The sequence below is a fragment of the Phascolarctos cinereus genome, unplaced genomic scaffold (assembly GCF_003287225.1).
Source record: "Phascolarctos cinereus isolate Bilbo 61053 unplaced genomic scaffold, phaCin_HiC Scaffold_4;HRSCAF=312, whole genome shotgun sequence".
Taxonomy (NCBI): Eukaryota; Metazoa; Chordata; class Mammalia; order Diprotodontia; family Phascolarctidae; genus Phascolarctos; species Phascolarctos cinereus.
This window is the reverse complement of record NW_027555847.1, coordinates 155,610,846-155,682,934: the sequence shown is the minus strand read 5'-3', so window position 1 is coordinate 155,682,934 and position 72,089 is coordinate 155,610,846. Positions and strand designations below refer to the sequence as shown.

At 39.7% G+C, this 72,089-nt stretch overlaps 1 long non-coding RNA gene and 1 pseudogene across 1 annotated transcript; one reads left to right on the top strand and one right to left on the bottom strand.

The window, feature by feature from the left end:
* Positions 1–51,150: 51,150 nt before the first annotated feature.
* LOC110194559 (dachshund homolog 2 pseudogene) lies at positions 51,151–53,413 on the bottom strand (annotated as a pseudogene).
* Positions 53,414–53,466: 53 nt separating this feature from the next.
* LOC144456826 (uncharacterized) lies at positions 53,467–67,503 on the top strand. Its single transcript, XR_013485956.1, has 3 exons — positions 53,467–53,640; positions 61,352–61,458; positions 67,071–67,503. It is a non-coding gene; the product is annotated as an uncharacterized LOC144456826 (long non-coding RNA).
* Positions 67,504–72,089: the final 4,586 nt, after the last annotated feature.

The window sequence follows — 72,089 nt, the reverse complement described above, 5'->3', positions numbered from 1 at the left end:
GGAGAATGTAGTCAGCCCAGGTCACTGATGCTTTTTACTCTGGCAGTGTGAACTGAGGGGGAAAGTGGGTTAGGGAAGGAGATGGTTTATATTATGCTCTGGATTTATCAAAATGGCTGACAGCAAGCCATAGTAATCATTGCCTTCTGTGTCTGTGCACACATGGATGGTGTTGAGTTAGGCTGAGCTAGGAATGCTGTAGGATTGTGGCAAAAGGGGAACTTTAACTGGCCAATATTATAACTGGTCCAAATAATACCAGTCAACTTTCAATTATCTGCATGCCTACTGTTTTCATAGTAGACCATCCACAACATTACTTCCCTTCACACACTCTGCGTTCCAGCCAAACTTACCTACTTGCTAATCCTTGAATGTGCAAACTTTAGATCTCCCTCCTCTATTTCTTTGTATGGATTTTCGCCCACGTCTGGGATGAACTCTCTTGTCTCCTCTGACTATTTGAATCCCTAGCTTTCTCCAAGGTCCCCTCTTTCATGAAGACTTTCCTGGTCCCCCTAGTAATTAGTTTTCTCTGCCTTCTTGAATCATAATAAAAGCTTCTATCTATATAACGCTTGAAGGTTTGCAAAATGCCTTACAAATATTATCTAATTTGATCCTCACAATAACCATTTGAGGTAGGTATAATTATTATTCCCATTTTACAATTGAGGAAACTGAGGCAAACAGAGGTTAAATGACTTGCCCGTTGTCACAGGGCTAAGAAGTATCTGAGGTGGTGTTTGAACTCATATATCCTGACCCCAGAGACAGCACTCTAGCCACTGACCCACCTCGCTGCTACATTGTTGTTGTTGTGTCATTTCAGTTGTGTCCAACTCTTCATGACCCCATTTAGGGTTTTCTTGGCAAAGATACTGGAATGGTTTGCCATTTCCTTCTACAGTTCATTTTACAGATGGGAAACAACAATGACAAAACAATTTTTTATCCATTTCTCCCTCCTCTTTCCATAGCATGTAACCATTGTAAGAGATGACTTTTTTTTTTTGCTTTTGTTTTTCCAGCATCTAGCACAGTACCCGGCATATTGTAGATGCTTTATAAATGCTTGTTGGATTTGGTTTCATAGAAACGGATTTCTTGTCTCTGGTTGGCTTTCCCTCTGACATAGTTATACTCCCCAAACATTTCCTTCTACCCAACTAATGTGTGTTCAGGGAATACACTCTGATATTTAGGTCAATTTTTATGTTCTAGACATCTAGGGAGTAAAAATGCACCCTCCAATGCTGGGTGGGGAGAGAACTCTTCTAAAGACTGACTATTTTGTCCTGCTTATATCTGTGGAAGGCCTTCCTTTGTCAGTTTTTATCAACTCTCCATTCTGTATGTTAGCCTGAGACAGCCATAATTATAAGTCCAATTTGCTGTCTAACTTATATGAGGTCTTCCAAAAATCAAATAAAATTTTTTTTGCATTATCTGCTCCAGATAAATGAATGTTGACCTTATAAAAAGGCCTTCGTTGTGTAGATTCCATGTGAATTATGTCTTGTGGTTAAATATTATGGATTATGATGTTTAATTAGAAACCTAAGACTGTTCTTACTGCTCTAGGGTTAAAGGGAAAATGGGAATGAGAATGAGATGGATGGTAGCCTCAGGAAAAAGCCCGAGAGTTTTCTCTATTTTCCAAAGAAAAGGTAACCTTTTCTGGTTCCCCCAGCTGGGGATGCCTTCCCTTCTGAGATTACTTTTCATCTATTTTACCTATAGCTTGTATGCACCTAGATTTACAATATTTATATATTGCCTCCCTCATTAGAGGGAGTTGGCAATGAGTTACTACAGGTTTTATTATTCCCATTTTATAGATGAGGAACTTGAGGCTCAGAAAGGTTAAGGGACTTCTCCATGGTCACACAACTCAAGTGTCCAAAGTGGGATTTGAATCAAGAACTTCCTGATTCCAGGTTAAGGACTCTATCAACCAAACCATGCTGCCTCTTAAAAATGCCACCCCTGCCTTCCATACACATGCACATACATGTGCATCTACATGGACATATACATACCCAGCAAGTGTCTTTTTTTGTGGAAAAAAAAATTCTGTCCCTTTGTTCAGTCCTTTCTGACCCCTTTTGGGATTTTCTTGCCAAAGATAGTGGGGTGGTTTGCCATTTCATTTTCTAGCTTATCTTACAGATAAAGAACTGAGGCAAACAGGGTTAAATGACTTGCCCAGGGTCACACAGCTTTAGTAAGTATCCCAGGTCACATTCGAACTCAGAAAGATGAGTCTTCCTGGCTCCAGGGCTGATGTTCTATCCAGTGCACCACCTATCTGCCATACTTTTGTGGTTTACTCCATCTGTATATATCATCTTATCCAGATGCTTGCTTGGCCAGGTTGTTCTCTCTCCTTTTTTTTCCCCTTTTCTTAAAAAACCTTGTATTGCTATATTTAGTGTTTACATTGTTTACAATTTTCCCTCTCCCTGCCAGAAAGCTAACCCAAAGACTTCTTTAAGGGGGGGATAAAGGAGGAAGAAGAAAAAAATTAGCAGACCCAATGAATACATCAAAAAAAATTCTATCTATGTATGCAAAGGAATGAAGGAATTAGGGGAAGGGTGCTCCTGTATCTCTTCTTTGGGGCTAAGCTTGTCCTTTATAGATTCTCCAAATTAATTTTCAGTTGTTTTGTGGTTATTGTTCTTTACATTTACATTGTTGTAATAATTGTGTATATTGTTTTCTTAGTTATGCTTACTTTATTCCACGTCAGTTCATATGGATTTTTACACGCTCCTCTATATTCATAATATCCATCATTTCCTATAGCGCAGTAATATTCCACTATATTAATGTAACCACAATTTGCTCAGCAGTTCTCTGATTGATGGACATCTAATTGGTTTGCAGTTCTTGGCTACCCCAAAAAGTGATAATACAAATATTTTGGTACATAGGGAACTTTTTTTTTCTATCAATGACCACCTTGAGATATACGCCTAGCAGCAGAATCTCTGGGTTAAAAGGTTTAGCTACTTTATTTGCATGACTCAAAATTACTTTCCAAAATATTTGTATCAATTTACAGCTCCACTAATAATGCATTAGTGTACCTTTCTTTCTAAAACTCCTCTGAAGGACTATTTGGTTATTGCCAATTGTTTCCCTCCTTTTTCAAGTTCAGTACCTAACTCACAATCTTCCTCTCCTGTCTAACTTTTGTCCTTACACTTTGGTGACTTCACTATACATTGATATACCCTTGAATACCCTGTCTTCCCAATCTATCAACCTCCTCAATGCCCATGAACTTTATCTTGACTCTAGTTCAGCTACTGAGAAGGATGGTCATACTTTTGATCTTACAATCATCCATAATTATCCTAACTAACTAATGTCATCCTGAATTCTGAAATTTTCCTCTTATAATTTCCTATCCTTCCATTCTTCTCTGCTTCAATCCTCCGAAATCTGGTTTTCGTCTTACCATGCATCTAATCACTCCACCCTTTGCTTTTCCCCCACTCCGTAAGTCTTGCTTTGTTTCACTGAGGGTAAATATTATTTTATCTTTTATTTGTAGAAGCGGTACAGTGCCTTGCTTTAGTAGGTACTTAACAAATGTTTATTGGATTTAATTTGGTGAGAGTTTTATTTTAGTTCCTCGTCTTCTATCATCTATTTGTTTTATTTCCCATCTCATCTTCATGTACATATAAACCAGGTTATTCCTTTTCAGGGCAACTTTCCCCTTGCAGCGACCAGCCCCATTTTATGTATCTACAAGGAACAGCTGGGAGAGACTCAAGCCTTTACTTTGGGGGAGGGAGGAAGCAATTGTATCAAACTGAGCTCAAGAAAAATGCCAATATACAAATAATGCCCTTGGGCAAATATTGATGTCCTCTATTCCCTTTCCAATTCCAATTGTCTTCTCACTAATCTCCTTAGGCTTGGTATCTTTATTGGTCCCTTTAATAAAACTTGCTCTCCAGAAAGGGTTTTATAAATTCATTCATACTAAGGCATAAATGACTATATACTCAGGTGTAAAACCTTAATGTGTTATCGCTCCCATGGGGAATTTATATTTTCGTAGATATCAAAGTCTTCAGGGAATAAAGCTTTGAGGGTAGAAATCTTCCAGCAGCCCCTGAGTAGACATCTCTTTGAAGCAGAGAGTCTTTCCTTAAATGGCTAGATATAGACCCACCCAACATCCCTTGTAGGGAGCCCTGAAACTAAGATGCTGTAGCTTCCGATTAATTGTGCTGTGGCTAGAGACCAAGACCTGCTTGCTTATCACTTGAACGCATCTGTGGACTCCTCCATGAGAGGGCAGTAGTGTTCTGGACAGTTCACTTTTGCATTCTCTCATCCTGCACAAGAAGTTTGTCAAAGGGCATCTCCCACTTGTAGTAATTCACATCTAGTGGTTCCTAATCAGTCATGCCACATGCACAGCTGTGTGCAACCAGGGCTGCAGACCAGCTGAACTACCCAGCACCTTGTGATGCTACTCAAGCCAGGTACAAGACCCTTGGGTCCTGCCAGTCCTTTGGAACAGTGAATATCTTCATGAGCTTGTAGAGTTGGAGGTCTCCAGGGTTCAGTTCAACATGTGCAAGCAACAGAACTGATGCCCCCACCCCCATCTGTCATGCATTCAGAGACCTGATCTACCAGGAAAAGAGATTCTTAAAGTAGAGACAATTGCACAAAGTTAGGTAAACTCCCAAGGATGGTCTTTCCTTGATTTTTTTAGGCAATTGGGGTTAAGTGACTTGCCCAGGGTCACACAGCTGGTAAGTATCAAGTGTTTGGTCTGAGGCCAGATTTGAACTGAGGTCCTCCTGACCTCAGGACCAGTGGTCTATTTACCGCGCCACCTAGCTGCCCCAAATTATTTTATTTTATTTTTTTATTCATTTATTCATTCATCCATGTATTTATTTACTTATTTATTTGTCTCTTCATTTATTTATTTACTTATATATTTATCTATTTATTTATCTATTTTTATTTATTCATTCATTCATCCATTTATTCATTTATTCATTCATTTATTTGTTTGTTTATTTATTGGCTAGGCAATGGGGTTAAGTGACTTGGCCAGGGTCACATAGCTAGTGTCAAATGTCTAGGCTGAATTTGAACTCAGTCCCTCCTGACTCCAGGACCAATGATCTATCCACTGCACCATCTAGCTGCCCCTTGATTTTTTGGTTTTTTTGGCCTTAGAAATTAGGTCTGAGATGGTAGAAGACCGCTTCCTTTTCTGATATATATGCAAGGAGCCAGGATTAAGGTTTGGGCCGAATAAAACAGATCCTGAATCTTGGATGTAGGGCACCATTACCTGACATCATTCAATCATTCTGATACCTTGTTCTGCTCATACTTGGGCACCCAACCATTGCTCATTGCTGCCACACACAGCTGCAGTGAGACTTCCCCTATACCCTTACCCTGGCTTCCCTTCTGCCCAACCCCCACCCCTCTTCTGGGATTTGGTGGCTTGCTGCTGTATATAGTGCATGTTCTTGATACATCCAAGTAGTGTTTAGATAATTACTATGCCATCTTTTCCCATTGCCAGATCCTCCACTTAACACTTGTCATCAATTTACCTCTTCCTGGAGACTGGGAGTTTGGGGATCATTGGCAGTTCTATCGAAACAGGGAATAAAGTCTCTGGTGGCCCTCCTCTGACACAACTGTACCTAATTTTGAATGATGGAACCCAAGGCTTGATGATGGTGAAGGCTGATACCCCCCAGAGGCAGAGTCCTGAGGTCTCCTTGCAGCCCAGCCTATCCCACCTCTACTCCTTCCTTTGGTAGTGGTCATCCAGTCTCTCCCCAAGGTCTTTTTCTTCTTTCCTTGCCATCTCCTGCCACCACTCTGAGTTTGTTCCCAGTGCATGATTCCTACTTATGGCTATGCCTCTGAACCTCCATGAAGCTGAACCAGAGGGCAGGAGAGGGGAGACAGGAGGTGATTTCAGAAGCAGAGAAATGACTGGTGACAATGAAGAACTGCCCCAGAGAGCTGGTAGCAGTAGCTGCTTACAGTTTACATGTTAGTCACTGGCTTATAGAGACATAGACTTTCAGTTCAAAGAGCCCTTCCAATCCATTAGGTCTAATCCTTTCATTTTACAGATGAGAAAACTGAGGCTGAGAAAGATTTAGTGACTTAAGGTCATACAGCTAGTAAGTATCTGAGGTAGGATTTGAATAGAACTCACGAGTCCTTCATGACTTTAAATCCAGTGTTCCAACCATTATACCACCTAGCTGCCATCATTCCCAAAGTAAACTAAGAATTGTATGCATAATTTGTTTCTGTGTAAATTAGGTTTATGGATAAAATTTTCTTTGTATATAATCAAATCAGCAATTATGACAGCCACTCCATATTTTTATAACGTCAAGTCTGTTAGTCCTAGTAAAATGAGGGCAGCCTCATCTACTGCTAGGTTGTGGTAATACGTTGTTCTGTATTCATTCCTGAGGTTGCCTTTTCTATGCATGTGCTTTGGCATTAGGATTACTAATCCCTGAATTGCAGGGAAAGTCTACAAATCCCAGAACTCTTCATTCATTCCTTCACACATTTAACAAAAATCTATTAATGCCTATTTTGTACAACCTCTCCCAAACTCTTTTATTTTTTTGCAGGTAACAAAGGTGCCCTTTCTGATATTTTTGCCTTCGGGGTTGATCCCTGAATCTAAATTTATAACAACCATTGCTTTTCTATTTCTAAATGGTGGAACTCCCTAAAATCCCACTGTGATACCTCATAGAGATGACTCTTAGTTCTCAAAGCTCATCCCAATGTTCTATCAGGTCACTACCAAATGTCAAAGTTCCTATTACAATGGTCCAAGTCCTACAATCTTTAGTATAAGCACACCCTTAGTGTACTATATATATATATATATATATATATATATATATATATATATATATATAAAACACATTAGTTTTATTAATTATATAATATAGTATGTAATGACTACTTCAAATATTATCAGAGACACAGTCCTGCCATCTTGCAACATCTTTTCATCACAGTTCTTCCCTCTACTTATAGACATACTAACTCCCAGATAAATGACAAGGTGGGCACATGACACCTCAAGGTCAAAGGTGGAGAGAATTCCCATATTGATGAAATCATAGAACTTTTGAAATATTAAAGATTGGAAACCAGAAGGGTTGTTCTATAAATACTTGGACTGGCTAAGGCTTTGAAAGCCAATTTTGTGGCAGAGTATACTTGTTTCCAGATCATTTAATGCACTTACTGTTAAGACTAATTTTGTGGATTTTAATACAGAAGATAATAATATCTATTAAATTCAAAGGGGAAAACAGCTTCCTATAAACCCCCTTGCTTCATTTGCCATTAATACAACTCTGAAATTCATATTGTTCAAAGAGTTTTTCTCTTCATAGAAGATGAAAAAATTCCATTTTAGTTTTCAGTCTGTTGCTACTTGTCTTAAACCCCATCCAAGAGAATGAGCTGATGCTGAAATATCAAAGGCTGAGAAAGATTGTCTTTACTGTGGGGGCAACATGTTCCCATCTTGGTAAGATGGAGGTCATTCTTCCACCATACCACAGATGCAGTTGTCTTTGTAATTGTGTGTGTATATGTGTGTGTGTGTGTGTGTGTGTGTGTGTGTGTGTATACACTGAATGAGTCTTTTGTCCATGCAAGCAGATGCCAAACATTTGTGGACCATTATTTCTCAAAAGAGGACCTCATAGTCACAACTCATTAATTTTTATTCTGTCTTGTCATTGACCAAAACATGAGAAAACATTTATGAAAGGCATCCCATGCATAAAGAGAGCTCCACTGATTACTCCATCAGGATTATCAGTAGATTATAGATGGTGTATCCCAATGATATACTCAGAGAGAGGTCCTCTTCATGTTTCTTGTTTCAGACATATCCTAAGAATCAAGCAAAGATGTATTTGTGGGTGAATAATTCTGGGTCTATGGTACCATTCCAGGAACCATGGAAAAGATGATAGATGGGTTAGTTATGGCAAGAAGCCTTGTGGTACTTCTGATCCAGTGTGGAGACAAACTATGAACAAATGTATTGAAAAGTGATTAATCAAGAGGATATTAGCTAACAGGGATGCACTGAAGGGGAGAGATGGTGGGGTCTGTGTTAATCAGGAAAGTCTTTCTGGATTGTGGGGGAACAGGAGGAAGAAAAGCACAAAGTATAGGAGGTGAGGAGGAAGAAGAAGAAAAAGAAACAGAATAGAGTAGTAGACAGGGCACTGGACTTGGTGTTAAGAAGACCTAGACCCAAATTCTGCCTTGGATACTTACTAACTGTGTGACTCTACATAAGTCACTTAAACTTTTGTGCCTCAGTTTCCTCATCTGTAAAAAAAAAAAGGAATAGAGGCCAATGGACCTCTGTGGCCTCTAAAGTCTCTTCCAGCTCTAAATCTGTGATTCTATGATCTGAGGAGGAGGCAAAGAGGAAATAATTCCTTATCAGGTCATCTTTGTCTTGTTTTTGAATTTTGCTGTATTGTTATAGAGAAAGTCAGCATTTAAGAAACATTTACTAAATAGCTGCTATATACATTGTACCATGTTGGGTGTATAGCGGGATGAGTAAGACATGCATGGCTCTTGTTCTCAGTGAGCTTAAGGATCTAGTAGCATGAGCATGTGTAGTTAACAATTATTTGAATTGCAACATGATAAATACATAAGAAAAACATAAATGAAACACTCTGATGATATTTCAGTCTATTTAAATTTCCATTCCTAATTCATGCATTTTCTAATTCAACATTTTCCTGTTTGAATTTCTTATGTTGTTTAAATCTTAGTGTGTCTCAGTAGAGTCTGTTTATTGTGTAAAAGCTGGCCTCAGAGTCAGGAAGAACTGGGTTCAAGTCCTGCATCTGATACATACTATCTGTGTGACCCTGGCCAAGTCATTTAACCCTTCAATGCCCCCAGGCCAACTATAAATTGTAGAGTAGCCACTAATCTACATTGATAGAAAAAAACTTTGTTGAGAGTCTCCAATATTAATAAAAATTACATATTCAGTCCAAAAAATAAAATTTTCATCATAATAACTATTCATTATATTATTAGATCCTCACATAAACCCTGAGTTAATTACAGCAGGTATTACTATCCCCATTCTGTAGATGAGGAAGCTAAGGCTCAGAGATGTTCAGGGAACCATCCATGGTCATGTAATTCAAGTGTCCGAGGTGGATTTGAATCAAGGACTTCCTCACTCCAGGTTAAGTACTCTATCAACCAAACCATGCTGCATCTTAAAAATGCCGCCCCCTCCATACAGATGCACATATATGTGCACATGCATGGGCATATATGTACTCAGAAAATGTCTTTTTTTGTGGAAAAAAAATTCTGTCCTTTTGTTCAGTCACATCTGACCCTTTGTGACCTCATTTGGGGTTTTCTTGGCAAGGATCCTGAAGCTGTTTGCCATTTTCTTCTCCAGCTCAGTTTCTTACAGATGAGGAATGAGGCAGAGTTGAGTGACTTGCCCAAGGTCACACAGCTAGTATGTGTCTTAGGTCAGATTTGAACTCAGAAGATGAGTCTTCCTGACTTCAGGCTTGCCATTCCATCCACTGCATTATGTAGCTACCCCCCACCCCTTCTTTTATGATTATCTTAAAACTTTACACATTAAGAAGTCATAGTTTAGGGAATTTACTCACCTTTAACCCTTGAAGCCTCATAGTACATCACACATGACCAGTTTATAATTTTTCACCACTAAAAGGGATAGTGCTTAATTTCAACTGCAAAGAAGAACAATTAGAAAATTCATGGATGAGCCTTTTTTGTACACTATTCAATCTCAACTCCCAGCAAGCTTATAACTTTTAGGAGGAATAGGGATTATGGTCAGCTCTTTGTTAAAAGGAATCTTTCCTGAATCATGCCATTGCATATTAACCATTCTCCTTTCCTAGTGTCCTGTGAGCCTTATGTGCCTACGCTGCTTCTCTGGTATTTGGCTTTGCCTCACTTCTTGGCTCTTCATCTTTTCTCAGTCCCATTCATCAATGCCCCCTTGTCCCTTTGCCCTGGATCTTGCATTCTTGACATTCCCATTCTGACTTGGCATCCTTTACACCTGTGGTTTTTTTTTTTTTCAGGGGCGGCTCACTGCTCCTGCCTCTGCTTTTAATTCTGGTTCCAGTTCCAGCCTTCTGACTTTCTTGCCTGGGTTGACAACATCTGTCTACACCTTTTGGAACACAAGCAAGTCCCACTCTCCCCGAAGTCCTGGATGTCATGATTTGCTAACTCCTCACTTCCTGCCTCCAAGGGGGTGGAACAGGGCACACAGTACTTGTATTGTGAAGTATAATCATTTCTTTGTTTAACTGATTTGATTTTAAATATCGTCATTATATTACTGGATTATTGACAATAGAAATATAAACTGATCTTCAGTGAATGGCTGTTGATTTTTTCTGCTTAAGTTGTGACATATCAACATCTAATAAAAAACTTACAATGATAATGGCCATAAAATTTAATATTAATAGTAATAATGAGAAATAATATTTATATACCACTTTAAGGTGGTATATACTCTCTAATTTGATCCTCACAGCAATCCAATGGGGTAGGTATTATTATTTTTTCCATCTTACAGACAAAGAAAATTAGTTTGAAAGAGGCTAATCAGGGACAGCTAAATGGCACAGTGGATAGAGCACCAGTCCTGGAATCAGGAGGACCTGAGTTCAAATCTAGCCTCAGACACTCACTAGCTGTGTGACCCTGGGCAAGTCACTTAACCCTGATTTCCTCAGAAAGAAAGAGGCTAAGTGTCTTGTTTAGCGTTACAAAGCTAGTGAATGTTTGAGGCAAAATTCAAATTCAGGTCTTCCTGACTCCAAATTGGGCACTTGATCCTCTAAGCCAGCAGTATCAAACTCAAATTGAGTTAGCCACAAATAAATAAATAAATATTTGTATTGTATTATTTATTTTGCTAAATATTAAAATTATGTTTTACTCTGGTTTCAACCAGGAGTGTTGTGGACTGCAAGTCTGACATCTCTGTTCCTTTTTTTTTTTTTTGGTTAGGCAATGGGATTAAGTGACTTGCCCAGGGTCGTATAGCTAGTAAGTATTATGTGTCTGAGGCTGGATTTGAACTCAGATCCTCCTGGCTCCAAGGCTGGAGCTCTATCTACTGCACCACCTAGCTTTGGCGCCCCCCTACCCCAACATCTCTGTTCTAAGTCATCTAACTCTTTTTAGATCGGGAAAGGTTCAAGTCAATTAGCCCAACCCCTTTGTTTTATAGAGGAAATTAAGGTTCAGATAGAAGTGGATTGCCCATGTTGATTTAAAATTCTCAAATTAACTAAATTTAAAATCTTGTCTTTTATAGGAAGCCTTTCCCAACCTCTCTTAATTCTAAGGCTGTCCCTTCATTAATCATTTCCTATTCATCTTGTATACAGCTTGTTTTATATATATATTTGTTAGAATGTTAGTTCCTCCTTTAGATTGTAAGCTCCTGAAGGCCAGGGATTGTCTTTTGCTGTTTTGTATCCCTAACACTCAGCACAGTGCCAGGCATACAGTAGGTGTTTAATAAATGTTTATTAATTGATTGATTTGCTGAATGTTATTGTTGTTGTTATTGATCTATATTTACTAACATCACACCTGAAACATTAGCCCCTGCAGACTTCCATTAAGAACTCTGGTTCTGATGTTTTATGTGATTGCACATGTGCAACCTATATCAGATTGCTTACCATCTTGGAGTGGGAGAAGGGGGATAGAATTTGGAACTGAAACTTTAAGAAAACCCAAATATTAAAAATTGTTTTAACACATAAATAGGGGAAAAATAAAATATTTAAACAAAAAGAATTCTGCTTCCAAACCTGTCTCTTTTTCACTGAAGTGGCATTGCAGGAAGAATTACTCCAAAATGTGGTGAGTAGGAGCCAGGAGTCTTCAGTCTTCATCCAGGTTTTGCCACCAGTTGGAGGTTGCCTTGGTATAAGGAAAAGGATCTTAGGTTTGGAATCAGAGGACCTGGTTTCACAACCAGGCTCCAATATGGACTCCTCGTGGGGTCTTGGGGCAAGGCTTGGGGTTCAGTGTCTTCATCTCTCAACTGAGAGTGTTGGAGTTGATGACTTAAGGTCTGATTTAAGCTCTTAACTCTATCATCTTCTGGTCCCAAATGAGTTGTGTGACTTTGAGGCAAACTAACCTGATTACCAGTTTCTTCCTCAACAAAATGAGGCATTTGGATTAGATGATCTCTAAGGCCTCTTCGTGTTCTAAAATTCAATAATTCACTATAAATATTTTTTGTACAAATTTGCATGCATTTTTTTTAAATTGAAAGAATATTTCCATTTATAAATATATAGAGGGGCAGCTAGGTGGTGCAGTGGATAGAGCACCGGCCCTGGATTCAGGAGTTCCTGAGTTCAGATCCAGCCTCAGACACATAACACTTACTAGCTGTGTGACCCTGGGCAAGTCATTTAATCCCATTGCCTAGCAAAAATAATAATAATAATAATAATAATAATAATAATAATAAATATAGAATATATAACCTTCCTACCAAATGTATACTTTCTTTGGGAGAAGGATAAAAATAGGACTTGTGATTTCACTGGTAGAGGGAACTCACAGGAAAGGGAACTTATTCTTCCATTTATGTTGAACCTTCTCTACAATTTATAATCTCAGAGAGCTGCCTAGAACATGAAAAATTTAAGTCACTTGCCTAGGGTCATACAGTCAGTGTATGTTTAAGGCAGGATAAACCCAGAATGAAAAATTGTTCAACACCTTAATGTTTTCATAGCTCTTCATTTTTCTTAGAAGATTTAGAATCTAGTAATAGTTTTATGTGCAATTTACAATTTTCTATTACAGGAATAAATTGGATTTACTTTTAAAAAGCATTATATCGATATATTTTGCTTTTCCATTCCCTTCATTTCAATGGCCACCTCTCCTTCCCCCTAAGAAGTCAACCTTTCCAGTAAAGAGTATAAGGACTGGGACCAGACTTATAATTTCCCTTGTACAGGGAGAGATAAGGAAACTTCCTTTACCAATAAAGGTGGGCATCTTCTCCATATCTTATAGGCTTAAAGACTTCCCAGAGAGCTGAGAGGTTAAAGAACTCGCCTGAGGTCACACAGCCAGTACATGTAATATGTGTTAGAAGTGAGACTTTGACCCAGGCCTTTTTTTGATTCAAGACCAGCTCTTTATCAGGAGTGTGCTGGACCCAGCTTTTGCCCACTCCTAAGTGCTGATTGTTAAATAATTTTACTATGAGCAATGACATGTTGGAAATCAGCAAGCACTATACATCTGGGTTGGTTGTTAAATTTGTAGATTGAATAATTACAACTCAGGAACACTATGAATTTGGGATTGATTTATTGTTTTGTTGATTTCTACACTTTAGTAAGTGATGGAGAACATATTAAAAACACATATCAAACTTAAGAGTATGTCAGGAGTACATTTTCCCCCCTGGAGAGCCGGTTATTAAACACATACCAGGACACTCCTGCTCTTTTTCCACTGTCTTTCTAATGAATATAAAAGAAAGAGGGGGCAAAGACTAACTGATATATCCATAGAGTCTTCTCGGATATTTGTGCTTATTTCTGACTGCCAAAGTCCTGCTCCATGCCTGAAGATGTTAAAGAAGCTGTTGGGTACAAACTGGGGACCATCCCTAACCTTATCCCTCTTTGATCAGAGTCATTGGAAAGAATGAAACTGAAGTTGCTTTTGTGACATCATCTATTGGAGATCGAATTAGCTAGGAGGGCACCGGAACATTTTGTTGAGATCTCTATTTGTTTTTATTCTATCTAATTCAGAGGAAGAGAGTATAAACACAAAGGGTAGAGACTCCAATGAATGGTACTAGATGGTGGCCCAATAGCAGAGCTTGAATGCATTGTAACATTGCCCAGGAACTCCTGAGGCCACACATTCTATTTATGACCATTAAACCTCAGAGTATCCTGAAGGAATATTAGCTTGGGATGTTGTAGGATCTATACAACTTAAAAGGCACTCAGTGGAGTGCAGGGCCATTAGACAGGGAGTGATGAGCCGACTCAGTGCTTTCTCTATGTGTATGTAAATACATGGCTAATATCATGCTGACGTGTTTATAGGCCATGACAAACTTCCCACAGGTCGATGACTTTCGGAATAAATCTGGTGGATCTCAAGAGTCAGATCTTCTTCTTCTTATGCCTAGGACTCAAATAAGAATGGACTTTTAAAGAATTTAAGCTGGAAACAAATTAACTGCCCCCTGCCTCCCAAAGGCTCCATATATTTGGAGTCTTCCAGTAGTACAGGGGCAATTTGATGAAGGTTACAGTCATCCATTTACTTTGTCTCAGCTTCATTAGATATTATTTTTGTCATCTTTAATTATGAGAAGGCTGGGTTAGCTAAAGCTAAATCTGAACTGGAGAAATTCTGAATACACAGAGGCAGAAGGGGATATTGAGTTATTCCCGGTCTTCAATAAAATTATCCCATTCTAATTTAGGGCCCAGTTAGAGTTTGAAATCTAGACCCTCCCAAGCTGCCTTGGTGCAGTGTAAACCATTGTACACTACAGTATACTGTTTCTTGTAAGGCACCTTAGAGGTTATTACATTTAGATTTGCTCCTAAGAAGATCTGTCTTTCACTGCATAGCTGCTATCCGTTCCCCTGGCTTGCAAGATCCTACAGCTCTGAGGATACAGAAGATGTATGGCTCATGATTGCTTTTTTTTTTTACAACTTATCCCGCAATCTTTCTGGCCCTTGGAACTTACTCTTTGCTTAAATAAGGGTTTTAGAATTACAGGATCTGAGGGTTATGGGGTCTGGGGTTAGGTATATACAAAGTCTATAAAGCCATAACTGTGAATTCTAGCACTTGGAGACATTTAATTTGGAGAAGGGTAACCTAGATATACATCTGCCACCATTGGACTCTTGTACCCACTCAGTGGCAGGGGAAAAGCAGACATTTGGTGGTCATGGAGGCAACAGGATTCTTAGAGGGTAGTAGACTGGGAGTGGAGTGGGATGGGGTACACACTTCCTCCTCTGAGGTTCTTTGCTGGCCCCTGAAGCCACTACCTGATGAGACAACCAGTGGGAGAATTCTTCCCCTTCTAATGTCTACACATTTTGGGGCAAAGCCTCAAAGCACTAGTTATGGCTCTCAAAGTCTTCATTCTTCTCCTTCAACTCCTGGGAACAAGCTACAGCAGTCTTACAAATCATCTCATGACCCAGAGTGTACTCACTGGGGAAAATGTAAAGATTCTAATCTACTGTTTAATTTTCCATGTGCTTCCAGCAGGGAAGGTAGGCTGATTAAAATGGGCTTGGGAGGAGTTATTTTGTGGGCTAATAAATTGTTAGTACTAATTTGCAAGGCAGAATTAATTTGATTATGGTAAAAATTTAATTAGTTTATAGTTACAAATGATTAGTTTAGAATTTCACAGCTGAAAAAAGTAAATTGAAACCACTGGGTTCTGATAATTGGCCACCACTTTTTAACTACCAAAGCCTCAGGCATGTAATGAGCCTTCTCTGTTAATCTTTCAAGGACTATTTAAGAACCCAGCTGTCCAGTTTAGTAATGGTTACAGCCTGCTTCCTAAAATGCACAAAAGAAAACAAAAAATGCAGAAAGGGACCAAAAAAAATGGAGTAATTCTGTTACTTCTTTATTAAATTTAATATATCTCCATATATATGTGTGTGTGTGCATATATGCATATATGAAGACATATACATTGGATAATATATGTATATATACACATACACTCCCTTTACTTGTTCTTTGTATATTGAAATGTTTGTGTTTGTCAATGGTTGTTGAGTTTGGAATAAAAAGGGAAATTTTAAAGTATAAAAGAAATGAAAAATGAAAACCTGCCTGACTGTCCTTGTCAATGAGATGGAGACAGCTTCAGAGGAGTGATCAGTTGACCTTGTTTACAATCTCACCTCTCCCCTTTACTCCTACTGACAAGCAATTAAGATCTTAATTATCTTTGAAATAAACTACTCATTCAACCCTAAAGCAAATTCCTAGTGACAATAGTTTACAAATCAGATGTTTTCTAGGAATCTCAGAGTAGTGAAGATTCAAAAATAGTTGGCAATGTTGTTGTTCATCCTTTATTTTCAAAAAGAACGAGTGACATCATGGATAATTGTGAACTGCCAACTAGAGATTGTAACTTCCAAGTATCCTGGTTGCAGTGGATAAATCAACCAGCAGCCTTGACTTAGGCTCCTCTTACTTGCCAGGCTCTATACTAGGTACCGGGGAAAAAACAACAGTGAACAATTCTGGTCCTCAAAGACTTGGAACTTACTCTTTGCTTAAATAAGGGCTTTAGGATTGCAGGATCTGAGAGTTGCGGGGTCTGGGCTTAGGTATACACAAAGTCTATGAGCCATAACTGTGAATTCTGGCACTTGAAGACATTTAATTTGGAGGATTGGATGGAATTACATTCCATCAAAGGAAACAACCTATATTATACCATCTTAGATTGAGAGCTAGAAGTAAACTGAGAGGTCATCTGATTTTCTCTCCATTTTATGAATAAAGAAACTGAACCTTAGAGAGATCAAGTGACTTGCCCATGGACCCACAGCTAGTAAGTATCAGAGGCAAAATCTGAACTCATGTCTTCTTGATCCCAGGCTTAGCAAATTAGTCACCAATTTATATATAAGAAAATGAAAAATATATACAAAATTAAAACAAGGTAATTTGAAGGGGGGAGAGGCTCTAGCAGCTGAAGTTGGGGGTGATTAGGAAAACATTTCACATAGAAGGTGAGCTTTAATTTCAGCCTCAAAGGAAGCTGGTGATTGGAGTGAATGAAGCATTTATTAAGTACCTATTATGTAGAAAGTACAGTGCTAAATCCTGGGGATACAAATAGAAAAGTAAGACATTCCTAGCCCATGAAATCATATCAGTTTCTGATGTTGAAGCATTTGCTAGTGCCAAGGACTTGGGTGACAAGAATTTTCTTTTTTGGAGTCTTCAGTAACTATGGCCGTAGCACCTGAAGGAGCAGTTGCCAGGCTTCACTTGCTTTCCAGAATGATATCAGAGGGCACTGGGCTGGAAGCATTTCCAATGCCAAGGCTCTTGAGTTCACGTTCTGGGCTGTCTCCACCAGGGCCTAAGGGGAGATGGGGGTCAAGGTGGTGGTGCTTTGATTTGCCTGGCACATGCTACCTCTTATCTTTCCCTCAGGGTGCCTTGCTGCTTCAGCTAGGCTGGCTTGCCTGTCGTGTGAGTGGCAGCTGTTAGGTGTGACTGGACCTTTCTTTACAGGAACTGTTTCTTGGATGATGTCTCTGAGGAATGGGCTGGAAGTAAGACTGTGGTCTTAGGGGCCCTGTGCCCATCTGCCTGCTGGAGGCAGTTAGTAAGCAGCTGTTGCTTGTGGTGATGAGAAAGGTGTTCCCCCCACCCTGTGACGTCCTCCCTCAACGACGGCTATGGGGGCTGGGCTAGAAGCAGATCTGGTTGTTCAGGAGATGCCATTATGCCCAAGCTGCTTGAGTTCAGGATCTTGGGCTATTTCATCAGTGTCTGAAAGGAGGTAGGTGGCCAAGGTGGCAGCAGTGGTTTGATTTGTCTGGCACATTCCGCCTCTAGCTCAGGATGCTTTGCTGCTTCAGTGAGGCTGGATTGCTTGCCCTGTGACTTGTAATAGGTTGGCAGTTACAAGAGTGGCGAGCTGCATGGCGTGGAGGACAGGCTATGAAAAGGCATGGAAAATAAAGATAGAAAGTGTGTGTGAAGAGTAGAAAGGAGGCCAGTTGCATGGTCCATAGAGTGTGTGAAGAGAAATAATATGTAATGTTTGAAACAATAGCCTGGAGCCAGACTGCAAAAGGCTTTAGATGCCAAATAGAGGAGCTTGCATTTTATCCTAGCAGCAAAAATGAGCCACTGGGGCTTTTTGAGCAGGAAATTGACATGGCGCCTCCATGTAAAGTGACTTGATGAGGAACCCACCATGAGTTGGCAGCAAAGCAGAGGACAACATAAAGAGCCCATTTGTAGTTTCTATTCATTGCTCTGAGGGAGGGAAAGTATTTGGTCATAGAAAAGAGCATAGAATTTGGACTAAGAATACCCTGTTTTGAGGCCCGATTCTGCTATTTACAAGCTAGGCAAATCACTTAACACCTCTGATGCTGTTTCCTCATCTGAAAAATGTACATGTGAATACCCAAACTACCATATGTCACCTGGGCCATTTTGAGGATCAAACATATAAAGAGTACTCACTATTCATTCTGTTATTTTGTGATAACATTACCATCTAGAAGAGAACAACTCTAGCTCTTCTCCCCCACTATCAAGGGCCCAACCCTACTACTCTTACTATACTATCTCAGTCAATGCTTTTCCTAGAAAGCTAATTAAGTTTGGATGACTATGAAATGGTACTAGCTGATCTAGACCACTAAACTTAATAGTCTATCTTGCCCCTCTGTGCTTTCCAAAAAAAAAAACAAAACATCTACCATACTAGGAATACACTCCTTCCTCATCTTCAGCTCCCAAACTCCTTCAAGGCTCAGCCCAGGTGCAACTTTCTCCAGGAAGCTTTCTCTGATTTCCATCCAAATACACATGTACTCCGACTATTTGGAGCACTCTTTCCCTTCTCAAATTGCTTTGCATTCCCTTTCTTTCTACATGTTATATATCAGCAGAATGTCAGCTCCTTGAGGGCAGGGACTGTTTTAATTTTTTTCCTTTGTATCCTTGGCAATCAAATAATAAGTATTTATTCAGAGCCTATTATGTACCACGCTTGCTTCTTGGAAGGAAAACTATGGCAGATCAGGACAGAATACTAAAAAGCAGAGATGTTACCCTGCTAACAAAGGGCCAGATAGTCAAACATGGTTTTTCCAGTAGCAATGTATGACTGTGATGGTTGGATGGTGAAGAAAGCTGAATGTTGCAAAATTGACGCTTTTCAGTTGTGGTGCTGGAGAAAACTTTTGAGAGATCCTTGGACTGTAAGGATACCAAATCAATACTTAAAGAAATTAACTCTTGACTATTCAGTGGAAGAACAAATACTGATGCTGAAGCTTAAATACTTTGGCCACATAATGAGAGACAGGACTCATTGGAAAAAAATTGGTGCTGGGAAAGATCAAAGGCAAAGGGAGAAGGGGAGGGAAAAGGATGAGATGGATAGATGGTGTCATGGAAACAGTAAACATGAGCTTGGACAGACTTTGGGAGATAGCAGAAGACAGAAGGACCTAATGTGCTATGGTCCATGGGGTCATGGACAGTCCAACATGACTATACTACTGAACAAATGTACTAGGCACTGTGCTAAGTACCAGGAAAACAAAGATCAAAGTGAAATAAACATGATCTAGATCAGAGGTGGGGAAGCTGTGGCCTCAAGGCCACATGAGGCCTTCCAGGTCCTCGGGTGTGGCTTTTTGACTGAGTCCAAGTTTTATAGAACAAATCCTTTTTTTTTGTTTGTTTGTTTTTTGGGGGGGGGTGTGTGCGCCCACGTGTTTGTGGCAATCAGGGTTAAGTGACTTGCCTAGGGTCACACAGATAGTAAGTGTCAAGTGTCTGAGGCTGTATTTGAAGTCAGGTCCTCCTGACTCCAGGTCTGGCACACTACCCATTGAACCGCGTAGCTGCCCCAGAGCAAATCCTTTTATTAAAGGGATTTGTTCTATGAAGTTTGGATTCAGTCAAAGGGCCACACTTGAGGACCTAGAGGGCCACATGTGGCCTTGATGAAGATAAGTATATACAGAACATATTCAAAAGGGACACAAGGTAATTTTGCAAGGGAGGGAGCCAGCAGTGGATGGCGAGACAAAAGACTTCATGTAGAAATTGGTGCCTCGGTTAAAATTTGAAGGGAACCAGGATGGGAAGAGGTGGAGGCCAGGAGGGTGTGCATTCTAGGCCCTGGGGGCAGACAATACAAAGGCTGTGAAAGACTGGAGATGGAGGGTCTAGGCCTACAGAATAATAAATAGGCCAATATGGTGGAGCCATAGAGCATGTAGAGAGGAGTAATGTAGAAAAAGGACTGATTATAGTGGACTGTGAACAACTTTAAATGCCAAATAAAGAAATGCATATTTTACTCTGGAGAGTAGGCACTTAAATGTTTGTTGACTTGAAAAATATATGTACAGAATTCCAGTCACTCACTATAAGCATTTATTAAAGACCTACTATGTGCTAGGTACTATGCTACTCACTGGAGAGATAAAGAAAACCAAAAGATGATCCCTGCTCTGAAGAAGCTCAGTCTAAATGGAGGGACACTATGAAAACAACTATGTACCAGCAAGATGGATTGGCATTGGACCTCTGATTTCACTGGTATAATGAACATCCTGGGGAAAAAACACCTTCTTTTAATTTAGGTGGACACCTTCTATACAACTTAGTCTAAAGCACTGAGAAGACTTTCCCAGAGTTACACAGACTATATTCTAAGCCAAATTGCCTAGATACTAGTTCTCTCTCCCTCCCTCCCTCCCTCCCTCCCTCCCTCTCTCTCTCTCTCTCTCTCACTCTCTCTCTCTCTCCTCTCTCTCTCCCTCTCTCTCTCTCTCTCTCTCTCTCTCTCTCTCTCTCTCTCTTCTCTCTCTCTCTCTTCTCTCTCTCCTCTCTCTCTCCTCCCTCTCTCTCTCTCTCTCTCTCTCTCTCTCTCTCTCTCTCTCTCTCTCTCTCCCCTCCCTCTCTCTCTCTCTCTCTCTCTCTCTCTCTCTCTCTCTCTCTCTCTCTCTCTCTCTCTCTCTCTCTCTCGTTGTCTCCCTCTCTCCCTCCCTCCTTTTCTCTCTCTTTAACTTCCTACTTCCTTCCTTTTTCTCCCTTTCTCTCTCCCTCCCCCTCTCTCTTGTAACTGTTTCTACCTTGGAAGATATTTGTGAATAAAGGAACTTCTGAAAGGTCTCCTTAAATCTGTGGCAGATCTCTAATACCATAACCAGTTTCTTCTTTCTACTTCTTCCCTTCATCCTACCAGTCTCCCCTTTCTATTACATCCCTTCCCTCACCCCAGGTCTGGCGATTTCACTCAGATGTGTTGGCATACCAGAAGTAGCTTGAGCTGTGATACTCTCAGAGAGCAAATGCAGGAGGTTGAGTTTCCTTCGAGGAAGCCACGATCAATGCTAATTAAATCACAGGTCGAACGAGAGATTGAACTCCACATCCCCACTACCTAGTATGACATCTCCAAAATTTACTGGTATCTTGTAACTGTTCACCTCTCTGGGTGGGATTGGGGCATTATCCCTAACCAGGAAATTACATAACATTTATGTTCAGGAGGTCAGAGAAACTTTTGCTCTTATGGTTAAAATATTAGCTTCATTTCCTTTATTGATCTCTCATCATCACACCTGTCTTCCCAGCATGGGAGAAGCTTTGGCTACTCCCACCAGGGAAAATGGATAGCAGCTTCTTTCTTCCCTTCATGCATTCATCACCAGACCTGAGGCTAAGAAGAGTTCAATTGGGATACTTTTTTTGCTCTGCCATCAGAAATAGACCTTTACATTTATAGCCAACTTTCTCTTATCTAAAGAGCTAGCTTGGCATAGTAGATGGAGTATGACTTAAGAGTCAGGAAGACCTGGTTTCCAATTCTGCCCCAATACTCACTAACTCTGAGATCCTGAGGAATTCATGTAATGTCTCTGAGCCTCCACTTCCTTATCTATAAAATGGGAATAATAATAACACCTGCCACAAAAGGGTTATTATGTGATCATCACAAATGTTGTGATGCTGAAAAAATATAATGTGTGTGTAATGTGAAAGTACTATATAAATGTGAGCTGTTATTATATGGGTTATATTCCGCAGCTAGATCATAAACTCTGGGTGTCACATATACCTTTGTGTCTCCCATGATATCTAAAATAGCATCTTGAATACAGGAAGATTGTAATGAATCTTGGAATTAGAAAGTATAAATAAGGAAACCAAGAAATTATTTAGTCCAACCTTCTCATTTATACAGGGAGGAGGGGCAGAACCTGACGTCCAGAGCGATGATGTGACCCAAGGTCACAGGGCTGATAAGTGATAATGATGATGATAATAGCTAACATATATCTACATATATCTTTAAAGTTTGCACAGTGCTTTATTTATATTGACTTATTTAATTATAATAATAACTAGCATTTATTAACACTTCAAAGTTTGCAAGCACCTTACAAATATTAGCTCATTTTTCCCCCACAACAACCTTGAGAGGTAGGTACTATTGTTATGCAAATTTTACAGGGACAGATAAAGGTTAAATGGGATCACACATACACACACACACACACACACACACAGAGCTAGTAAGTGTTTGAGGTAGGATTTGAATTTAGATCTTCCTGACTCCAATTCTAACACTACCAACAGGGCTATCTAGCTGCAAGTATTAGTAGAGTGATTACAGTTATTCCTTCCACATCAGTGTGGTGCTCCACCCCCCAACCCCAACCCAATCTGGAAAATATGAGTAAAATATTTTGGCCCTCCCTTCATATCAGAGAAGAAGTCTGAATTATTACGGTAATAATAAAGATAAAATATGTTGATGTTATATGATACTACACATATGTTTTATGCATTTCTTAGCATCTCAACTTTTTCTGTGTTGTCTGTTGGCCTTTGAGTGTAGTCTGTAGCTTCTGCAAAACTCCCCCCAAATTCCCATTTAATTTCTTATGTCAGCCTGTGACATATTGAAACCATGATGGGGAAAGTCAGGACGTTAAAGGGATAATTGTACTTGAAGCTGGATCTTCTGACTTTAGCTAGTCAGTCAAGACATTAAGTGCCTCTTACGTGCCAGGCACTGTGCTAAGCACTGAGTATACATAAAAAGGCTAAAAAACTGTCCCTGCCCTCAAGGAATTTATAATTTAATGGAGGAGATAACAAATATGTACAAACTATATACAAGATAAATAGGAAATTTAAAAAAGACATGGGTGACAGGAGACTCAAGAGGAATTGGGAAAAAAGATGGGAATTTTAGTTGGGACTTATAGGAAGCCAGGGAAGCGTTAAGTCCACTGCACTCTCTGCCATATTATTCTTTGCTTTCCTTAACCCAGTATCACAAATTTTGAACAGAGGTTACATAGCAGCACAGTAGGTGATGTTTGCACATTTTGATATTTCAGGAACAAAGAAGGCTAAGGAAGATTGAAAAATCTTTCTCCCGGGGCTTTAAAAAAAATAGAATAAACACATTTTTGGCTGAGATGGTGTAGATGTAGTTCCTTATGAACTCTTTTCCAGCCCTAAGATTTGGGGTCATTTAAAACCCAAATAGCACTGGTAATAACCATATGGGAGCTTCTCTATCCATCATTAGCTCAGTCAACCCCACCAGTAACATGATTTATTTTGCTGAGTTCTTGAACCATGATAGGAGCAATAAAATCATCTACCTGTGAAAAGGTTTTAGATCATAGATTTACAACTAGAAAGAACTCCAGAGGTCACCTAATAGAATTTCTTGACTTTGCAGATGAGAAAACTGAGGCCCAGGGGGGTTAAATAACATTCCCAAGCCCACATAGATAGAAAGTGGCCAAGTGGCAATTTGAACCCAGGTCTTTTGACTCCAAATTCAGAGCTCTGTTCTCTGAATGGTAGTTCTTGGGGAACTTCTAATTTTCTTGTCAGAGTGGGCAGCGGGGATCTCAACAGAGCTTCTTTATAGGCCAAAACTTTTCAGGAAGAAGCACTGCCAACATCTAAGCTCGTAAAGATAAGCTAACGTATTATCAGCCCATCAGAATTCGCTAACCTCCAACTCTCTCAACAAATCCTACGTTGGTGTTAAGCCAAGAAACTCCAATTTATCTGCATTTTAAAAAAATGCCTTACTGATGCCTTTTGTCTTCCATTTATACTCATTTAGCATCTTCTCCTCCAGACTGAAACTTCGCTTGTGACAAAGAAAGCCAGCAATAAACACACCTAATACAGAGATCCTGGCTAACAAGGTATCCAGTGCTATGTCCTAGTAGACCCCCACTTCTCTGCCAGGAGAGACGAGGTGTGTTCTGTTATACCTTTTCCAGGGTTTTGATTCCTTTTTCGGCCGTTCAGAATTTAAATGACTTTTTCTGCTTCTCGGAGTTCAACTTCCTTTTAGTAATCTTTTCACATACATTGTTGCAATCATTATGTGGATTTTTCTTTTAGTTCAGCTTTGCTTCTCTAAACATGCTTTAAGTATTCTCTTAAATTCTGTAAATATTCTTTAAGCAGAAGATGTAAGCCTTGCCAAGTAGAAGCTTCCGATCACAACACACATGCATATATATATAGATATATGTATAATATGCATTTGTTTTTATTAATTTATTCTCTTCCATGAGAACGGAGTGGTTCAAAAATTAGTGATAAAACTGGTTAATATTCTTCCCTACCCAATCTGGGTTAACGGGGCTGATGTTGTGGTTGGAAAGATATTCTGAAGACTAATACATTAAAGGAACTACTAGATTTGATGATTGAGACATCATTGCTGACCTTGAAGAAATTATAGAATTGTTTTGTTAATAGGAAACAACACAAAAATGTGATGAAAAGTTAAAAAAAACAAAAGTGCTTCCCTTCCCTTCTTTTCCCCTCTGCTCCACCCCTCTTTCCTCCCTTCCTCTCCCTTTCCCTTTCTGCCCTTTTTTCCTGCCTCTCTCTCTCACACACATTGTTTGCTTTCATAAAATCGCATATGTGAGGGCCCTTTTTTGGACTGTTTTTCTTTTCCATGTAGAACCCATTTTCTTTTATGCCAAGAGCAAACCTAACCCTTGCTGCTTAAACAAAATTTTATTTGGAGATGGTCGTGCTTAATTAAGGCTGACTGTTTTTCCAGGTGGTGCATTAATAAAGAGCTCTGTAATGGGCTCCACTGTAAGATGGAACCCTGCCATTTAAAGAGGTATTTTGGCCAGCATAGTACCGTTACCACTTGCAGATGACATGTTGAGATAAATATTCTAAGCCACATTCAGACAAAACAACCCAAACATTCTCCCTTACTCTTCCATTAGGCTCCAATATACTTCTTAGTTAGTTTTTTCCTAAGCAGGGAAAGAAACAGATCAATAATATTGAAAATATATTTATTTGTAATGGTAAATGGTATATTTTAAGCGTAAGAACTTTTTCTCTCAATAGGGCACTGTTGATTGTATTGGGATTATAACATTCATTGTGTTGACATTGTTATGAAAAATATATTTGTTGTAATCCTGTGCACATTTTTAACTTTAGTGCAATGGTAACATTTATGATCAGAATAGTATGTTAAATGGTGGCACTATTCCTTGTATCTGATATGCCATCATTCCAATCAGTATTTTCTAAATCAGTATCATGTAACATTAGTTCTGTAAGCATCCATCAGTTTCCTCTGTAGATATGTATGGTTCTTCAGGAGAAATACCAAGAACGCTTCACTCTGTATCTGTGCTAAAAAGTCATTAGCAGAGACATAACTAAGATGGGGAAAGTGGAGTTTTGTACAAGGGTGCTGAATTTAGAGGGTACTGACAGCAACTGCAATTCTTCCCTGCTCTGGGGTGAGCTCCTTCCTAGTAGTATCATCCTCATGCCAATGTCCTAGAGTCTTTGTCACCCTCCCCTCCCAATCCCATCCCCCCAGGATGGTGCTTGCCTTGTCCCCTTCAAGTGAGTATACCTTTCCTGCAGCTTGACCCACATGTGGTTCATAGCTGTAGCCCTGAGCACAGAAATTCACAGTTACAGATCTGCTCATGAGCAATTTTATTTTAGACATTTTCTTAGTGCAAATGTATCAGGTAGCAATGTTGAAAGTGCATTTTAAAAGGACATTCCTGCTATGCTTTCAATTGCAAATATTAGCTTTACAGATTCATTCTTCTGAGGATTTAGATTCTTAATCAATGGGAGCCTACAATAGTGTGCCTACTGCCATATCAAGGGCTTTCAAACTTACCCCTAGAGCAGGGATGGTTCTTATCCTGGGCTCAGTGAACTTGCTTTTTAAAAAATATTTGATAACTGAATTTCATTATAATCCATTTCTTTTATAATTCTGTGTACTTTATTTTATTAATTTAACAATATTATTCAGAGAAGGGGTCCAGAGATGTCTCCACACTGCCAAAGGGATTCCGTGATACCAAAAATGGTTAAGAATCCCTGGACTAGAAGATAGAATGGAATCTTAAATCCACTTTTTTCTTTGTTGCTTCTTTTTAAAAATTAATTAATTAATTAATTTTTAGTTTTCAGTATTCATTTTCATAAGATTTTGAATTCCAAATTTTGTTCCCTTCCCTCTCCTCCCCCCTCCCCAAGACAGCATGCCTATATGTAGTTATAGCCTCTACATATCCATCCCTATTAAACATATTTTTGCATTAATCAGGTTGTAAAGAACGATTAGAACCAATGGGAGGAACCATGAGGAAGAAGAAACAAAAAAAAGAGAGAGAAGGAAAATAGTATGCTTTGATCTGCATTCAGACTCCATAGTTCTTTTTTCTGAATGTGGGCAGCATTTTCCATCTTGAATCTTTTGGAGTTGTCTTAGATCCTTGCATTGCTGAAAAGATTAAATCCATTTCTTTCCTAGGCCTTAGTGGCAGCTTGGTGGTTTAGTGGTTAGAGTACCAGGTCTGGACTCAGGAAGACTCATCTACCTGAATTCAAATCTGGTCTCAGACACTTAGCAGTTATGTGACCCTGGGAAAGTCACTTAACCCTGTTTGCCTCAGTTTCCTCATCTGTAAAATGAGTTGGAGAAGAAAATGGCAAACCCCTCCAGTATCTCTGCCAAGAAAACCCCAAATGGAGTCACGAAGAGTTGGACATAACTGAACAACAGAATTAGGCTTTCTGAATTATTATGTTATCATTACCTCTCCCTTTCAGTGAACTGACCCTTACTTGTAGGCAGATACCAAGCAGAGCTGTAGTCCAGAGACACATATAGAGTGAAATACTGTGAAAACTCCATCATCATCTGGCAAGATCACCCAGTGGGTCTTCTCACTGGTAGGGCACAGAGGATGTCTATTCAAGGCTAGACTCTTTAGGAGAATCCCATTATGGCAACTTTACCCTTCCTTGAACACCCAAGGATTATTTGGGTCCCCAATAATCTACATGGCTAAACTAGTTTTGGCCAAAGGCAATAGGGTTGGGGTCAGTCTTGTTTCCACTGGCAGGAGACACCACCCTCCCTCCTCCTGAAATGTTCCTTTGCATACCCTGGAATGAATGGCACATTGCAACTGCTTCCCTCACTCCACTGAGTTCTCCTAATAACAATGACAACATTTATCTTAGAAAATACCCTACATTAGTATTGGTATTATTGGTCACAGAACACTATATGTTTGTATGTGTGTGTGTGTGTGTGTGTGTATATGTGGGTTTGTATGTGTAATACACACGTATCTTACACAGATATTTTTTGTGGTGCCAGTTGATAACTAAAAAAAAAACCTGAAGCTTTAGCTAACTCATTGCCTATAGATATCTGCATAAATATGGTCAACGAAATGCATTACTTCCAGTAGTATTGTTGCTGCTACTGCTATTAGTTCACATTTCCATGATGCTTTAAATTTTACAAAATTCTCATTTTACAACATCTCCGTGAAGCAGGTAACAAGTATTTATCATACACAAAATTTGACACATAAATTGAAACTCTGAGAGATACACAAACTGGTCCAAAGGCTAATAAAGATCTGAGGTAGCATTCAAACCCAGATAACTGACTTCTACTCTGTCAGGCTGAAATTTAAGGCAATGGTTATGAAGCCCACTGCAGACCACAGATGGCTGGCCAGAGTTGATCAGGTGCCAAGAGAGCCTGAAAAACCTCTTACTCCTGGTTTCTCTTGGTTTCTTTCTTCCACTTCTTCAACTAATCACTTAATAAATAAACATTTTTTGGAGCCCTTGTTATAATGAAAAGAATAACAAAGGAAAATCCCAACTTGAACCAGACTCAAGACAGCGGCAGGCCATATCCCCATTCACTTGACTCTATTTGGCTGGTAGCAGGACTGTTCAGGTAGCCAACAATATAAATATTCAGTGGAGGGAAGATGGAGAACCAAGGAGGTAATCAGGGCTACCAGAAAGCCTATCAGGTCACATGCTCTCATCCTTGGTTTGCAATATATTGATTTAATCAGTATTAACCAAATTAAGGAGGCTTCCATATTCAGGAGAGTTGTTTAGATCTTTCTAAAAGTAACAAGCATGATCAGGGGACACTCTTGAGCTGATGGACTAGGACATCCCATATAGCTGGGAGTGTATCAACAATGACCCAAGGAATTGGCAACAGGGCACAGTGGAAAGAATACCATATTCAGAGGCAGAGGACCTGGGTTTACATCCTGTGACCTCATACAAGGCATTTACTTTCAGATATCTTGTTTGTAAAATGCAGGCAAAAGTTGGATTATATGAACTCTAAGGTTTCTTCCAGTTACAGATCTATGGATTCACATTTCTAGAGTGCCCTGTGGTTCACAAAGCACTTAACACAAGCTTGGATATTACATGCATTATCATTTCCATTTTAAAGATGGGAAAACCAAGGCTTTAGGGGATTGAGCAATTTGTTGATGCTCATACACTTGCCAAAATGTGGGGCTCAAGACTCAAATCATCTGACTCTAAGTTCAATACTCTTTCTGATACGTTACACTGTATAATAGGTTGCCTCTTAAACCGTCCTAGGCATTGTGTGGAATGTGTATTTTTGGTTTCAAGAAGGCCAGATTTCTAGTCAGAAATATATCTAATGTGGATGAAATAATTAGAAAAAAAACAGCATAGAATTAAATTGTGTATCTTGTTACAGGAATTCAAAATTCTGTTGACACTACTTTTGAGTTTCTTGTGTTTTAGAAGGCATCTTTCACCCCCTAACTAAACATCATAAACATGACTCCATCAGAAGAAAAAAAAGTGATTCTAAAATATAATTTCACATCTCTGATTGCCTGGGTAGCTGATCTATCTGCCTTGTTCCCATGCTATTTGCTGGTAGTGTTGATGGTGAGAGAAAGGGGAAGAGGCAAGGAAAGAAGAAAGAAAATGGAGCTAGACTGAGAAGGAAGGAAAGACCAGAATGGCAAGAGAGGAGAAGAAAGGAAAATTGTAGTGAAAACACGTACCCCAGCCTCATTTGTCATCATTGAATGAACAGGTGTTCTGACCTCTCCCCAGGACTCAGAAGGAAGGAGGAAGGGCATGTATTGAAATTCTCACCACCATCGAGGGCTCTTGGTTTCTATCTATGGTTTGTGTCATCAGATCTACAAGAGGTAGCTGAGGTGTAGTGCATAGAGAGCTGCCATCAAAGCTGGGAAGACCTGGATTCCAATTCTACTTTTCATACATAGTGCCTGTGTGACCCAGGGCAAGTCACTTAACCTCTAAGTCCCTAAGGCAGCTCCATAAGACTATTAGTTGCAGAGAAGGTATTGTCCTATGCTGGCAGAAATAATTTCTCTTATCTTAAAATTCCTTATTCTCTGAAGCAGCCGGGATAGAGCCCTGGGCCTGAAGTCAGGATAATTTGAGTTCACATTTGGCCTTGGACACTTATTTGATATGTGACTGGGCAAGGCACTTAACCTCAGTTTATTTAACTGTAAAATGGGGATAATAGCATCTATCTCCCAGGAATGTGAGGATCAAATGAGATCTTTGTTAAAAAAAAAAAGTGGTCAGCACAGTGCCTGGTACATAAAAGTTGCTATAAAAATGTTCATTCCCTTCTCTTCCTTCCTTTCCCCTCTATCATTGAAATTTCAGGTCTCATCACTGCCCCCTTCACTAGACCTGCCTTTTTGCCTATTGCTGCTCTCTGCAGATGATAAAAATGGCTTTTGTTTTTCTATGGCCAGCAGGGAATGGAGGTTATTTGTTTAGGAAGAGAGCCCTAACTTTGTGGCTCACTCCATTACCAGTCCCCAAGAATAGCTTCCCATCCCTCCTCCTGTGCGAGGTAGAACAAGACTTTGGATTTTAGAAAATGGTCCCAGTATCCCCTCTCACATTATCTTTGATCCCTCTGGACCATAGCTGTAAAAGGAGAGTCTGGAGATATGCTTGTGGTGTTAATTGTAATTAAGATCATAGAGTGAAAAAGTTAATGTGTGAATACAGATACAAAAATATCTGTTATGTGCTAGACTCCAAGGGTAGCCATGTCTTCATTAGCTGAGAAAAGGAAGCTCTGCTTAGAGATTTCTGGGTATTTTCAGTCAAGTCACTTGCCTTCTCTGAAACTGTTTCCTCATCTTTAAAATGAATATGTTGGATTAGACCATGGGTTCTTAACCTAGGATTCATATACTTTTAAAAATTTTCGAGAACTGTATTTCGATATTATTGGCTTCCTTTGCATTCCCATATATTTTATTTTATGCATTTGAAAACATTATTCTGAGTAGGGGTCCATAGCCTTCATCAGATGGTCAAAGGGACCCATGACACAATAACAGTTAAGAACCTTTAAGATTATTCATCCATGATGGGTTTTTTTTTTGTTTGTTTGTTTGTTTTGGCTATTGTGGTTAAGTGACTTGCCCAGGGTCACACAGCTAGTAAGTGTCAAGTGTTTGGTCTGACTCCAGATCTGAACTCAGATCCTCCTGACTTCACTGCCGGTACGCTATCCACTACACCAACTAGCTGCCCCATCCTATGATGTTTTCATGGAACTCTTACCCTATTTGCTAATTTTATTTTATGGTAATAGGCACTACTTGGACATTCCTCCCGTGTTTTACTCTCACAACATCAGTTTTCATGAACAATTAAGTGGTGATCTAAGTAGTTTCCAACCTACTTATAAATAGCTCACAGAGGGGTTTTGAGGGTCAGAGAAGCATAAGTAGACTCATTTTCCTGAATAAATCCTGTGTTAATGAGAACTGCCATATTCTAAACTCTGAAAACATTATCATTCCCCATTGAAACATAACAACAGTGAAGCAAAAGTTTCAGGTCACATGGTTTTGAGGAGAAAAAAATAAAAACACACATCCACAGACACAGACTTCACTTTGAACCTGAATCAAGTAATCACAGAATTATAGAATCACAGAATTTAGAGTTGGAAGGTCCTTTAGTAACCATCTATTTCAATCCATGACTGAAAAAGGAGTTCCCCCCACTACAAAATTTCTGACAAGTTGGTCGCTCAATTTCTGTTTTAAGACCTCCAGTGAGGGGGCAGCTAGGTGGCACAGTGGATAGAGCACTGACCCTGAAGTCAAGAGTACCTGAGTTCAAATCCAGCCCTGGCCACTTAACACTTACTAGCTGTGTGACCCTGGGCAAGTCACTTTACCCCAATTGTCTCAACAAAAAGCAAAAATTAAGACCTCCAGTGATGAGGAACTAACTACCTCCCCTGGTAACTCAGTCCACTTTTGATTGGACCTAATTGTTAGCGCGTGGAAGTGAGTAGTTACTAAGGCAGAGGGAGATAACTTTGTAGGACTCTCTCTGTTTCCTGTCCTCTGGCATAGCTGGGTGGCACTGTGAGTACCAGATTTGGAGCAGGAAGACCTGACTTTAAAGCCTGTCTCAGCCACTTACTAGCTGGGTTCAAATCCTGATTCTGCCATATTTCTGTGTCACCAGGGGCAAGTCATTTCACCTCAAAATGAAGGGGTTAGAAGAGATGACCACCAAAGATTGCTTTTCAGCTCTAGGATTTGGGAGGGAGGGGGACATAGTAGTAGAGGAATTCTTGGCAAGTCACTTAACCTATCACAGTCTGTTTCCTCATCTGTAAAATGGGGATAATAACAGCATTTACTTCAAAGGGTTGTTGTGAAATTCAAATGAGATAACACATGCAAAACAAACTTCTATATAAATAATAATTATTATTATCATTATTATTATTTGGAAATTTTTCTTGATATCATTCTTAAATCTACCTCTTTGCAGCTTTGACTCACTGTTCCTGGTTCTGCCCTCTGGGGTCAAAAAGAACACTTTTTCTTCTATGTGAAAGCCTTTCAAATGCCAGTAAACAGTTATCCTGTCCCTCCCTTCTCCCCAATTCTTCTATAGACTGAACACCCCAAGTTCCTGCAACCCTTCTCTATATAAGACATGGGTTCAAGGCCCTTCAGTATCCTGGATGTCCCACCACCTTGTCCTTCCCCTCTCCCCCAGTACTCTCCAGTTTATATAGACTTTAAATTTGTAAAGCACTTAACATACATTGTTTTATTTAACCCTTACACAACTTTGTGAGGTAAGTGCTATATATTATATTATATTATATTATATTATATTATATTATATTATATTATATTATATTATATTATATTATATTATATTACATTACATTACATTACATTACATTACATTACATTACATTACATTACATTACATTACATTATATTATATTATATTATATTATATTATATTATATTATATTATATTATATTATATTATATTATATTATATGTGATGTGATGTGATATTATATTATATTATGTTATGTTATGTTATATTATACTATGTTATGTTATGTTATATTATACTATGTTATGTTATGTTATATTATATTATGTTATATTATGTTATATACTATGCATATTAGTATACAATATACTATGTATATTATAATATAGTATGCACATGTACGTACATATGTATGTATTTTCCTTGACATGTCATTAGGTTGCTGTAGGAAACCATCAATGTAGAAATTTCCCTTACCAATACAGGTTGGTGATTGTTCTTCAACTGATCATCTTAGATGGTTGCCTGGATTACTGAGAGATTAAGCGATTTATCCATAGTCACACACCCAGGATGAATCCATGTCTTTATTACTCTGAGCTTGGACCCCTATTTACTAATCCACAATGCTCTCAGGCGCTATTATGGTACCCCTTTTACAAATGAGGAAACAGAGGCTGAGAGGTTAAGTGATTAGCACAGGATCATACAACTAGTAAGGAATAATTTCAGAATTACTCTACCACTATGTCCCCTTCCCCACTCCCCACAATTGTTCCCCAAATCCTAGAGCTGGAAAGGGATCATCAGTGGTCATTTCTTCTAACCCCTTCATTCTGCAGTGAAATGACTTGCCCGTGGTTATACAGAAATATAGCAGAATCATGGTTCGAACCCAGGTCCTACTACATAAAATTTCAGCATGCTTTCCACTAGCTGGCTGGAAGTGCTAGAAATATCTTCTCTTTGTTTCTACGAGGAAGAATAGTGTGAACAACACTAAGTAATAATGTAGGAGGAAGGGAAGATCACAATGGGAGCATGGTGGTGCTTGGGTATGACCCCATTCTGAGACCTGGTAGCTCCGACATTAGCTTTAATTTCATTTCTGATGGGGACCTATGCAAGTAATTGGCCTTGGACCTCTGTGCTGCTCAGAACTAACTTTTCCAATTCTTGCTTGCCTTTTCCTAAGAGAGGAAGTCCCTTTTAGGCCTTTCACTGCTGTGTACCCAGCTGCATGTTCCAGTCCTAAGGGAGCTCTTGGTTTAGCATTGCCCTGATGGGTAAGAAGGATGGTACCCGAGGAAGCCAACATGGAGGCCAAAGGTACCCAATACAGATCCAATGTAGGACTGTCACTTAGTGACCGATTTCTGGAAAGGAAGACCATCTGAGAGCTTTGAAAAGGTTTGTGATACTTTTCTATTGCTATCTGATGATGTTCCAGGCTATTGCCTTGTTTATCATTCTTTTTCCTAATGCATAGCACAAAGCACTTTTCTTTGTGTGTTGTTCAAGTCCCCTGAATTGACTTTTCCTGAGCTCAGCTGCTCCCTTTAATTCTTACTCCCTCTTTCCTGGAGCTCCGGTCAGCTCTTATTTCACCCCTGGCTAGAGTTTCGAACAAACACTTTGGAAATGTGCTGTGGAAAAATGCATGTTGCTAACCTTTGAAACTAAGACATTCATTCCCCTCAGAGATGAAAGTTTTCTTGCTGAATTGATCCATTTCAGGACAGCTTCTCTGGGCTTCTTTTGGCCCTCAGACAGAGATTTCACACTGGGCTTAGTCAGGTTTTGTTTGAGTCCAAACATCAGAAGGATAAACAAACGCTTGGCCAAGAGGAGGCCAGCTGCCCACGGCTGTGGGGTTCATAATGGTGGCTTCAATAGACTTTATTTATTGGCATATTCATTTGAGGGTCACTTTTAAAAAAGTCTTATTGACAATTTCCATTTTTCTATTTCCTAGTCCTCTCCTACATTAAACTTTCCATTATAACAAAGCCTAATATTTAAGAAAAATGGAGTAACAAAATGACCTATCTTAGAGAATATGTAACAGTTTATGTCTCCTACCAAAACTGGCTATTGCTATTAATCTGAATCTGTTTTCCTTCTAAGTGTTTCTTTCACTTACATTATTGGGACTTGTTTATATATACTGATTATACTTTTATCACTGCATCAAGTCATGCAAGTTATCTGATGTTTCTCTGAAGTCCTCTTAGTTGCCATTTCTTAAGAGTATACTAGTACTTTATAAGATTTACAGGACAGAATTTGTTTAGTTATCACCAATAATGGCCAGTGAAGCCATAACCAAGCACAGTACTGGAGACCTCTAAGTAGGGATAAATAGTCTTACAGTTTTCTCTCTTAATCTTTCTTTACCTATTCCACAACTTACATAACACTAAACATGACATTCAGAAAGACAGGATGATTCAGGTTAATTACATGGAGTTTGTTGGTAGGAATGTTATTATCACAATCTGAAATTATGGTGTAACGTTTACTTTGCTACGTTGTGATTGTCTCAAATAAAAATGATATCGAGTATCATAAAAAGGTCTCAGGATATGTTGATTTTCAATTTTTTTCCCCTGTGTACCTCTCAGGATTGTAGTCAGGACCACAGGATCCTAGACCCAGAGCTAGAAGAATCCCAGAGACCCCAGAGTACAACCTCCTCATTTCACAGATGAGGAAATCAAGGTCAAATGAAAATTTTCAGATGGTGGCACAGTGGATGGAGTACTGGGCTTGGAATCAGGAAGACTCATCTTCATGAGTTCAAAGCTGGCCTCACATACTTACAAGCTGTGTGACCCTGCACAAGTCACTCAACCCTGTTGGCCTCAGTTTCCTCATCTGTAGAATGAGCTGGAGAAGGAATTGGAAAACCACTCCAATATCCTAGCCAAGAAAAGTCATGAAGAATAAGAAACGACTGAATAATGAAAATGATGAAGAATATTATTCACCTTCTGATAGAGAGGTGATGGACTAAATATGCAGAATGAGATACATTATTAGACGTGCTTAATGTGGGGATTTGTTTTGTTTGCTGATGCATATGGATTAAAGGGCAAAAATAGCCTAGAGAGGATAAGCAGTAAGGCCAAGGTGACACAGGGTATGAGTAAGTCAGATTTGAACTTAGAGTCTTTCCACTGGACTAAATTCAAGAGACTGGTTCAAGACTAGTCAGGAGTAGAGGTGCAAACAGATATAGCCTCTTGGACCAAGTGTTCACATCCAGAAGAAGCCAGTTGGTACAGTAGATAAAGCACTGGGCCTGGAGTTAGTAAGACCTGAATTCAAATCTGGTCTCAGACGTTTTCTAGCTGTGTGACCCTGGGCAAGTACCTTAACCCTCTATCTGTCTCAGTTTCCTCAACTATAAAATGGGGATAATAACAGAAATTACCTTCCCAGGGTTATTGTGAGGATCAAATGAGATGTATTTGTAAAGCACTTAGCACAGTACCTGGCATATAGTAGGTGTTTAATAAATATTTGTTTCTTTTTTTCTTCCCACATCCTCATATCAGAAACTATAACAAGCAGAAGGTCATGATGGTACACTTTAGGAATCAGTGGCTAAATGGCAGAATCAGTACCTAGAGCTGCTGCTTTAAGGTTTGCAAAATGCTTTGCTCACATCATCTCAAAGGATCTTCACAGTAATGTTGTGAGATAGGGTATTCAGGTATTTTCTTTAATCCCCATTTTACTGCCAAATATTGAAATGCCCTGTTTCACAGATGAGGAAAATGAGCCTGGAAAAAGTTAAGTGACATGCTCATTCAACTAGTAAATGTCAGAAGGAAAATTTGAACCCAGGTCTCAAGATCAGAGGTTGCTCACTCTTTCCACCAGACCATGCTACTCAACTACCTGACTGAGCGAGAGGCACTGTGTGAGGACCCAATTGCCATATGCAAGGAAAGAGTAGGCTGGATTTGCCATGAGCCAGAGCCTAAGGCAGAATTTACTGCATGAATCAGACTGACCTTCAGGCCAGCAGAAATTGACATGGCAGAATTGATCTCCTCCTTAATTATGATGCTGCTTAGAAGTACCCAAGGACTGATGGGATTCTTGTTTCTTGGCTCCCCAAGGGCCACCTTGCCCAGTTTCCCCTAAGATAAGAATTTCCAGATCTAGATCTTATATCACTGCCACATTAACTTGGGATACCTTGCCCTCTTGTATTTCCTCCTCTTGCTAATTCAGTGGAAAAACCCCACAGGAAAAAAGAATGGTACCCTGTTCTTCAGCCCTGCATTGACTGACCAATAGGTGCCCTGAGAAAAGCAACCACGTGGGCTCTTTATTTTTGTGGTAATTAAAATGGGAACTGATATGGTTACTTAAGACAGAGCCTATGACAATGATGAAATTGATAATAATAATATCTAGTATTTATACAGTGCTTTAAGATTGACAAAGCTTTATTTGCTTTATATACCTTTGTGTACTTTATAAACAAAGAGCTTTATATATCCTATAAAGAGCTTTATATACCTCATATGCCTTATAAAGAGCTTTATATAGCTTATATACCTTTATGTACCTTACATGCAAAGAGCTTTAGATACCTTAATGTATCTTATATAGAAAAAGCTTTATATACCTTTTATACCTTTATGTATCTAAATACAAAGAGAGCTTTATATACCTTATATACAAAGAGCTTTATATACCTTATATAGAAAGAACTTTATATACCTTTTATACCTTTATGTATCTTATATGCAAAGAGCTTTATATAGCTTATATAGAAAGAGCTTATATAGCTTTACATACCTTATATAGAAAAAGCTGTATATACCTTTATAGAAAGAGCTATATATTCCTTTTATACCTTTATGTATCTTATATGCAAAGAGCTTTACATACTTTTTATACCTTTAGCTTTGTATACCTTTACATCTCTTATATACAAAGAGCTTTATATACCTTATATAGAGCTTTATGTATCTTATATGTGAAGAGCTTTATATACCTTACATAAAAAAGCTTTATATATCTTATATAGAAAGAGCTTTATGTACCTTATATGCAAAGAGCTTTATATACCTTATATAGAAAGAGCTTTATGTATCTTATATGTGAAGAGCTTTATATACCTTACATAAAAAAGCTTTATATATCTTATGTAGAAAGAGCTTTATGTATCTTATATGTGAAGAGCTTTATATACCTTACATAAAAAAGCTTTATATATCTTATATAGAAAGAGCTTTATGTATCTTATATGCAAAGAGCTTTATATACCTTATATAGAAAGAGCTTTATGTATCTTATATGTGAAGAGCTTTATATACCTTACATAAAAAAGCTTTATATATCTTATATAGAAAGAGCTTTATGTATCTTATATGTGAAGAGCTTTATATACCTTATATAAAAAAAGCTTTATGTATCTTATATACAAAGAGCTTTATATACTTTATATAGAAAGAGCTTTATATATCTTACATACAGAAAGCTTTATATACCTTTCATACCTTTATGTATCTTATACACAAAGAGCTTTATACACCTCACACAGAAATTATGTACCTTATGTACAAAGAGTTTTATATACTTTATATACATTTATGTGCCTTATATACAAAGAACTTTACTTACCATATATACCTTTATATGTCTGACCAACTTGCTAGCCAGGCTTACTAGGTTCAGAGCACTGTGCTAGGCCCACGTGATAATAGTAACAGCTACCATTTATATATTGCTTTGCATTTTTAAAAGCTCTTTCTGCATGTTATTTCATTACAGTTCTCACAATGCTGTAAGGAAAGTGCTGTTGTGATTTTCATTTTACAGATGAGGGAACTGAGGCTTTGAGAGGTTGAGTTACTTGCTCAGAGTCACACAGTTAGCAAGTGTCTAAAGCAGCATTTGAACTCAGGACTTGGCTGACTCCAACTCTAACCTTCACAACATTTTGTCACTTAGATGCCACATATACCTAAAGATGATTAGATATCTTGCATTAGAGCTGGAAGGGACCTTTGAGGCCTTCTAGTCAAACCCCCTCATTCTACAGAGGAAGGAAACCAGAGGAAAGAGGTGATATGATTTTTCCAATGTCATATAATTGCTAAGTAGAAGGAGTAGGATTCGAACTCTCATTCTTTCTAACTTCAGGATCAACACTCCTTCTTCAGTAACAAGTAGGTTGGATTCAGATGTTAGAGGACTTTAAATGCCAGGCAACAGAGTTGATATTTAACCTTGGTCACTTGAATAGGTGAGTGAACTTATATTGTTGAAAGGACAAGAATTGAAAAGTGGGATCAGTGTGGGAGAGAAAAGAGATGAGGGGTAAATATAAAAGCTTATCTTTTGATCTTTCTTGGCCTTATCAATTCATGACCTGTCTAAACATTTAGAATGACCTTGGGATCAGGAGTACAAGCCCAGCCAACAGAAGTAAACAAGCTGTGATTAGTTTGAGAGACAATAAGAGTACAAAATACAGCTCCTAATAATAGTACCTAGTGTGCTTTAAGGTTTTTGAAGCACTTTACAGAAGCTATGTCATTTGGACATCACAACAACCCAGTGAGGTAGGTATTATTTTATATTTATTTAAATGTTGCTAAAAATGTTAATAAATAACATGTTATTGTTAGACTTATTTTACATATGCATATACATACATACATATGTGTATGTGTGTATGTATGTATCCCCATTTTACAGATAAGAAAATTAAAGCCAAGAGAGAGTCTATGGTTTACCCAGGTCCTGTTGCTAGTAAGTGTCTGAGACAGAATTTGAAATCAGGTCTTCCTGACTCCAAGCTTGGTGCTTTATTGGCCATACTACTTAGCTGCTTTAAAAAAGCAGCAGTATACTCTATCACTGGTCCTCAAACATTTCTTGCCTGTAGCTCATTCTACTCAGGTCAAGGGCTTACTTCCTTTGCCTCATTTTTATAAAACTAACCAACCAACCAACCAACCCACCAATCTACCAACCAGCCAACCAACCAATTAACCAACCAATCAACCAACCAACCAACCAACCCACCAACCAACCAATTAACCAACCAACCAACCAGCCAACCAACCCACCAACCAACAAACTAGCCAACCATCCAATTAACCAACCAACCAACCAACCCACCAACCAACCAATTAACCAACCAACCAACCAACCAATCAACCAACCAACCAACCAACCCACCAACCCGCCAACCAACCAATTAACCAACCAACCAACCAGCTAACCAACCAATTAACCAACCAACCAACCAACCAACCAACCCACCAACCTGCCAACCAACCAATTAACCAACCAACCAACCAACTAGCCAACCATCCAATTAACCAACCAACCAACCAACCAACCAGCCAACCAACCCACCAACCAACAAACTAGCCAACCATCCAATTAACCAACCAGCCAACCAACCCACCAACCAACCAACTAGCCAACCATCCAATTAACCAACCAACCAACCAACCAACCAGCCAACCATCCAATTAACCAACCAACCAACCAGCCAACCAACCCACCAACCAACCAACTAGCCAACCATCCAATTAACCAACCAACCAACCAACCAGCCAACCATCCAATTAACCAACCAACCAACCAACCAACCAACCAACCAGCCAACCACCCAATTAACCAACCAACCAACCAGCCAACCAACCCACCAACCAACCAACCAGCCAACCATCCAATTACCAACCAACCAACCAGCCAACCAACCCACCAACAACAACTAGCCAACATCCAAATCATTCCAATAACCAACCAGCCAACCACCAATAACCAACCAACCAGCCAACCAACCAGCCAACCATCCAATCCTCCAACCAACCAACCAGCCAACCAACCCACCAACCAATCAACTAGCCAACCATCCAATTAACCAACAAACCAACCAATTAACCAACCAACCAACCAACCAACCAACCAACTAACCAATCAACAATGGTATCCCCCATTCGACTTAATGGGAAGGTGGGGCATTATTGTTTTTGATAAGACCCAATGAGGTGATGTCTGGCTTTTATTGAATATACTAAAGTAAATTATTAATTCATGACAGAAACAAAGGGGCATTATCATATTATGCCCACTAATAATAATAAAGCACCCTCTTAGACCAGCAGTGGCCATATAAACATCACAATTTATCAGGATGAAGACATGTGGGCAAGGAAATATGTATTACATTATCTTGGTTTACTTCCCATCATCCTGAGCCAATGTTGTCTCTTTCAACTTTGCAAATTTGAATGTTGTCCAACCAAATTAAAACTCATCTCAATAATTCAGTGCTAGTGTATGGCATTCTGAACCAGGACTCTATGAGTTGCATGAAAAAGTAGGCCCCATTAAAATACTTCTTCTGGCAGCATTAGATAGGAACACAAGCAGGCACACATAATAGTAGCATTAATAATGTATTCTTTTATCTAGTGCCTTTCATCCCAAAGGGTTCCAAAGAGCTTTACAAACTTTACAAATGGGGTGTGTGTGCGTGTGCGCCTCTATATTAACCTTGCAAAGAGTTCTCCAAAAGCATTAAGCCCATAAAAACTTGACTCAGTATTTTTATTCCTCCCGTTCCCAATTACAAATGACTTCTTTCTCTCTTCTCGTCTTGCTCCACATGTCGGTAAATTCTGAGAAATCGATCTTCCACTTGTACCAGTCATTCAGGTGAGTTCTTTACAGTGAGTAAAATGGGCTCAAAATGGAGAAGCCTGCCCCGTCTGATTTATCTGAAGACACCTTCCTATTCTTTGGAATTGTGGATCCCATTTCTGTCCCACAAGCTCAGTCTCATCAAAGCAACTTTGAGATTAGCTGTAAGAATGATTGTTCACATTTATTTGGTGAATTAGGATTTACTATTGGCTGGTTGATCAAGAGGCTCTAAAAACCTAGACTGGTTCCTAGGCCAAAGAAGACACATGGATCATCTTCCACATTAGAATGTAGCTAGTTTATCCTTGTTTAGTCCCTTATGGTTGTTTACTCTGTTTAAGTTTCTTTCGACTATTGTGTTTCAGAGTTTCTACATAACTCTCGTGTTTTCATCAGGAATGCTTGAAAATCCTCCATTTGATTGAAATGAAAAGAAATTGGAATTCCTCCCCTCACATTACCCTCCAGGCATAGCCATGACAGAGGTGTGACACAGCCATGGAATTGGTGTGACAGAGGTGGGATGGTGGCATGACCAAAGTATGACAAGACCATGACATTGATATTATATTGGTGTGACAGGGCCATGTCATTGCCATGACACTGGCATACCAGAATCGTAACATAGACATGACAAAAATGTGCCATGGGCATGAGAGAAGCATGACATTGGCATGACAGAGGCCTGTCCCACCTTCTGAGGAAATGGAACCCAGGCCACACTCCTTCATCCCTTGAGGGCCACACCCACAGTGCCTAGGCAACCACTGCTCCTCTGCTCAAAACCATGCCTAGCTAAGTGAGGTCAGGACTTGGCAAGAACCACCTTCTATTAGCCACCAAAGAGATCCTAAGGAGGATGGGTGGTGGGGTGGGAAGGGGCCAATGGAAGGGAGGTATGATGTTGGTGACAGAGAGGGGTGACATTGATGGATATTGGTATGACATAGCTGTGATATTGGCATGGCATAGGCATGATGTTGGTGTGAGATAGCCATGATACTGGCATGTCATTGGTGTGACAAAGGCCCGTCCCACCTTCTGAGGAAAACTTTGGAGCCACACCCACACAGTCTTAGGCAGCCACAGCTCCTGTGCACAAAACCTTGCTTAGCTAAATGAGGCCAGACCCTTCTCCAGCACCATACCTGCCCTGTGCTTGGCAAGAATCACTTTATGAGCTAACAAGGATGTCTTGATGGAGGCAGGGGAGATGGAAGGGAAGGGTGATATTGGTGTGACAGAGATGTCACATGACAACGACCCTGTGAGGTAGGTGATATAGGGACTGGATTAGTGATTTCATTGATAAGGAAACTCCCAGATGAAAAAATTCACTCTACTAATGAAGGTTGGCATCTTCTCTACAACTTACAGTCTTAGAGAGTTGCCTAGAACATTGAGAGGTTAGGTGACTTGCTCAGGGTCACATAGCTATGATGTGTCAGAGGTAGGTAATGTTGGTATTCTTCCCCCCATTTTTATAGCAAGGGCCCAAAGAGATTAAGCAATTTGCCTATAACTCAAAGCCCAGTCTTTTGAGTCCCACAGTTTCCAGTACATAGTAAGCACTTACTAAATACTTGTTGACTTGTCCTTATAGAACAGTTCTAATCTCTCTTTCGGAGACTGAAGACAACTATCATGATTTCCTTCAGCTTTTTCTGCTATGAGCTGAACATTTCTAGTCCCTTCAACCAATCCTTACATGATATGAGCTCAAGGCACTTCACCATCTTGGTTGCCCTATTCTAGATTCTTTCCAGTTTATGAACATGCTTCCTAAATGTGCTGAACAGAAATGAACACTATTTCACTATGGACACTAAAATACATCTCTATGTAGATTTTAGTGGGGTAGGTGCATAGAGGTGAGAATTAGAATATTATACTCTTAGAATTGAAAGGAATATTTGAGGTCAACTGTTCCTGTCAGGAGACACTTCCATCATCAACTGAAGCTAACATTCTTTTGGAGCATTTGAGAAAATTCCTAGTAAAGGAAAGAGGCTAACAGAGCTTACAAATTTCCAAACTGAAGAGAGAAACCTTAAATTGCTGGAAAAAAAAGAAAAGACCCAAAGGTCATTCTTATCCACAGACAGAGAATTATGAAGTTCAACAACTCAATCTTAAGGCAAACAAGAATAATGACACAGCAAGAAATATTTTTCATGACCATCTCCATAATAAAGGGAAATACCATAGATCCACCATCTATAGTTGCAACCTTGTGCATTTTTTCTGACTTTCTACACATAATTATGTATTCTTCATCTGGAGAATATGGAGAAGGAAAAGTAGTTCCTGGAAACCAGAAGCATGCTCAAGTTGGAACAAGTCTCTTTTTTCTGCTTCATCTGTAAAACTACAATAATGATATTGACTTGCCCAACAAAAGTACCACGAGGAATAACAGTGATTGTCTAAAGGATAAGGTTTCCATGTATTTGATTAAAGAATGTTAGATTCTTGGTGAATATAAGAATTTAAAGATATTTTGTTCCCTTATTATAGTAGGTTGGTTGCCAAATAGTTCTTGATTCATAAACATATGTATGTTTTATTTCTTTCTCCAAATTGGAAACTTCTTTAATTTGCTGAGAAAAAAAATGAATTTGCTTTAATTTTAGGAATCCTAAAGGAACACCATAAGTTGGTGTAGTTTCAAAGAAAAAAAGAGGGAAGGGAAGGGAAGGAAAAGCAAGGCAAAGCAAGGGAAGGGAAGCTTTCAATTTGGACTCAGGAGATCCATGTTTGAGTTAGACTTGAGAGTTTGATTCAAATCTTAGGTTTGACATTCTCTGGCTCTATGACCATAGGCATGCCATCTAATATTTCTGAATCTCCATTTTCTCATCAAGTGGAGTTCATAAAATAATTGTATGACCTACCTCAGAATATAGTTATGAGGAAAGTGTTTTATAATATTAAATATTGCATGAAAATGCATTATTATTCTGATACATTGTAGCTTAATATATATTTAGCCATGAAGTAGTTTAAGCCTTCTAGTTTCTATGAAACTATGGAGTTTCAGTAGAAAACATATCATGTGGATATGTTATTGTTTGTTTTGAATAAATAAGAGTGAGGGGGATTGAAATTGCCCCTTTCTTAGTGGAAGTCACCTTGGGAAATTTGCTGAATCCCCCTATGCCCACAGGGAGTATAAAGCTAATCATTTAACTATATCCTGAACAAGATCTAAAGAGTCACAAGATCACATTCAAATAAAACTTTGCTCCTGGAACAATGGCACCATCTAAGTCAGAACTGTAGTTGGTTTTAATCTTCTATTCCCATTTTCCAACTGGATAGAATCAGAGGAGATGATGAAGACAATGACTTAAACATTATATAATTAAGACTGTACCAAAATTAGCACTTCCAAATCTAGAGAAACCGGCACTCCATCTGGTTGGATCCCAACGCAGCTGCCTTCTAACTATTCCTGCCCCCCCCTTCACCACCCCCACCAATTTCCCTTTATTAAATATACAGTAGCTTTTTAGACACCAATATTTGAGAAATGTTAGTCAATTACAAACTCTCACAAAGTACCACTCTTCACCCTCAATCTCAGTCCCAAACTGCAGATCACAAATAGGCTACAGTGGTGGGGGATCTGTGGCCTTGAGGTCATATGTGGCCTCGAGGCCACAGGTTCCCTACCCCTAGAAGCTATCTCTGTGTTATTTCTCCTTTTGTTACAAAGGATAAAATAAGGAATTAGTGCAATAGCTCTTGTATTTCTTCATACTTTACCACCCCTGGCATTGTATCTCTTGCCCCATAAAAAAGTCTGACTTATCCTTTGTTTCCTCTTGAGAGGAGGGCTAGAGAATACTTAGAGTTTATTCCTGTCTTCTTTTGGTTACATCTCCTCAACAGCTTCTCTCGATTTGCCAAAGCACAAGGCAGATTCAGGCTTTTTTTTTTTTTACAACTTCTCTCTACAGGATACATGGCTTGAATCAATTGCCTTTTGACCAAATGCTTGGAGTTAGTGAGAGGTCTTTAGAAGTGTTACCTGAGAGACCAGAGGCAGCTCAAAGAACTGCCATGAGGCAAACTTGTCTTATTTTCAAGGGAAATTTTCATTTGGATATTAAGTTTGGAGAAAAGTCACACAGTTTAAATATAGCTATGAAAGTTCTTGGACCAATGGAGGATGATGAGTCTACTGATTTATTTAATCTAACTAGAATTTTACCGAAACAAAAGTAAACAAAATAACAGACTCACTAAATCTGTCCAGCAGCTCAGTTTTAGAAAGTAGGTGTTTGAAAATCACTGGATAGTCTTTAAAATGTTGTCAGTTGTACCTTCAGTTCTTTAAATAGCTCTTGTTGAGCACAGGTTACCTGGAGGTTACCATGAGGCAGAGACAGCTTATAATAGTTCGAAAATAAGGGAAATAAAATTTTGTTTTCTTTCAATGCAAAAGGAGATTTACTTAAATCAATGCAAGGTATATAGCAAAAAATATTAATAAAGCACTAATTTTTCCAAACTACTCTCCTCAAAATTCAGGTAATATATAGGTCATGGGTCTTTTCTCTTTCACTTCCCATGTTGGATTGTCTCCTTGGTTACTGGAAGGAAGCAGAACAAGAAAAAAAAAAAGAACCTTAGAGTCTGAAAGGTATTGGATAAAGATATCATGTCTGTAAAGTATTTAAGTCTTTTAAAAATAGTTTATTATTTTTATTCTTCAATTAACACCCTTCCCCCCCGCCAATTGATGTCTCTTCCATTCCCTCCAAACCGGATTAAACACATGAAAAGAAAGAAAAACAAAGCCTTTAATATGTAGCTGCATAGTCCAGCAAAACAAAATTTCATATTAGCTATGTCCAGAAACGTAGGTCTCTTTCTACATTTAAGTTACTCACCTCTCTGTCAGGAGGTAAGTGGCATATTTCATTTTCATTCTTTTGGACTTGTGAATTATCATTATGTTGATTGGAATTATAGTCTTTCAAAGTTATTTTCACTATAATTTTGTTATTATTATATACGTTTCTATTTTCACTCACTTTGCCCTGCATCATTTCATAAAGGTCCTCTTAGTTTCCTCTGAAACTATCTATTTCAACAGTTCTTATAACACAATAATATTCATTACATCACATAGCACAAGTTATTTAGTGTCCAAAAGGAGGACACTCCCTCACTATCCAATTTTTGACTATCAGTCAAAGAGCAGATAGAATTTTTTTTTTTATGAATCCTTTCCCTCTCTCTTTAATTACTTTGTGGTATAGGCCTATTAGTGATAGAACTAGGTCAAAGAGTATGTTTACACAGTTTGGGCATGAGGGTGGGGGTGGGGTCACTTCAAATTGCTTTCAGGAATACCTGGACAAATTCAAAGCTCCACCAGTATAGCATTAATATTAGTGTGTTAGTATTCTTGTTTTCCCACAGCCTCTCCAACATTTTCATTTCCTTCTTTTGTCTTCTTTGTCAATCTGATAGGTGTGAATTGGAGCCTCAAAGTTACTTTAGTCTGCATTTCTCTAATTATTATAGAGATTTAAAGCATTTTTCCATATAATCATTGATCATTTGGGTTTCTTCCTTTGAAAACTGCCTGTTCATATCCTTTGATTATCTATGTATCAAAGAAAGGCTATCTTGTAAATTTTAATCAGTTCCTTATATGTCTCTGGGTACATACACATATGTGTACATATGTATATATGTATGTGCGCATGCTTTTCAGATATGATACCTTTATTAGAGAAACTTGGCACAAATATTTCTCCCCCAGGTACCTGTTTTGCTTCTAATTTTCACCACATTAAACCTGTTTGTGGAAAACCTTTTAAATTGCATATTATCAAGATTGTCCATTTTATCTTGTGTGATGCTATCACTTTTTCAACTGAGAACTCTTCTTCTAATCACATATCTAAAAGGTAATTTCTTTCTCCTTGCTCCTCTGATGTTGCATTTATGTGACCATTTATATGTAGGTCATGTATTCATTTGTAGCTGACTTTGTTGTATTGTCTAAGACTAATCTGTCAGACTGCTGTTCACTTTTCCCAGTAAGGGGTTTTTGGCTTTGTCAAGCACAATGATACTGTGTGTTTGCATCTGTATGTTGTGTATCCAATCTGTTCCACAGATTGACTTCTCTTTGTCTCTGTCTCTCTTTCTCTTTTCAACCAGTACCAGATCATTTTAATGATTACTGCTTTGTGGTACATTTTGAGATCTGGTACTGATAGACCTCCTTTCTCACCACTTAAACAAAACCCAACATTATCCTTGAGATTTTTCCTTCTCACGAATTTTGTTATTGATTTTTCTAACTATATTAAAAATTCTTTTGGAAGTTTGATTGGTATAACATTGTAGTAAATTACTTTAGATAGTATGGACTATCATATTACTACTATATTATATTATTATATTAAACATACATATCTATTATATATTATTATTGCCATATATTTTTACTATGACATTATATTATTATAATTATTATATGGACCATTGTATTATTGGACTACTCATGAACAATTAATGTTTCTCCAATTATTTAGGTCTGTCTTTTATTTCTGCAAAGAACATTTTATAGTTAGATTCATATAGCCCCTGGGCGAAACTTGGAAGATACATTTCTCAAAACACTATAGTCTTATGACACAGCTTCTAAGGATGAGAACAACAGCTGGAAGGACGGCTTCTGCTTCCCAGTATGATAGAAGGAAAACATCCCATCAGAAGTGGCAGGAGTTAGCCACAGTTTTAAGCTAATATCTATGTCCTGTGTCCATTTCTCTTCTCTTCTAATGCTCTGTTTGAATCTTCGTATATCTATATTTTGGATGAGTTCATTACCAACCTTCACCAGGTACCATGAAAATAATCCCATTCAACACAAGTCCATGCTGGGGTAGCATTATCTATACATAGATATACACACATATACATATACACACAAGTATGTATACATATTTATAGTACATACATATATGCGTGCATATGTGTATGTATATATACCTCATATGCCCCACCTTCACCTATACTGTTTCAAAGTGCTAGGAAGGTAATAGTCTTGTTGGCAAATTCTAACAATAAAATCCTGGGGGTGGGGGTGGGAGGGAAACCTGTTTTTTAAAACCAGGGTGTGTTATCATTTTTTAAATAAATAGATACTATTTTTTTCTCCATCTTCTAAGTTCTCCAAGAAGGATTACCAAGCCTCCTTTGAACATACATGCACACAGGTTACAACTATATACTACCAGGGAGGAAAGGCACATACATAGAGAATAACATGTGACCAGGGAATACAGCATGAAGGGTATATGTGTAGGGATCACATATGGACATGGAACCTGTGAGAACGAGCACAAGTCAGGGACCAATGTGGCCAGGGCACATAAATGGGGAAACATGTGACAGATGAGCTCACATGGCCAAGCCTAAGTCTACTTATATACTACAGAACTGCTGACATCCTCTAGGGATGCTATCACACTTTTCTCGGTTAGAGGTCAAAATATTCCTTCTAGGTGTCACATGTTTGCATCTTTACTCCTTCTGATGATCTCTGCTGGGATTGTCTCTCTTGATTGCTGTGTTTATCTCTGAAAATATCTGCAAGGCTTCATGTCTTTAGGACTGTCTGCTGCTCTCTGCTCCAATCAACAGAGTTGCAGTGGTTAGAAAGCCACTCTTTGACAAGAGCTGTTTTCTATCTGGTGCACAGTTATGCTTTGAGCCACCATACCAAGCCAGGGAGCCAATAAGAGCTAGAAGGATGCCCTCTCAACTGTTGTTGTCTGATCCTGACCCAAGACTCTTTATCCCAGACAACTATCTGATTTGATGTTAAGAAATTCCTCATGCCGCTTCTGTCCCTGATTATGAACCCATATTCCCAAACACAACTTCAGGGACTCACCCATTACTGCCCTTTAAAACAATGTAGCAGATGGATAGAGGGCTGGATGAGATTCTCTTTGCTGTCAACCTCCTGCCAATGCAAGTGAAGATAGGAGTAATAATAAAAGCTAGGTGAGGAAGTCAGAGTCCACATTTCTGCCATTATTATAGATTATTCATATGATTCTATAGGTACATGGGATTTAGAGATGAAAGCGACATTTGTTAATTCAGTTTAATGCCTTTATTTTCAAAGGTAAGTTAACTAAGAAGCATAGAGCTGAAGTGACCTTTGTAGGATTGCACAGGAAGTGACAGGATCAGGCTTTGACCCCATGTCTGGAGAGCAAGTGCTCAACCTTGGTAAGGAAGGAGATGAAAATAAGGACCCTCCTAGGCTCCCTGGGCTTATCTGACATGGAACAGAAAGTCCATGAGATAGAGGAAGCTAGGGGAGAGGGGAAAGGAAGGAGATTCTGAAAGAAGTGGTGTGGCGAGAGATACATGCATATGCATATAGACATATACATGTATGCACATGTTTATATGTATAAGACACATGCCATCATGTATAGAAATGCACATATTCACGTGTATATTGTATTACACAGTATGTATACATTGTTTATATACATATACACATACTTCCCTGTATAGATATAGGTGCATATGCATGTACGTATTCATGCATATACATGTCCATACAGAACATGTGCATGTATATATATGCATTCATGTCTATACATGCGCATGTGTTTATTTCTACAGAAACACACATGTATATGTACAAATTCATGTATATACATGCACATTTATTTCTCTCTATATAGAAATATTTGCAGGTATAGGTAAAATTAATGTACATATACATACCTAGGTATAGAAATATGTACATTCCATATACATATTTGTGTATAAACACATATGTAGGATATGATGTATAAAATATGTGCATGTGTATATATTGATGGGCACATGCACAAATGCAATATGCATCTGTGTAGAAATATATACGTGTATATGTTCATGCATGTATGCATATACATGCCTATTACCTCCATGTAATATATGCACACATACTTCTTTCTTTATATATGCATATATTATTAATATATGAATATACATACACATGGACGTGTATGGGTGTGTGTGTGTGTGTGTGTGTGTGTAAAAGAAGAGACAGGCCTGGCTTTTTTAAGATTAGAAGCACTCCCACCCCCATCCCTACCCAGGTTCTTCTGAGAGAAGACAGGGGAAGAGAACACAGACATGATAACCTGGCTAAATACTCAATAAGGAAGAAATAGAAGCTGGAATCCTTAGCTTCTTCCTCCAAATCTCAGGTCACGTGCTACCTCCTGCATGAGACCTTTCCTCATTCCCCAATTACTAGTATCCCTCCCCGCTTTCCACCTCCCTCCCCCAAATGAAATTACTTTGTACTTAGCCACCCATGCATGTTATTCTCCCAACAGAACAAAAACTTCTTGAAAGGAGGAACTGATGTCTTCATTTCTGTATCCCCAATACCCAGTTCAATGTACCTAGCACATAGACACTTTTGATGCCTGTTGAACGAATAAATATATATCCTTCCCAGTTCCACAGGTCTAGGTAAGCCACTTGTAAGAGTCCACCTCCCCACCCCCCAATTATATCTCCTTTGCTGGCTTCTCTATAGTTGGCACCTTGATTTTCCCAGGTAGGGAGGAGGCAAAAGAACTTCTGTATACTAAGGTATACACCAAGTTTTATGTTGTCTCACCAGTCTTTTTATTTCTGGAATCCAGTCCCTTTTTCTTTTTTTTTACTGTTCCTAAGACAAAGAGTTTTTAGCAGGAACATTTTTTTTAAATAATGCATATTATAATTTAATATGGTAAACAGAGAAACTATACTCAAATGTTTCTATAACCTAATATTCTATTGAATATTCATATTATCATTGGAAAAGATCCCAAACCAAGCTGAAGAGAGCACAAAACTTTCAATTATAATTACAGAACTTCAGCTATGAAGGTTTAGCTCTCATTCTTTTATGTTAGTCTTTTAACTAACTGACAGAACACTTTTTACATTATCATGTTTTTCCCCCAAAAAAATACACACAAGTTTCTCAGCAAAATGTAATATTTATTGAATATCTGGTTCAGTAAACAAAGCTTAAAATACGAACACAACTGCAACAGCTCCACGGTGACTGGTCTTGGTGCCAAAGCGGACTCAGGATCTGCACTTAGGTAAAGCCAGTGGGGCCGTTTCAGGCCGATTAATATATTTGTGCCACTGTTCAACAAAACTACTGCCTCTTTAAAGGGTGGGAAAGGGGGTGGGGTGGGGGGAAGTTAGTTCTCTCAGAGGGAATAATTCTTGCATGTGCTTAAAAACTCTAAAACTTCTCTGGGAGGAGAGACCTACAAACCATCGACTGCAACAGGCTTAGTTTAGCATGGGGAGCTTATAAAACCTTTCCACGGTTCTTCACAATGCTGCTGTAGATTAAAATGTAACCAATGGTTCTTCCAGTTTGATGCTGCAACTTTCATTCTTCACACAGCACTGGAAAGCATGGAAAGGTTGGTAGGGTATTCTTTAATGAAATATACAGGAGTCTTCAGATAATGGATGATGGTACATACATAGATATATATTTTTTAATAGAAAGTTCCTTCAGTACATGGTGGTGGGGTTGATGTTTTCTTGCATTTCTGCACTGTCAGACTCAGTCCCAATGCCTTCAAGATCTCTTTCTGAGAATCCAAAACCTCTGAGGATGCTGAGCACACTGTCGCCTCCGGTGGCCTGCCTCAGGGCCTGCTCCATTTGCTCTCTGCGCTTGGACTCAAATTCCAGGACTTCCTGTAGCTTCCTCTTGGCCTTCTTCTCTTTCTTCAGGCGCCTCTGAACTGTGGCCCGGCTTTGCAGCTCAACGGCAAGCTGCCTTTCCAGAGTCTCCCGCATCTCCCTTTCTCTGTAGAGCTCCATTCTCAGCTCCTTCTTTTCTTCTTGCATTTGCCTTTCCTGGACCCGGGCACTGTCTAGAGCCACTTTCAGCAGGAACTGAATATTGGTTAAAAGCGTTTCCACGGAGGAAAGGCTATCAGCAAAAATAAACGGGGTTGTGAATCCAGGAGCCACGATCTGGCCAGCCAGTTGACTTTTATCTAGGTTTGGTTTCATTACCGGAATGGCAATTTGCATCTCTCCTGTTTGTCTTGCTTCCCAAACTTGACTGTAAGCATCTTGTGGGCAGGTTCCCTGTCTTATGCTTCTTTTTGTTCCCCACAGTACCTTGTGCTGAATGAAAAGCTCTTGACTGAGGGACAGAACATTTTCCTTCTGGAGTTTTTTTGGGTTGGATCCATTACCTTGCTCAGGAAGTTCTTTTTCTCCATCATCAGGCATCAAAGCAATTACCTTGGGCGTGTCCTCAAGCTGGGAAGGTGAGCAGCTAGAAGCATCCAGGCCCTCAGGCCCACCGCTCTCTTCGGGAGAAGAAGCAGGAGAGCCGTCGGTTTCTTTGATAACAGAAGCCCCTGCTCTGGACAGTGGACTCTGCCTCTGAGCTGTAGCAGCCATGTTGGAAATAGTATTGAAGTGGTTCATCTGATGCATCACCATGGCAACTGATGCAGGAGGCAGGCTAACGGGAAGTAGGGGGTGGGGCAACATCACAAATGGCAGGTCTAGCCCCGCATTTGAATTCAGTTCTTCGTTTTCGGATTCAGCTCTCTCCGGGCTTTCCTCCCCATGGAGGCCGTTTGTTGCCGTGAGCTTCATCTTCTATATTATTTTTAGGGTCTCCGCAATTGCAACCGCTAGGATACGGGGAGCAGAGGGAAGGCGCGTAGACGAGAGGCCTGGACCACAAAAGGGCCGGAGGAAGCAAGCATTGTCCGATCCCGACTCTCCCAGGGTGCAATGGCGCCGCGGGGGTGGGGCGTCCTCGGTCCCGAACTGGCGTTGGGGGATGGGGTGGGTGGGTGGGGGGGTCGCAGCCGAGGTATGTAAAAGTTTCAAAGGCTTTTCTCGAGCTGCGGGAGCGGCCGCGGCGGCTGCGTTGGCTGAGGCGGGTCTGCAGCGGTTGCCCCCCCACTCCCGGCCCTTCACGGCCCCCAAGACCCCTTCCCCGGATTCGGACCTGCTCGAGGGTGTCCGCCGCGGGCGATCGGGCCGGGCTCTTCTGTTCAGCGGAGGCCGCGGGCAGCCCCGCGATCCGGGGCCGCGCGGGGAGCGATCGGCGGAGCAGCGGCGGGCGGGCGGGCGCGGGAGCTCCGGCCCGTCCACCAGGAGAGCAGCCACTTCCTTAGGCCCAAGCCGAGTCACTGGTTTACACCCACAGTCCCCGCCCTCCGTGGCTGCCCGCGGCCGCGGCTGGAACTGAAGCTGTTAATCCAGAGGGGAGGGGGGAGGAGACGAGGGGAGGGGCTTGGTGAGCTGGAGACGGGGGAGGCGACTCCCGACTGGATGGAGGATGGAGGGGGTCGGCCCTGACGAAGCCCTTAGCGCTCCCCCTTCCCTTCCCTTCCCTTCCCCCCTCGCTGCCGCCGCCGCCGCCGCCGCCGCCGCTGCTGCTGCAGTTGTTCAAAGTTGTCAGAAATAGTAAGTGCCTGAACAGCTAGGGTCGGTCCCTGGGTGGGGCTCTGTCCCCCCGCTTCTCCGGGGCTCTAATCGTCTCTCACTCCTTCAGTGTTTGTTTCACACTATTCCAAACAGGCTCATGTTAACCCAAACCCTGTATGCGTCTCCAGCGTTAGGAAGGACAGACCAGTTTGAGATTTTTCTCTTCTCTTCCTCCTTGTCCTCTCCCTCTGCCCCCTCCTCCCGTTCTCCTCCTCCGCCTCTTCCTCCCCCGTCTCCTTCTCTTCCTTCTCCACCTCTCCTTCCCTACTTCTCTTTCCCCCCCTCCCCCGTCGTCTCTTCTGTTCCTTTCATTCTCCTCCATTCTTCTTTCTTTTCGGTTTTTCTTCATCTTTATTCTTCTCTCCTCTGTTTTGTCCTCTCCTCTTTTTTATTCTCCCTTCTATTCTTGCACGGCTTCCATTTTCCTCCATTTTGTTCTGTTCTCCATTCCTTCCCTTCATTCTCCTCTCCTCCCCTTCATTTTCCTCTGTCCTTCCCTCCCTCCCTTTCTCCTTTCCTCCTCTCCTCTCTTTTATTTTCTTCCATTCCTTATTCCTTTGCTCTAATTTCTGTGCTTCTCTCCTCTCCTGGCCTTGCCTCTCTTCTAGCTTCCCTTTTTCAAATAGTTGATATAGGTGTAGGGAGAGAGTAGGTGCTTCTAGAGAAATTGATTCCCTAGTTTAGATTTTTGAACTCCTTAGCAGCTCCACCCCAGTTTAGTCGTTTCTTATTGGGATGAAGGAAGGTATCATGTTAATCTTTGTTTCTTCTCCTGGAATTTCCCTAGTGCTCCATTTTAGTCAAGAAGGTAATTCAGTCAGTCAGCCACAAAATATTTATTAAGCATTCAGTAAATGCTGGAGATATAAACAAACAAAAAAGACAAAAACACAATCTCTGCTGGGAGAAACAACATGCAAACAACCATGCACACATAAGATACATACAATGTAAACAGAAGGTAATTTTAGAGGGCAAGTACTACCAGTGGGGGGTGGGGGTGGGGACAGGTGGTGCAGAAAAGAAAAAAAAAACTACCTGAAGAGGGTAGTATTTGAGTTGTCTTAAAAGAAGTTAGGGAAGCCAGTAGGCAGAGGTTAGGAGGGTAGGCATTCCAGACGTGGGATTGTCTGGAGAATAGAGATTCAGGGCCCTGCCAAGCTGCTGGTTCCAGAAATAGAGATGTAGTCTCTTGTCCAAGAACAGCAATGCCATTGTCAAAAGATCAGAGAGTACAACGAAGGGAGTAAAGTGTAAGAAGACTGGAAAAGTAGGAAGGATTGTAAAAGGCTTTTAAAAATAAGCAGAGGATTTTTTATTTGATGTTGGAGGCAATAGGGAGCCCTTGGAATTTCTTGAGTAGGGAGATGGGGTGTGTGATATGGTCAGACCCTGGTTTTAAGGAAGATAACCTGGATGCAAAGTGGAAGGTTGACTGAGTGGGAAGAGACTTGAAGCAGGGAGATCAAGGAAAGGTTATTGCAGTGGTCCAGATACAAGGTGATAAGAGTTTACACTACTGGGGTAGCTATGTGAGTGGAGAGAAGGGACTATGTACATAAGAGGTTGTGAAAGTAGAAATAACAAGATTTGGCAATAGAAGAACCCACAAAGGAGACTGAGAGGCAGGTAAGGGGGAAAAGAGGGACAGAGAGAAGGGGAGGGAGGGAGAGAGAGAGAGAACAAGGAGAGAGCAGGGTGGTGAGAATCTGAACAGGAGAGATTGGCCAGGAAAAGAGGAAGACAAGGGAGATCAAGAGAAAGGTCAAAAAGGATGTGGATTGAAAAGAGGCTATTAGATTCATAAATAGTTCCACACTTTCTGTCTCCTTGCTTTCTCCCCTTTCCTCCTTTCCCTCTTAAGGATTAGTGAATTATTCAGTTTCTCTCATGGGGTTGATTTTGTTTGTTTTTGTTGTTGCTTATTTGTGTGTGTGTGTGTTTTTTAAAACAGTAAAATTTTTAAAACAGAAAAACACACAACTATTAAAAAAAAGAAAATATATATATATATATATATATATATATATATATATATATATATGTATATATAACATTTTGGCAGAAAAAAATATATTGAGTCCTGCTCTATCAGTAGTACAAAGCCACTAGTCAGTACCTCAGTTCTGTCATATGAGCTATTACTATCCCCCTTCTCTGAGACCCCCTTTTTCCTGACAAGAGCAGACATTTATTTCCAGGTGGCCCCACATTTGGCACAGCTGGATGTCGGGGAGCACATGACCATATGGCCCACATTGAAATGAAAACAGATAAGCATGCAGAATTCCTGATGGTGAAGGAACACTTAGCTTGTGCTAAGTGTTCATCCCTTAGTGACTTCAAATCACTGAATTTTTCTGGTTGACTGAAGCCAGTTGACCCATTCATTACCTCATCATGTCCCATATGCAGCTTGATGAAATTTGGAGTCAGAGGATTGGGTCTGAATCTCTGTTATGCTGCTTGCTAGCTCTGTGACCTTGGGCAAGTCCCTTGACCTCTTTCCTTACCTATAAAATGAGGGAGTTGGATTAGATGACCATGAGGATGATGACATTAAATAATCCCTTTGATATCTGAAAAATTCCCATTGACTTAATATAATGTTTGGTTTTTCAAGGTTCCCAGGAACTCCATGTATGCAGTTGAATAAACAAATAAACTCATTATGTAAACTTTTCATACTGATAAGCAATATATGGAATATGAATTTGCATCTCATTTTGACTGCCAAAGATGAGTTCTCTCTTGAATCTGCGGGAAGCCCCCCAGGGTAATACTTTTTTAAAGTGCTACCTGCCCCCAACTCTCAGCCTTCGTGTTTCCATTTCCTGATGGAAGCATTGTTTCCCATTGGGTGAGTAGGTGGGACCAATGAATTGGGGAGGGAGGAAAGTGAAACCCTTATGCCATGTTGCCTTCTGGTTGAGACTAGGGGTCTCAGCCCACCGATCTGCTCTCTGACTCTATTTCTGCTTCCAAGGCTGGTGGGTAATGGCCAGGTGGTTTCCAGTTCCATCAGGGAAACTTCTTTACACTTCCTAAAGGAATAACAGGGATAACACTTCCTAAAGGGATAACACCTTTGCACTTTTTTTTTTTTGTAAACACATTAACACCTCACCTCTCTGTTATCCACTTCTGTGATTTTATTAACTGGCCTGGGCCTGGACTAACTCCCCTGCTTTCTACCCCATTCCTCCCAACACATACTAACAAAAATACCTGTAGAAGTCAATTAACACAAAAATCTACAAATATATTCTGACAATATAATGACAAATAGTATAGGGCCATCAAGAAAAGTCCTCCTCTCCTGAGTTCATCATAGAGTCTGAAGATTCATTATGGCCAGAAACTCAGTGCAAAAGTCTTTGTATGTGAGCCCCCTGCTCTAGGCTACGTTCACCATGAGAAGTCACACATGTTAACCAGCTTCTGAAATTGCCTATTGTCATCACACCCTTGCCATACCATAACACATCAAACTCCCTTTATACATTTGTAATAGAGATTCCTCTGGAAGGCATGTGGTTTTTCCTCTTCTAGAATTTCCTAAACTGATGAAGTTTCCTTAAAAAAATCTACCTTTTTTTGACTGTTCTCATTCTTTAATCTCATTTTTCCCCTTAAGTTTCTTTAGTCATTCTCTATTCAAAGAGAAACAATTAAGATTTTTCCTGTTTCTTATTTTTGATTTTGAATTCTTTCTGCCTTGATGTATAATTTCATGGGCAATCCTCTTTGCAGTTCTACAATCCAGCAGCACTGTTCTTCGTACATGGCATTCTGTCTCCTGACTTCACGCCTTTTCATTGGCTGTCCCCTGTCCTTGGACTTCTCTCTAGTCTCGTCTCCACTTGTGGCTTCCTTCAAGACTCAGTTCAAGATTCACCTTGGGCAAGACTCCTTTCCCAGTCCTCCCCCTTTCCATAATGCTTTCCCCCTGTGATTTCCCTTTACCTACTACACACACATACACACACATATATACACACATACACACACAGTTATCCTTCCACATCAAGATTTTCACCTTTGAAGTTTCAATATATCATGGTTCAGCATAAGAAATTAAATGGGGTGGCAGCTAGGTGGTGCAGTGGATAGAGCTCTGGCCTTGAAGTCAGGAGGACCTGAGTTCAAATCTGGTCTCATACACACAACACACAACACATACTAGCTGTGTGACCCTCAGCAACCCCAATTGCCTAACAAAAAACAAGAAATTAAATGGAATTTTGGGGGCTTTGTGAAAGCCACAGATAACACATGAAGGCCAGAAAACAACATTGAAAAAGATTAGAAACCCAGAAATGCACAAAATACCTGTATGGTATTATATAATATCAACATATTTTATCTTTTACCATAATAATTCAGACTTCTTCTCTGGTTTGCTTTTGTTTCTGTTTCTTTCTGTGTCCCTAGTGCTTTGCATAGTGCCTAGCACATGTAAGTCCTTAAGAAATGTTTATTGACCAGCCTTAGATAGTTTACTAGAGAGCTGGGAGTTTCAGTGATTCACCCAAGATCACACAGTAAATATACCTTTGAGGTAGGATTCTACCTAGGTCATCCTGACTCCAAGACTGATCCTTTCTTCACTATAGCATTAGTGACCCTTCTAAACACACTTCTGCATCAGTGGTATCAAACTCAAATAATAAAAGATCCCCTTGAGCTCATATTGACTTAGGCAACTACAAATTAACATCTGTGTTATGTCATTCTTATCTATTTTATTAAACATTTCTCAATTATATTTTAATCTGTTTCTGGTCACCTTAGGGAGTTTAGTGACATTGCTGTACTATATCATCCTTTCTTATTATTTCTAGTTAATTTAAAGGGGGAAGGAGAACCCTTAAGTAAGAATACCTAAGATATCCTAAGTAAGGATAACTTCCTTCTCTGGTGCCTGCAAGCTTGTTTCCTGGCAATATCTCTTTCTTCTATGTCACTTCTTCCCTTCCCTGCTTTGCTTGCAACTTATGACATGAGCGCCTTCCTTTGTGAAAGGGAATGGAGGAGACCAGCTGGCTAATATGTGAATCAAGGTCAATAGACAAGCCACTGCAACTTTATCCCTATCGAAGTCATCTATACCTCTTTTTTTAAGTGATCTTCCTAAACACACTGAAAAAGCTTGGTGATGAACCAGATGTTTTAAGCTATTAATGAGTTGTTGAAAATTATTATTATTTTTTAACAGTCATCTTTAGAGTTAAATGTTTTCCACATGCATGATTACTTAAGCCTTCTCAGTAGCTCCTGCCATCTGGAACAGTTGTTCTATATCTCTTGTTCACATGACTTTTCCAACTCTTTTCTAATATCTCAAGAAACCATATGGTCCATTCAAGTCCTTAAATGTTCTCTTCTTCCTCTAGATTAATTAACAGGGTGGTGTCTGAAGATACAATTTATTTGAAAGGGTCAGTAAAATCTCTCTTCTAGTTTCCTGATATGTACTATGTTTCCAAGTGTACTATTTTGATCCAATTCTCTTCTCTTCTCTGTCCAATTCATTCTTTGTCTTTCTATAGGGCTGTACTTCTCAGAGTATATACATTCAACACCACAGAAAAGAAAGATAAAGCCATATTTATTGGGATCTTAGGGTACTAGGTGGAGGGCCAAGCTTGGAGTCAGGATGAGGAGGGTTCAAGCCCTACCTCTGGCATATATTAGCTACGTGACAATGGGTAAGTTGAGGCTATAAATTACAGACCAGTTATTAATATGCAGCAATGGAGGGAGTTTCTACAGCAGGAGGTCTCTGTACAAAGATGAAATCACAGGTCTGAACAACAAAAAAGTTGGGGGGGGGCGAGGGAAAGAAGGGCCAAATTAATGCAGCTGTGAAAGATTAAAACTAAGAGCAAGGGGAGAACTATCACATATAGTCAATAGCTTCTTCATAAATATTTCAGCAAACTGCAATATGATGGTCCTCTCTTTGCCCTCTCTTCCTGCTGAGTTGAGTTGGAGTAGAAACAAAGCTCCCTGTGTGTTTAATAGATTGAGAGCAGTTCTTTATTTTAAATACTTTTTTTTAATCTGAAAAAAGAGAATCAAAACCTCTGTACCTCTGAGTATGACAACTATGCCAAAAAGGCCCAAAGGTGCAGGAATATCTCTCCTCACCTCATGTTTGTTAGAAGCCCAATTCATCTTTTCAATGCCAATTTGCCTCTGAGCCTCAGAGCCTAATGATGCTAGATCTACTTCACAGTCACTCTGCTTTGTCTTTTGTAAAGTCCTAATTTTATCCTATACTCTGAACTCAAGGAAATGAGGGATCATTCTTTGTCTGTACTTTGTATCTTCCCTGACATCTAGCCCAAGTGTTCTGTATATAGTGGGCATTAAAGAAATGGTTGTTGATTGAATTAAATGAATGTAACCATTGGATAAGACATGGAGACATAGAAAACAGCCATACGCAAATAGATTTGTATTCATGTCCAACTCTTCATGACCCTATTTGTGGTTTTCTTGGCAAAGATAGGTTTACTATTTCCTTTTCCAGCTCATTTTACAGATGAGGAAACTGAGGCAGACAGGCTTAAGTAACTTGCCCAGGGTCACACAGCTAGTAAGTGTCTGAGGCCAGATTTAAACTCAAGTCTCCCTGACTCCAAGGCTGGTGCTGTACCAACTGTGCCACTTAGCTGCCCCTAGATTTTTATTAGATAGATATAAGGAAAGCGGCAAAATTTCACTGAGCAAAGAATACCACATTTGGACTCAGAGCATCAGGGTTGAAATCTCAGCTCCTATCTCTATGGTGGACAGGCCATTTAACCTCTCTGGGCCTCAGTGTTTACGTCTGTAAAAAGAGTGGACTGGACCTGATCTCTTGAGGTCCTTTCTAGTTCTAGATGCTTCCTCAGTTGAAAGTTAGAATCCAGCTACAGGGAATGACAGTTATTTCGTATCCTTGGCTTCAGTAATCTGAATATCCTTTGTCTTGCGGCTACAAATGGGGCCTGAAGATGTTATCATAGATTCCCAGGGCCACTCCAGCAGAATCCACCCTCCCAAATGCTGTCAGACCTTGTTTTGCCACTTAAATTTAAACTTTTGTCCTGTCTCTTAATGAGAAAATGATCTGCAGAATCACCCACTGAGAGAGTAAGAAAGGGACCTTAGAGATCAATAATTCTCAGTCCTATCACTTTGCAAGTGAGGAGACTAAAACCCCCAAAGAAGAGACTTATTCAAAGGCACACAAGGCAGGAAGTAGGATTTGGTTACTTACAGGTAGTAAGTACTTACTTACATTAAGTAGTAAATGGAAGAATCTGTGTCTAGGTTATTGTGATTCCAAATTCAAAGCCCTTTCACACTAAATCCTGCTATTTTGGCTGTAGAGGGTAGTGTCAAGACTAAAAGTCTTTAATTAGGAATATCCCATTGAAAATCTCTCCCTAATTTCCAGAACCATGCCTAGAAGAATGTATTTTCCTGAATGCCTTCAGATCTCATTCTCCAATTTAAATTAAGGCTTTCTGACTCCTAATGAGAAGATGATCATATAATTCATAGCATAATATAATATGATAATATAATTAATAATACAAAATAACATAATAACAATAATAATAATAGAATACTATAATTCATAGAATGTGAAATCTGGAAAGGGATAGCCACTAACCCAACCCTCCTTGTTTTATAGATGAGGAAACTGAAGTACAGAGACCTAAGTAACCTGACCAAGGTCACACAGTTGGAAATTAGCAAAACCAGTGCTCTTTCCAGTGTATCATGCTACCATCATTAAAGGTCAGCAAAGACATTCCTCTCTGTCTTTATTTGTCTATCTGCGCCCCTCCCTGTCTCTGTGTCTCTTTCTCTTAAAGTCCTCTCTAAAATGTCCTCATGACCCCAAAGGGAGATAGAAATTCTGATGAAATTCCAATTCCATATGACTTCTTTGTAGCTCTCAACTGGATCTCCAGCTCTCACCTTGGCACCATACTGAATTATTAGAGTTCACCATCTTCCTGCCATGCCTATAATAGCCACTACCTTCACACCCACCTCCAGTCTCTGTTCACAGCTTTCTCCTTGCTCTTTGAACAGAAATCCCTTCAATGCTGCCTTTGGTTCTAGAGAGGACATATCATTCCACTGCCTTATGGCTGCTGACTGGTCCCTGTGCCTTGCTCTATATGTACTGCCTTTTTTTCTTTAAAAGGCAAGCACCTTGAGGAAAGGAGTGGTCTTTCTTTTGCATTTGTGTTTCCAGTGCTTAGTATAGTATCTGGTACATAGTAAGCACTTAATAAACACGCATTCATTTGCTCACTTACATATAAATTGATTTCTTTCTCTCTGCTGCCTGAAGTTTTTTTGAAAATGTTTAACTCTGCCCCAGAGAGCAGAGAGGCGGCAAGAAGTGGTGACAGCAGGACTAGACTTGGAGTCAGAAAGACCTGGGTTCGAATTCTGCCTTAGGCACTTACAAAAACTGAGGTTTTATGACTCCGGGTGAGTCATTTAACTTTTGCATGCCTCAATTTCCTCACTTGTAGGTTGCTCTGAGAATCAAATCAGGTACAGTGATTAAAGCATTTTTATAAACTTTAAAATATTATATAAATATAAGCCATATTCTCCCCTATCACATGACTTCCTGGATAAAATTTATGTCCCATCACATATTTAAATATGGGGCATGAAGATGCAGGGAGAAATCCTCTCCAAAATGTTTGTAATTTAACTTGAGGAACAGATAGGGAGGCAAAGATTTAAATACCTAGACCTACTTTAGTTCTTAATGTATAGGAGGAAAAGAAGTATAAGACTGGCCAGTTTTGTTTTTGTACTTTTAGAACCTAGCAAAGTGCCTGGCACAAAGTAGGTGCTTAATAAATGTTGATTGATTGGTTGTCGGGGAAACTACTATTTTCTTGGTAATTGCAGTGAATCTGTTTTCAGAATGGAACTGGTTTACTCTTTGGTTATCAGAGAAAGAATATGCTCTCCAGAAATTCCAGGCTAGAAAATGTCAGGGTTGGAGTGACCAGGCCTTCATCCTTCTGTCTCCAGAATTTCCTAGGAAATGGAATAAAAAGATTTGGGTTTCCTGGAAATGGGTTGGAAGCCATCTTTTCAAAGGCCAGGGCTGGAGCATGTAACCATGGCAACTGTGGCAGAATTGAGGACACAGAGTATATTTGGTGTCTGCTGAAATTTTAGCCCCGATGTTACATTGTGTGCCTGTGGTAGTGACAAACCCCGATGACCCCATATTTAGTCTGAGAAAAGCTCTGGCCCTCTTCCTTTTAAAAGCGTACTTAGTACTTGAGGGGAATGTCTTAGCGTTTTTAGCTGGCCCCCTCTGCCCTTGTCCCTTGTCATTCCTGCCTCAGCCCTCATGGATCACCTTATTCTTTTCCAGTGTCTGGCTGGTGAATGGATTCCTGCATACGGTGTCTGTTACTGAACCACAGACTCTCTCCCTAATTGCTTCTCCCCACCCCCCCTGCTTCATGATCCCTTCTTTTCCCTTATCCCCCTCCCCAAACAGAGAATAAATTGTGTAGGTTGGAGCATATAGCAAAGAATAAGGCGGTGTGGTTCGGGGTGGGGGGGGAAAGCTCTGGACTTGATGGCAGAAAGATCTGAGTTCAAATCCTTCCCCAAAGCTTACTAGCCCTGTGACCTTGACGAGTGCCAAGTCAGACACCATGCCCATGACTCCCTAGGGGAGTTTATCCATTCAGCCTTGGAATTCTGCCCTGGGACTGAGCTCTATTAATGGCAGGTGAATAAGTGGGTGAAAAGTCTCCTAAGCCACTATGTTTAGGCAGCTCCAATCTATGCTTCACTACTATCTAGCCATGCAGTAGGACTACCTAAGAATGTTGTCATCTGCTTTGCTACACACACTAAAGAATGTTCTGCATGTTAAAAAAAAGACGAATATCAGATATTTGAATACTATCAATGCAGAATGACATTATTTCAGCAATAAAGAAATATCACAGTACTGTGCCCTCTATATTTATTCAAGATAGGAGCTAAAATTTTTGGTGCTGACATGGTGGCTGCTAATGAAATAATGATGGACATATGCTTTAAAAATATAGCTCTCCTTCTCTCTTCCCAAACCCCCTTTCTACCTCTAGCTCTCTGGGAATAATCATCAAATTAATACTACCAGTGCTACTGGAAATGATGTGACAATAGTAATGATTGTTCTGTGGCTCTGCTCACCCTCCTTATGACGCCCTAGGGATGGAGAACTTGCAGCCTCCAGGCCACATGTGGCCCTCTAGGTCCTCGTGTGCAGCCCTTTGACAGAATCTAAACTTCACAGTTCAAAAGGCAGCACTTGAGGACCTAGAGCGCCACAGGTTCCCCACCCCTGTTTATGTGCTGTCTCCCCCTATTGGATTGTAAATTACTTGGAGGCAGGGACCCTGGTATTTTTGTTTTTATATCTACTATGAGCCTGGTACAGTTATCCCTTCCACATCCAAGGCTTAGGGGTGTGGTACACATCCCCCCCTGCCCCCCTCCTTGATCCAGAAAATTAGTGTAAAATTTTGGGCCCTCCCTTTGTACCAGAGAAGAAGTCTGAATTATTATGGCATTAGAAGATAAGATATATTGATATGATACAATACTATATGTACCTTTCATGCATTTCTGAGGTTCTAAACTTTTACTGTGTCTTCTGCTGGCCTTTGTGTGTCATCTGCGGCTTCCACAAAACTCCTGAAAAATTCCCATTAACCTTCTTATGCCAACCCGGGATATACTGAAACAGTGATGGGGAATGTCGCAATGTGGAAGGGATAACTGTGCACCATGTAGGCTTAATAAATGCTTTTTATTCATTCAATTACTAAAGTCACTTAATCTTTCTGAACTTCAGTTTCTTCATCTATAATGCCACTGAAACCTAAAGGTCTTTAGGCTTGTTGTAAGGACTGAATGAGAAGATTTCAACACACACACACACACACACACACACACACACACACTTAAAGCTTAAAATTGAACTGAGACTTCTGGGACAACTATATCTATAGCATTTGCTGTAAATATTATTATGGAGACAGCAGGAGCAGGAGCTCCAACCCATCCCTTGAGAGAGGAGGCAAAATACTGCAGGACATTGACAGGCCTTTGCTAAAGATCTAAAAGCAATCTCTGTATGTGTATTTCTATTAACCTTTCCAGTTTTCCCACCAAGCCCTCAACTCGTCCAACTATTGCCTAGCAGAGCTATTTGAAAGAGTGTTCGTTATAAGCCACATGAGCTTGAACACTCTGTTCCTTACTTTCCAAATGCAGATCATGTGAGAGTAAGTTAAACAATGCATCATGAGAAATGGTTTCTAATAGCCTCTTGTCAGTTGTAGCACATAAAGAAATTTGGCATCCATACCAGACTCTACCTGCCCCATGGCCAATATTTGGTCCCCCCCATGCCCCACCCGCTTTTGCTACTCTTCCTACAGTCAGTCCTAGGAAATAACACATTCCAGTTACTAGTTGCCTCTGGGGTGGGATCATGGCTTTTAGAAGGGGCTCAACACAGTCTAAATTGCAGTTTGTAGGAAGGAAGCTTATAAAAATTGCATGATATTGGTGGGGATGGACTGAATGCCATTGGAAGTGGTGATGGGCAAATTTCAGCATTTTGAAGGTTCAATACAAATCACACTGGGTTTAGAAATTAAGCTAGACAGGAAGGTTGTTTATGTTTTGGGGCCAATAAGCACTGGAATTAACAGTGGAACAGTTCTGTTTCTGGCCCTGAGGTTGAGTTTTGACTGGAGGTTTGGATGAAGGTTCATGCAGCTAGGCTTTTCATTTATTTGTTGATTGATTTTTAGCTGAACCAATACATAGCTCTAAAATTCCTTTCTTCAATATGGACAAGTCAGAAGGGCAGGAATTAGAGAAAAAACATACCATACTGTATTGAAATCAGCATTTTAAAAGTGAAAGGATCATTAGACCTTTAAGAAAGAACACAGGGATAGAGGAGGAAGGGTTTCAGAGTTAGGGGCTAGATGGCACTTTAGAGACCAGACACTCCACTGTTCCCCAAGATGAGGAAACTGGGGACCAGAGAGGCAAAGTATTTTGCCCAAGGTCTCCTCATTAATAACCTTTAGGATTCATACCCTGATCCTCTAGCTCCAAATCTATCTCACTGCACTGCAGCAAGCCGCCTTTAATTCATAGAAGAAAAAGAAAAACATCTAGCATTTATACATTGCTTTATAGTTTCCAAAGTACTTAACATATGTTATGATCTTTGATCCTCACAGCACTGGGAGGTAGGGTCTATTATTATTCCCACTTTGTAAATGAAGAAACTGAGTCTGTGAAGGATTAAGTGACTTGCCCAGGATCATACAGCTAGGGACTGTGGCAAGATTTGAACTCAGGTAATAACTGCCTCCCAAGTGAATGCTCTGTGTACCATCTAAAAGGTGCTCCTAGGATGAGAACAGTGACTCCTTTCTATTTTTCTGCCTTGTCCCATTCCCAATTTGACTCGATTTTACCGCAGCAGTGATTCACTGAGCATCCCCCACCCTATTATGTCAGAGGCCAGGCCAGTGCTGTATCTAATACAGTGAAGACCAGTTTATTTTGGGCAAAGTGGGCTCCAAGGTAAATGGAGGGATGTAAAGGTAGTAAATCAGCACCATTAAAATAAGAACGTGAAATACAATCTATTTAACAAGCTTATGCTCTTCTTTTCAGTTATCCTGTGCAATAAACATTTAAAACAAACATGAGAATATCATATTCCTCGAATTTAGCTTAATTTGAGGCCTGCTTGTATCGCTGACCCCCTGATAATTATAAAATGATCTCAGTAAGGATAGATAGAGCCAACTCCCGCAGAAGAATATCAGGTCAAGTTCCTTGATTTCTTTGCCAACTTTCCCTTAAGGAACGTTAAGCTGGCCCTATACACATATGATATTTAGGTTTAAAAGAAAGAAAGAAAAGATGCAAGTGAGCTGCCTGAGTACTCCTTAGGAAAAGGTCACAGGGTAGTATAGACCCAAGGCTGCATACATAGCAGGCTAGGAATTTAAGTTTAATAGGAAGAAAAACACCAGGTCTATATGGTCCCAAGTAGGGAGATGCCAAATGACCTAAGAGTTTGCTTTTCCTTGAGTTACAAAATTTGGTTGACATCCCTTGTTTAAATTTAAATTTATGGCAGAGACAGTGTTTACAGAAGGCTTTTCTTTCAGTCACATGGAAATCCTACCAAAATGATGCTGTTCCTCCTGGGGCCAAAGAATTGTTGGGGGCTTGGCTGATCTCGGACACTCAAGTGAATGTTTTTCATCGTGGTTTTTCTCTTCCAAAGGCAAGAAGGTAGTTATGAGATTTTCTTCTTGTTTCAGAAGTCTTCCCTATTATGTGATGGCTGAATGGATTGTTGTCTGTGTTGCAACATACTGTATTTTGGTCCATGTAAATGAGAAGAGAAAGATACTACCAGAAATCACCCTAGACTTGGAGTCTAAGCACCTAAGGCCAAATTCTGGTTCTACTGCTTATTCCCTGAGTGGCCTCAGACACATCACTTTGCCTTTCTGGGCTTCAGTTTCCTCCTCTATAAAATGGAAAGGAGATGACCCCTGAAGGTCCTTTCAGCTCTATGTAGTAGCATTTTACTAACAACTGCCTGGATGCTAAGATTATGTACAATCACTCCATTAATGTTTAGATAGTCTGAAATGAAAAAAAAATTATAGCTTTGAAATAAGAATTATCTGTTTTTTAAACCATTGAATATATGAAATGTGGGAATAAAACTTTTTTCTTAACTGCCAATCAGTAGTCTTTTATTACACTAAATAGTCACAAATTTCTGTCCTTTTCTAGTGTAGGTTTTCTCCATGTCACCAAAGTAATCCCATTTAAATTTAGTGCCCTGATACATATTAAATGACTGTGGGGTACCACTCAGTCATTTCTTGAGAGAAGAGGCTTCACTGACCTCAGGGTCATCCCTAAGAGAATAGACCTCGGAAAAAAAAAAAACCATACTGTGTGAGAATCCCCTTTCTCTTTCATCTGTCTAACATTTTTATCTAGGTAAAATCTGGTTAAAACAAATAATCAAAGCAATCTTACTCAATGGAATCTGGAGCAAACCCCAGGAACAAGTTGGTAGGTAGATGTGTTGCAGAAAGGGAGCTTTAACACAAATGACATTTTAAGATATTACCTACTATGTGGGAGGTATTCAATAGTCACTTAGAAAGCATTGAGGGAAATAGAAGAGAAATAATACTATTCTTGTTCGAATTGGGTTGGAGTATATTATCTCTGAGATTCCTTCCAACTCTTTGATTCAATGAGATAGTTTATTTTTCCCAGAGCATTTTCTGGAATTAAGAAGACTTAGACAAAAATAAAGCAAAATATAAACTGAAGAGCTTGGGAGAGCTTTTGGGGAGTTTCTTTCCCTATTCCGATTTGAAAATAGGGATTTCAGATGAGAAAGAAGGAAGATACAGACAATCTGTTTCACTTTGCTTATTCCATTTTTTTGGTCAGATTGACATTTCCCATCTGTCTATTGCTTGGAGATTTTTTTTTTTAATGGGAGAAGAAGGAAGATCCCTTCCATTTATCATTTGTCTAAGGTGATATAGTCATAGACCTACCCCAAAGCAGGAGAATGGACTATATGACTTCCCATGTAACTTAAAGCCTTCCAGCCATGTAACATAAAGATTGTAACATTTCCTCTTTTAGTATATCACACATTTAAGTTATTACAGCTGACAAGCAAATATTCCACTCTCACAATTCCCTTCCTGATGTAGAATAATAACAGTAATAATAAAAAGAAGAGAATGCCTAAATATATAACAGATGCATAAGTGAAACTGGATACGAATAATTGTGGATAAAGAACTGTCATCGCCTCCCTGACAAACACATTCAACTGGCATCTGATAAATAATTTATATGAGAACATAGAATGTAATCCTGAGTAGGTTGAACCAGCATTTAACTAGAAGAGAAAGGCTGCCCCTCGTTGCAGACTCCATAAGGTTTCTTCCCCCTGCCTCTTACAGATTTCTGCCTTTGTTTCTTTGGACCATTGTGGGAGGTACGTACAAGATAAGCCTCTGTGCCTGATTGACCCAGTGACCAGTGGACCCCTCACAATTAGTCATGCCCCTCAGTAAGAGGAAATTGGAGTTGTTGTTTTGTTGTTGATGTTGTTGAGTTTCAGTCATGTCTGACTCTTGGTGACTGTATTTGGGGTTTTCTTGGCAGAGATATTGGAGTGGTTTGCCATTTCCTTCTCCAGCTTATTTTATAGATGAGGAGCTGAAGCAAACAAGGTTACATGACTTGGCCAGGGTCACACAGCTAGTAAGTTTCTGAAGCTAGAGGGGTCCCCATTTCATTCCTTATAATCAGATCACACTATGCTACTCAGCTGGGAGCATTCCAAATGCTTAGCCAAAGACATAAGAAAGATTTTGTGGTAAAAAGATAAGAGTCACGACTTTGGGAGATGAGAATCTCTCCAATTCTACAATTTCCCTCAGTAACTCATTCCAGAGTGTAGTAACTTATTTTCAGGAAAGGGGGATGATGATGATTAAGGTGAAAATAATAACACATTTTTTTAATATCTAATTTAGATCCCTTACATGATTGACTATTCCTCTTCTTTCCTGGAGTAGTGATGAAGAGCTTCTAGATATCACTGAAAACAGAACCCCTATCTTTTTCTTCTCATGGCTTTTTCCTACCACAGACTTTCGAAAGGGATCCTCAACAAGTAATTGTGATAGCAGTGCAGTCCATAAGAGAGCTGACAAGAATGCAAAAGGGGGAAGGTAAATTTGAGTGTCAAGGTATGAGGTCAAAAGCTGAGAGAGCTTTCCTAGAATTTTAGATGTAATAATATCCTCTGAGGTTATTCTCATCTAAATTTAGGATTGAGATATCCAATCAGTGAACTTCGTTACATCACATTTCACTTCAGAGGCTCTCAATTTCATTCATTTAAACAGGTATTTATTAAGTACTTACTGTATAATGTTATTGTTGTACTAGGACAGCTAAGTGGTAGAGTGGAGTGCCAGGCCTGGAATCAGGAAGACTCATTTTTCTGAGTTCAAATCTGGCCTCAGACACTTACTAGCTGTAAGACCCTGGGCAGCTCACTTAACCCTGTTTGCTTTAGTTGCTCATCTGCCAAATGAGCTGGAGAAGGAAATGGCAAACCACTACAGTATCTTTACCAGGAAAACTCTAAATGGGGTCACAAAAGGTTGGACATGACTGAAAACAACTGAAAAACAATAACTATATATTAGGCATAATATCCTTTCCATCTTCCAAAAACTTCCATAAGCAGGTCAATCTCATCATCATTTTCCATGCAGTCATTACATTTAAGCAGTACAATTCCCCCCACTGGGAATCCTACGATACCAAGATTGGACTTCTTCCAAGGACAGCAGAGGCAGCTTGAAGTAAGAGATAGAGTGTTGGACTTAGAAGGAAGGCCTGGGTTCAAAAACCACTTCAAACACTAGCTATGTGACCCTAAGCAAGCCATTTAACTACTTTCTGCCTCAGTTTCTTTATCTGTAATATAAGGGGGTTGGAATCAATGGTCTCTAATGCCCTTTCCAACTCCAAATCTATTATACAATAATCCTGGTAGAGAAGCTTACACTGGGGAGAACGGCCTGTAGTAGTTCACCACTGCAAAACTGATCTTTAGCCCACCTCCCTACCTCAGTTCTCCCTTTTCTTTAATACCACCTTCACTGGGGCTCCTTTGGGTTGCCTTCCTTCTTTTTTCCAGGTCTCAGGAGAGATTCTGACAAATTCATTCACTTTAGGGTGTAAATGACTAACAACGTACAACAATAATGGTAATAATTACCAGAAAAGCTAACATTTATTTAATCTTTGACAATTACAAAGCACCTTCAGATAAATGATCACATTTGTAGGTGGTGCAAATATTATACTTTCCATTTTACAAAGGAAAATATCAAGGCCCCAGGTAATCAAACTGCCTTGTTTTCAGTCACCTAGCTAGTGAGCTGGAGAACTTGAATCTTGGTCTTATAATTCCAAGTTCAGTCCTCTAAAGTATTACCAAGTGATAAGCACTTATTAACTGTCTACTGTATGTCAGGCACTATACTAAGCAATGAGTATAGAAAGAAAGGCATGAAATAGTGCCTATTTTCAAGCAGCTCATAGTCTAATGGGGATGCAACAGAAATACGGGCCAGCAAGCTATAGAGGACCAATTGGAAACCCTCCCAGAAAGAAGGCACTAAGTTTAAGAAGGACTTGGAAAGGATTGAGACTTTAGTTGAGACTCAAGAGGAGAGAGAGAGTTCCAGGTATGGAGGTGAATACACCCATTAGGGAGATGGAGAGTCTTGCTTGAGGAACATCAGAGAAGCCAGTGTCCCTGGGTCTCAGGAAGGTGTAAAAAGATGATAAAGATAGGGAAGGGTCAGGTCGTAGAGGGCTTTAATAGCCAGACAGAGGACTTGATCTTGGAGGCAATGTTGAACCGCTGGAGTTTTTTTAATACAGGAGGAACACGGTCAGATTTATTTAACAGCTGAGTGGAGGGTGGATTGGAATGGAAAAAGACTTGAGGCAGGGAGACAAACTAGCAGACTTTTGTAGTATTTTGGGCAGGAGGTGATAAGGGACTGCACCAAGATGGTAGCAGTGTTAGAAAACAGAAGAGGACATATATGAGAGATGCTACAAAGGCAGAAACAGCAGCACTTGGCAACTGGTTGAATATGGGGGTGGTGGTGAGAGAGTGAGGAGTTAAGGATGACACCTAGGTTTTGATCTTGTTGACTGGGAGCATGGCGGGAAGTTAGGAAGAAGGGAGGGTTTGGCGCAAAAGGCAATGAGTTCAGTTTTTGACATTTTGAAATTAAGATGTCTATGAGACATCCAGTAGGAGATACCCAATGAGCACTTGGAGATGTGAGGCTAGATGTTAGAAAAGAAGTTAGGACCAGATCCGTAGATGATTCTCATATCTATTTATCCCATGTAACAGGTGATAAAGTTTTAAGCCAAAGCAATGGGTATCTAATTATAGAATGTAGGGTAAATGTCAGCTTGTAGAAGACGTATTTTGGTGTAGTACCTTCTGTCTATATAAGCAAGCCACGAGCAGCAGTAAACCAGAAATCTGTGTTTCTCCTTGTCAAAACATTCAAGTCTAATGAAACCTAGTGTTGGTTGCAGATGTAACCAACCCTCTTTTGTTTATGGAAATTCCATTTTGATGCATTTGCCTTCACCATCCAAAATGACACTTCAGTAAACCTTGCTCTGATTTACAGGGAAAACTAAATGCTTGCAACTAGTGAGAACAGAAACCTGAAAAG